Genomic DNA, 72089 nt, shown 5'->3' on the forward strand with positions numbered 1-72089 from the left:
CTCATGTCTCCTCAACATAGTCACCTGCATCGATCAAGTCTAGTGAGTCTAAAGACTCAACACGTATAAACTGGAATAGCAAGTAATACATAATAAAACCACATGCAATTTTAAAATAGGACATACATACTTGAAACTTGAACTTGCAAGATGAACTTGAACATACGTACGTACATAATTAGACGTGCCATCAAAATAAACTTTCTTAAACATGCTTGCATACTTGAACATACATAACTTCATTTTTGCGTAGAGGATGTTTCAAAGCAAGTGACTCATACATAATAACCGCCTGATCAGACAAACCACAGTACAAGGCTGACAGGGACGTATCCACTGCCACATACATGCGATCCCCGTTCATAATTTAACGGGCTGGTTGGTCCCCGTTCATAATTTAACGCTTTCCAACCACGATCTAACCCGTTCATAATTTAACGGGGTTGAGAGGTCCTCGGCCACGTTCACCGACTTCCAAACCCATTCAATTTGGTCACAAGACATTTAGCATACCTCAAAACTTAAAATATTTTTCTTGCACGTCATACATACTTACTTGGCGTTGAGGGATTCGTTGGACTCGATCGGAGCCGTTGCTGCACATACTAATATGAATTGCATACTTAACTTGCATAACTTAGACGTAGCAATTAAACTTACTCTCAAGCCCAATCATTCCTTAGGACATTCTACAATTTCCCATGGCACGACATGGATAACCCTTGCACTAAACCATGACGTCGAACCTCAAAGCATATTAAATTATTTTTCCCAAAAACGAAGGACACGGACCCCGTGTCTGGGTCCGTCTAGACTCTGTAAAAAGACATCGAAAAGGAGGAGGGGCACGAACCCCGTGCCTAGGTCCGTGTGGGGGTCCGTGTAGCCTCGGGAATTTGGCACCGCGAAAGAAACAAAGGCACGGACCCCGTGCCTTGGTCCGTGAGGGGGTCCGTGTACCTACTGGAAATGCAAACTCACGAAATTTCAATACACGCGATACTTATCACTCTAGACTCGATTGTCCGGACCATAAACCGACACCCCGAGACCCACTTTAGCATGCCATAACATCAACCAAATTCGTACAAACACCCAAAGCAATGACGTTCACCCTACAACACATACAATTCAAAGCATATCAATTGACACCATTTCGTTTCCTACGACTTCTAACGCATTCGAGTGCCTATCGACACTATACGACGTATCAAATAACATCCCAACATCATACTAATCATAATTAGACGCGGCAACGATCACCCGTCGATCCACAACGAAGCCTGCAACAATAATCTTCAAGAACACAAATTTTCGTAAAAGTCGCAGTTTGAGCGGTGCCACGAAAAACGTCATAACTCACTCAATTTTCATCCAAAAATCTCGAATTTTATATCAAATCGAAGAAATCGAAAAGTTCTACAATTTTCTAGTTGAAAGTTTTCTCAAAATCCCGACAAAAAAATCGCAGTTTTCAACAGAACAGTAAGTTACGAGATTTCAGATCTAAAAAGTATTTCAAACGCATTCAAACCATTTTCCGCTCAAACGACGAACATCACACATGGATTTTCACGCATAAAAATAACCCAACGCATACTATGACAAGATCGATGCAGAAAGAACATAATATACGTGCCTTTGATGATAAACGTTACCGAAATGACGATACCGAAGCGGGATGGATGCGAGGGTTGAACCGGGATGAACGTGGCACGATTTCTTGAAATAAAACTCATTAAATTTGCTGGAAATATTTAGAGGAGGGGCGGTTGCTGCTCTTGCTTTAGAACCCTAGGTCTTTTCAAAAGAAAAGAGAATGCAAAGTGTGTGTGTGAGTGTGTGTGTGTGTGGGGTGTAGAAACGTGTAGGGGGGGTTTTGTGTATTGATTAGGAAGATAATTAGGGGAGTTAATTATGAGTTAATTAGGTTAATGAAAATACTAATAACTAATTAACATGCTAAATAAAATACTAATCCCCCACTAATTAAGTAGCACCCCTAATTTAAAATAAAATGCACAAGTGTCAAATTTTTAATATTTAAAATCCCCAACTAATCAAATTAGTATTTTTGAAAATCTTAAAATCTTAAACTTCGCCTAATAAATTAAATTAGGCTTTAAAAATGATAAAACTTAATAAATCGTTTAAATGTCATTTTCTTGACTTGAAATAAAATGCCCCATTTTAAAATCACCTAAATCGTCGCCGGTCACATTTCCTCGATCTCGCCTCGAATAATCGCCTGAAACATAAAACTCAAGGAAAACGTTTTAACGTGGATCAATTAAACATATTATAATTTAAAAATAATGAAAATTCATAAATCATGAATTAAAACCCAAATTAATGAAATAACCATGCATTAAAACCATTTAATACAATACATAAGGAATTTAGTAACTTGCATGCACGTCGTTCATGTGGAACTCAAATTTTCGGGACGTCACATTTTATATCATAATTAAAGTTGCCGATATGATCTTGGTGGAAGACGTGGAGCAGAAAAATTCAGAAGATGTTTTTGCATAAGGCGTGATCACGTCTTGTAACGATTCCTTGGTTGCCTAGTGAGATGAGGAATTTTTATATCAAAGAAAAAAAATACAAGATAGAGTTTTTTCCATAAAAAACTCTCTATATTATTGGAGGATATTTTCTAGTATATGTTAATTTTTATGTATTAGGTTTTTAGTTTTAGTTTAATGGGCTTTTCTTCTTTTGGACCCATTAATTCCTTTCTTGCCTACCATACCTCACGTACAAGACATTCTCATTTTCTTTTTTTTCTTGACCACCATTCACGAGCAGTACAAGGGAGGCGGCAGAGAAGAATTCCACCAACCATTCTCAAGGATTTTCTCTCCAACTTTTCTCCACACCTTTAGGCTAAGTTTTATTTTTTGATTCAAGGGATATTTTTACTATTTCGATTTATCATTGTGAGACTTTTTGCACTTTAATTTAATATTCGTGTTTTGTCCAAGTATTTGTTGATTTATGATTTAATAATATGAATATTGTATATCGTTTAATCTGACAATTTAATTTGATATATAATTTTCTACTGCTATCCATGAATTCAGTTATCCGTAATTGTCATGAACGATTGGTACATGAGTAGCGATAGATTAGGTGTGTTGTGCTATCATAGCATATTTAATCTAAATAAATCAACGAAACTCGATCTATCAATTGCAGCTATCTCGGTTGTTAGATTTAGGATTAACTGTTTTCACAAAACGAAAATGCTATTTTTAATTAATATGGAACGCTATCGTGTCCAGTTAATTATTAATAAGTTTTGACTGGATGCTGGGTTCGGTCAATTATTTTAGGAAAACACAAGAATTTTAGCGGCTATCCCAATGATTCTAAAGTTAATTGCTTGTAATTGCATGAATAAATATATGTTAGCCGATGAACAATGATACAATTGAATAGTAGAAATCCCTTGAATCGAGCTTGGTAATATTAATTTCCATTTAATTAGTTTTTCATCTTGATTTGTTATTTCTTCTTGCATGTTAAATTAGTTCTAGTATTTTATTTAATTCATATCCAAAATCCCCCCCTTTATTTGCATTTTACTCGAAAGGAATTATCCCCCGTTCCCTGTGGATTCGACCCTGCTCACCATTACACTAGTTTTATTTAAAGAGTAGGAATTTAAGTTTGGTGGCACAACGACAGCACACCAATATACACCACGTATTTATATGCATATGCATGTGTATATTTTGTGAAGATGGATGTATTCTTAATTATTTTCCTTTTTTGTGTCAAATGAGCTTGAAATGAAATTTTATAAAAGCTGTATATTTCATTTATAATAACTTGTTTTCCAAATATATTTTTAATAAAAGTTGTTTTACTAAGTTTTAATTTTGAAAATTTTAAAAGTTAAGTTAGTAATAGGGAGAGATCTTGCGGTATGTCAGTATCTTCATTGTATTTTGAGTATTGAATCTTGGCTTAAATGAAGGTAGGGCGGCCCCGCGGAGGAACAAATTTTTCATGCGTGAAATGACGTTGAAGTAGCAAATAGATAGCAATATTAAAAAAAATTATTATATTTATTCTAAATAATTTCAATGAAAATGTTATTGTTAGGATGGTGTTTAGAGTTTAAAAATTGGTGAATAAACTCTTTTAAAAAATTTCTAAACTCATAACGGTTTTCTAGTCAGACTCGATAGTTATTAGCTATAAAAGTCATTTTCTCGATTGGACATATGCATCTTGACCACTTTAAAATTAAATGGTTTTTCATAGTGTAGAATGGTCCGGCTAGATCAAGTAAATAATATAATCGAGTGCATTAAGTTTTAACAAGTCAGATCGGAAAATAAACAATGCAAAAAAGTAAGTAACATGGGTATTTTTATGAAAGCTCAAAGGCTTAACCTTTTAGGTCTCCTCTTCTTCCTAGAGTGGGTCTCATGTGAGACCGTCTCACGGATCTTAATATGTGAGACGGGTTAACCCTTCCCATATTCACAATAAAAAATAATATTCTTAGCATAAAAAATAATAATTTTTCGTGGGTGACTCAAATAAGAGATCTGTCTCACAAATAATACCCGTGAGACCGTCTCACACAAGTTTTTGCCCTTCTTCCTATTAGATAGGTAGTTGCTAGGAGATTTGGTTTGACAACAGCTTGTACAAACCTACTTCAATTTAGAACTTATCACTTGTCTAAATTAAAATTCCTTGTACAACTCAAAAAAATATTACAAATTCTAAATGTAAGAATCATGTGATTTGAGTTGTCTTGCAATTGTGTGAATGAAGTCCACTTCAAATGCATGATACTAGAAATAACACGACACACGCACACTCTCCTGTTCAATTCAAAAGTGTGCGACGACTTGTGTTGTGCTTTGATATTTGGGAAATATGTCAGAAAATTTGTTCAAGACTAAATATAAGTCATGAAATCGCCACTGGAATAGTTTTTATTTTGTCTTTAGTTATGCTTTGTAACCTATTTTGCTCGAGGTCGAGCAAAAGATTAGTATATGGAGGTTGTTAAGTGTCGATTTTACGTGTTATTTGGCGTTTTTTTGAGTCAATTGTTGCATGTTTTTATCGTGTTGTGTTGTATTTTGTTTATTTATTTCAAAGTTCGTGTATTTGAGTCACTCCTCATTTGAATTGGTTGTTTTATAAGCAAAACTTTCAAAAGACTAACTCAAGATGGAGTAACAAAAACCGGACAATAGAGGTCGTGCTAGAGCTGTAAAAAATGATGGCCCCAACACAACCTAAAGAAAATTTATGTTTGGGAAGAATATGTTGCACTAGGGTGGTAAAAAATGATCACGAGAGATCATCATAAAATAAAAACATACCTTAGATAGCATACCACGCGTTACGGCGGTAATTTAAGAAAGGAAAAAAATAAATCCGCGCGGACATTTATCGGGCCACAAAGGACTGGAGTTTTGTGGACTTTAACATGTGTATAAAAAGAAGAAAAAACCTTAGAGAAAGGGACATCAAATAGGGACACAACCGCAGGCAAGGAAGAGAAGAAAAGACGCAGATGCATGGGAGAAGCAACCAAGAGCAGGAACGCATGCGGAGAACAAGAACTTCAACATTGTTTTCTCTTTTCTTTTAGTTAGAATTTATGAGATCCTACTCCCAAACAATTATGATCTGATTTCTTTCTAAATATTGGGTTTTGTTTTTAATAATACTTGATTATGTTATTATGTTTATTGCAATTTTTGGAACATGAATCAACTTCAAAGTGATTTTATATGTTATAATTGAGACTGATAGGTTATAACATGATATAATAACATAATATATGGATATACAACTTGCATAGACATATGAGTTTATGTACAAGTTCATAGTCATAGACCGAAAATCGAAAGCTATATGATTCTGTAATTCGTTAATGCAATCAAAATTGTTAAATAACACAAGTAGACTTGGTTATTGCATTTTTTTTATTAAATTAATATAGCTCAAAATATTATATTGGTAAATTAAGAAATTTCATCAAAAACATAACTTATGAATTAAAATTCAATCATTAGAAAATATAAAGGGATTGATGAGCTAGATCATAATAATTTTTTGTTTATTATATCAATTTATATTATTTTTATTGTGTTTGTTTCATCTTTTATTTAAATATTAATTTAGTTTAATAATTAATTCACTTTTTCCTGTAATTTGTTAAGGCACCAAAGTCATCAAATAAATGTCCAAATCAAACTTCGCCACAAGCCATAGACATTTTGATCCATATAGAAACTAATTTTAGTTCAAAAAACAAACTTTCTATCACTGACAATATCATAGACATCATTTGCAACATAATTAAACGACGTGAAAACACATCAAAATCATGATCTCAATACATTCAAAACACACAGATACTATGATTCTGTTGCCATATCTGCTTCAAAGAATTCCGTTCTTGAAATTGGACTTATCGAAACTCCCAAGTATCCTCCTCGTCCGAATGATTTAGTCAATTGACTTTGTCTATCTTAATCTTCTTGTTCCTAATTGACTCTCTCTATTGTCGATCCGCATTGGTTTGACCTCGTATAAGATAGATTTGATGTAAACTGTAATGGTTTCAGTACCTGTGAAGAATTTGACATGTATTTCCTATGCATTGGCATGCGAAAAACTTTTATATGCCTCAGCATCAAATGACCCAATATAGCTTGGACTCAGATTACCCTTCTTCCCAAACCTCGCAACTCTTTTCACGGTAGCTACCTTGACGACTCATATTAATCATAATAATTAAAACCAAGCTTTGAACAGGGCCGTACCTCCTGTGAGGCGAGAGATGCCATCACCTCAGGGGTCGTAACTCGAAGGGGCCCAAAAAAAAATCGTTTGTCTCATGTTGTTGAGGCATGCATCTAAATAGTATGTGCGTTTGACATTTTTTTAAAAAAAATTGGACATTGACTCATTGAAAATATGATTAAATATGATGATTGTGTTCATTGGGGATTTAATCAAATTATGTAGAGCCCAAACAATAAAGCTACATGGCTCATTAATTAAATTTTAAAAATTTTGTATGCGTAAAATGATAATGTTTGTCCAATATATTTATTATTTTATCTTGTGTCAACTCATGTGTTAAAATTTATACTTTACTTATCGATTATTTGGCCTCTTTTCTTGAATTTATGTAATTGGACTCATTTAAAAAAAAACACAAAAAATTGTAATACTTATCTATTTTACATATATTTATTTTCTGTTTTCTTGAATAAAATCTTATATTTATTATTTAAAACAAATTATATATTATTACAATATTGGTTCATTATATTTATCATTTTGTTATTTGGATAATTTACGTTGATAAATTTCAATTTTAGTAACATACAGTACAATGTTTGCCAATTTCAATATTTTTCTAATATAATTGTTCATATGACACTGCATTACGTTAGAGCCATGTTGATGTTGTGGCGCACGAAGAAAAAATCGCAAAGAGATAAATATATAATTCGTAAATTATATTTTCCTTATTTCTATTGTTTGATTATTTTTAAGTTTCGAACTAAATTTTACGGTTATTTATCATAACAAGATTTTTTTTCAACATATCGCCTCAAGTCCTGTGAACCACAGGTACGGCACTGGCTTTGAATCATTGTATAATCATATATTTATTTTGGCACAAACAATTATCTAATATATGTTTGACACACGGAATAGACTGAGTAGTTATTTCCTTGCTATATTCCATTTATGTTCAACTTTTTTTTTCTCTCTGAATCTTCAAATAAGTCACGTGGAACGTTCGATAGGTATCCAAACTGTACAATGTTATCTGTTTTGATTTGAAAAGAATTACATTCCTTCATCCACTGAGCTTCTTGTTTTGTCTTTTTTGTTGTGGTCTCTTAGAGTTGTCTTTCATGATTTTTATCATTAAAAAGCACGATAAAATGTGGTTGGATTTGTGATTGTCTTTGTAGTAGTGTTCTAAAAAGCCCGCTTAAGCGGAAAAATCCGTTTCATAGAAAAGTGGAAAAAATGGTTAAACTGTAGCAGTTTAACCGAATTAAGCGTAATTAAAAACGTTTATTAATTGTGTTTAAGTACAATTAATCGCATCTATTTTTTTTAAATTTTTTATTTTGAATGCTTTCTTTTTATTTTAAAATAATAAATTAAGTTTATAATTTAGATGTTTATTTTTTAATTTTAATTATGATTAAACATGTCTAATATTGATTTAAAAAATATTTAGTATTTTTTAATATATTTTAGTTGCAAAATAAAATAAATATTATAATTTTTTAATTTTTATGTTTTTATAAATATGAGAATTAATATATCATATTTAAATTTGTCATATTTATATATTATTTTATCTATTTTTTTATTTGAGATAATTACGGTTAGATTAAAAATAAAAACAATTTTTACTTATGTACCACTCTCGTTCAAGCTTGAAAAATCTAGAGCTCCACGTCCGCCATTCGGAAGTTGTAGGATCTGACTTGCAGTTTTGCCAAAACCTCTTTTTCACTTTTGCACTCGTGCCGATTGATTGCCTAGCAGTTTGTGGTCAAATTTACATCTCATTGACCTAAATCTGTAATTGGAAGAACAAATGCCCAAATTCTCAGCCAATCGGTGGAGTTGGTTACCTCCAAATTGAAAAATCGATCTGAAAATTCGAAACTCAGGGAAATCTGCGGGGAATGTTGATAAAGTAATTTTTGTTCTTCTTTGAGTTTGCAAAATATAGATAGATTGATATGTGCATGTGTTTTCATAACCCCAAAACCCCATAGTAGGAATCAATAATTTTCTTTTGCTATCTGTGACTTTACCCATTTATTGACTTGTGCCGTTTCTTCCTTTGCTGTTGTTTTGCTTCCTTCACATGTCACATTAAACTAGGAAGTAAAGGAATCGAGGTAGTTTCGACTTTTTTTTCCCAACCGAACTCCAGGCACATTATTTTGTTCTGTAGATTGCGGACCAGGTTTCAAGAAATCTTATTGTGTATGTTTCTCTTTACCAATTAAGCTTGGAGTTTTCACAAAATGCTGGTTCTTGGTTTTGTTGCTTCAAGGATTTGGGTTTTGAGTTGTTTTCCGAGATTGGTGTGGAAGTCTCTGTTTATTAACTTTTGTTTATTCTCGCTAGTTTTGTTTGTACTATGAATTTCTTCAATACCGTGGACAATGTTCATCTATTCGGACATTGATGGGTCAAGGGGTATTATTGTAGTTATCATTGCAAATAACATGTTTGAACAAATGACCGAATGAAAATTTGTTTTTGAAGTGATTATGTGAATATTCGGTCTTTTTCCCCCATCTGTTGGTGTAATATTTATCCTAGTATCTATTAAGATGAAATTTTTTATTTATTCTTAGAGAAATAATGGTTGTGAATAGGGATATCAATGGGACGGGGCGGGTTTGCCGTCTCCATCCCTGTCCCCTAACTATATCCCCGCTCCCATCCCCGGATCTACCTAATCGGGGAATCCCCGTCCCTGAACCCGTGGGATAAAAATCTCCGTCCCCGAACCCGTTTGAAATACCCGAATTTTTAATGAAACTTGAAGTACTCAAATGGAATCATAAAAAAAATTATAAAATATCTGATAAAGAGTTTATATCAAATGTCAAACAGAAAAATATTGTAGCAAAAAAGATGCAACTTAAATCCTTAAGATAAAAAGTGTGAGCGTCATACAACAGTCATACAAGATTGGAGAAAAAACTAATGTTATTTCATCATTATAAAAAGAAATGATCAAACTCATCATTATCATCACCATTTTCTTCTCCATTATGTCGAATCACATCACTCCACTCATTAATCAGTTTTACAATTAGTGCGTGTCTCTGGCTCATCCGGATCCTGCAAATTAATAAGAGTTACAATAAAAAAATTATATAAATTCAAAACACTTTAATACAATGACAAGAACAACTTATTGCTTACCTCTATGTCATAATCATTGTCAAACTTTTGATCCTTTGAAACTATATAATCTAATAATTAAGACAAATAAATAACAAAAAATTACAAATAAAAAAAGAAATTATTAGAAATAATTTAATTTGAAAATTATTTAATACCTTGAATTTCACTCCATAACCAATTTCGAGCACACATCAAAGCCTCCACAGTTTTAGGATGAAGCCTATTACGGTGTGTACTTAAAACTCTCCCACTAGTACTGAATGTTGATCCGGAAGCAACGGCCGTCATGTGAATAGCCAACACATCCTTAGCAATATCATGCAAAATGAGATATTTGATCCCATTTGTCTTCTACCAATATAAGATATCAAAGTCACTTGTATTTCTTGGCAAGAGTGACTCTTCTAAATAATAATCCAACTCGGATTTCTGATGTTCAGTAATAGGATTACAATCCATGAACATCACGAATTTATCAGCATAACTACTACGCTTAGGAAGTGGAGGCCTTAAAGATGAAGATTGTGAATCTTTCACTTCCTGAGATAGTTAAGATTTTTTCTTGTACTCTTCTACCATATCAAACAACTTTTTTTCACCGTTGCAATCTCAAATGAAGACATATCACCATAAACAAGAGGATAATAGATTTGAATTGTTTTCAGCTTGTACCTCGGATCTAAAATGCTCCCAATTGCTAATAAACAATTCATCACATCCAATATTTTTCAAACTTTACTTTCATATTTGTTGCCATTGTTTTCGCTAAATTATCACCTGAGAGAAGCCAATCACTAATTGCCAACTTAATATCACAAATGATTGAGAAGAAAAGATTTATAGTCGGATACTTGGTCCCCGAAAACAACTCTGTGCCATCATAAAACATCTCCAATTTAGAAGAAATCTCTCACTTTTGACCAATCTTCTTCTTTGGGAACTCTTTTGTATAAAGTCTCACGTTGTTTCAAACGAGCAAATACATTTTTGTATTCCAATGCACTGATAAGCATTAAATAAGTGGAGTTCCATCGTGTTTTGCAATCAAGTTCCAATTTTTTGGTGCTTGGAACCTTCAACTATCGAGCTGTTTCAATAATTTTTCATCTCTTTTCGGAGTTGCTGACCAAAATCCGACACTATAACGAATTGTTTCAATACTATCAAAAATCAATTCTAGTCAATCCCTCACAACCAAATTCAAAATATGGGCACAACACCGAAAGTGAAATAATTTTCCTTCTAAAATAAGTGAAATTGCAGGAAGCTTGTCCAGAATATGCTCAATCATAGCATCATTAATTGTGCAATTATCAACAATTAAAGTAGATAACTTACGATCCAAATTCCAATCCAAGAGGTATTCAACGAGGGCACTTGCGAGGACCTCGGCAGTATGTGGGCACGGCACATACATAAACATGTTAAAAAATATAATAAATAATAATAATAATAATAGTAATATAATTACTGGAAAAACACAAGTATAATGTTAAAAAGTTAAAAAAAATTACCTTACAAGCCGACTTTGTAATTTCCATTAAGCATCGATGAAATGTGAAGTGATGGCCATGAATCCTCTTTTCTGATTACTTGACGCCTACATATCAGTTGTCAATGCAATTCGACTAGCATTTGAGTCTAATAATTTCATTGTCTTATCTCTTTCATACTCAAACACCTTCATGATGTCGTTCTTAATTGTGTTCCGAGATACATCTTCAAATAATGGTTGTAAGGCATAAGAGTACCTTCTAAAGCCCACATGATCAACCATAGATAACGGATACTCATGCCATATAATCATATTTGCAAGCTCTGCCCTCCCATGATCTTGGTTGAAATTGTATGTCTCCAGCACCATCGTCTCATCATTGGATTTCGTTGGCTGCAATAGTGATTGCTTTATTGTCTTCTGTCTTTTGTACAAACATGTTTTTATATGGTCAAGCAAATGCCTGTTACCATTCTTAGCTTCAGCACCCAAAGATTTCTTACAATCATTGCACACCGCTCTCCATTTTCCTCCAATTTTCTTTCTCTCGAAATGATCTCATGCGGGAGATCTTAATTTTCTTTTATTTCCATCATTTTCTCCTGTAATTTCAGCATCTAAATTCTCATTTTGAGATGTTTCGTTTGCCCCTATTGAAACACTTTCATTTTGCGAATGTGATGCTTGACTTCCCACAGTTGGAGCAGTTTGCATGGCACCCACAACCTCTTTATCTTTAGTTTCCATCTTAAATGATACAAATAATAGAGTAAGTTTGGTTGATATATATAACAAAGCATCCTTTCATAGAAAACTTTTAATCACCCCAAAGAAGTTCATGAGATGAAAACACATTTGAAATAATTAAGTGAACTCAAACTAATTTTATTTACTGAGTCAACCAACATAATCATTAATTATATGATGACAACAATTTAATCAGAGAACCAAACATATGAGAAGCTATCAAAACATGATACCACAGGTGATTAGCATCCAAAAACTGGCATAACTAGTTTAAGAATAAGAATACCTTTTTAAAACTAAATTCAAGGTATTACTAGTTTATGAGTAGCTCCATGACACCCGTGTGCCTTTCACCATAAATGAATAGATTTCAAGATATTAAATTCCAAATCTTGAGGCAAGTAGTACTTGACCTTTTTAAATATGCAGAAAACTTGAAGAATAACAGAACTAACATTTCATGACTTGTAAAATCAAAATCCCAAAATAACTAGAAATTTAATTAGCTGGAATTAAAGGGCACAAATCCGTAAGACAAAATGAAACTTCTACAATTACTTTAACCTCAAAACCTGAGCTTGGAGAAAAACCAATGATTCTTGCCAGTCTTAAACCTTTCCTCGAACCGAGCCTTGATCCCCTTACAAGCCATATCTTACCAGATTTAGATTTGGGGGCTAGGGTTTTTAGTTCTACATGTTTCTAATTTTGTCGTGTGATTGAGCAGTACTGTAGGTGTTGAAGTTCTAAAACTTAAAGTATTATCTTATATATATTAATATTATCGGGGCGGGTTTGGGAGGGTTTGGTATGGGGATAGGATTCCCAAACCTGTCCCAACATATTTCGGGGATTTTTAAAAATCCCCGAACCCGAAACCAAACCCATTAAATTTCTCCTAAACTCGCCTCGTTTCGGGTTTTCCCAAAATCTAAAAAAAAAAAACTCATATTACAAACATATAAACTCGAATTAAAATATTCCATATCTTACAAGTTTCACAACTAGGGATGGCAATTTTTCCCGCGGGGAAATTATTCGAATAATTTGAGATAAGTAGTAAATAAAGTTCAATAATTAATTTCTTAATTCACTAAAATTATGTAGAATCAAACCAACCAAAAGTTAAGTTCTCAATTCAAAAAAATGTAGGCATATTTCTGCCTTTTAATAATGACATCTCATTCATACAACAACAATAATTTTAATTGTTGATGTTCTCAGAAATCCACATCTCTATTTAAATTTACACAAATGTCACTGGAAAGAAGTACGCAGCTATGGATGGCAATGAGACGGGGCGGGGGCAGGGGCGGGGACGGGTTTGCCGTCCCCATCCCCGTCCCCTAATTATATCCCCGCTCTCATCCCCGCACCCATCCCTAGATCAGTAGATCTACCTAATCGGGGAATCCCCGAACCCGAGGGATAAAAATCCCGCAATAAAATCATTTTAATTTAAAATACTAGGAATTTTGTATGGCTTATACGTAGTCTAATTTACGGGTTCTACAAATTGTTTCAGATCTGATACTAATATATGTTTTTTGAGTACTGAAATATATATAACAAATACTTGAATTAATAACACATTTTTTTTTCGGAAATATGGTACCGTTATATGATATATAGTACTAGTTGTAGCAAATGTTGATATTAATAAAGTTGTTTGAATTTTATACTCAAAATCTAATATATTTTTTTTTATCAAATTTAAAGCACTTAATGTGTCGTTAATACCAATATTTTTTATACATGTTTGGGTACTCAAAAATTAAATATTATTATCAAATCTGAAGCAACTAGTACTCAAATATCATATATTAATACCATATATTTAATGTTTTATACTGATTTTCATCTAGGAAAAGACATGTGGACCTATTAAGTTCAAACAAACATACTTTTTTTGAGACGGGCACCTAAAAGAAAATTTTTATTTGCGTTTGGAGATTTTTGAACAATGCACCGATAGAAAATAATAATGACAGTAATATATATGTTGAATAATATAACTATGTATTAAACTAATGGGATTTTTTACTTCATAACTTGCTCTTTTTTTTGGTCTATTAATTTTTTGATTTTTGATCATGGTACAATAACTTCGAATTTGATTATTTTGTTCTAGCTATCATCATAATATTCAATTTTGTCAAAAAAATCACTGATTAGACAATAGCCAAAACTAATGCTTCCCGAAATTTGAGAATTTTTTTTATTTTGTTGGTAAATCAATTTAATTAGAAACAGTTTAAAATTTATGTCAAACAAACTTTACAAGTTCTATGTATTTCACCAGAAATAGTCAACGATCGTGGCATCAAAATGTATTTTACCCAACATTTATTGACGAAAATTGAACATTCTGATGATATATAAACCAAAATAGCTAAAACTCAAGCATTATTATACCGTTATCATCGACTATAATTTTTAGTAAAACAAAAAATATTCGATCACGTAACCGATAATTTTGATAAAGTCTCCGGTTTGGTTCCAAAAATTATTTGCTTGAGTGAATTTAAATGAAACAAATAAATTCAAGAATCAAGATTATCATAGCCACTTGATAAACCAAACTTATAAATTAAATAGGGTTCGATAAGTTGATTTCGATTTGTTTCAGATTTCAACATCAGTTATTTCGATTTGTTTCTGAAGTTCATGAAAAGAACAACGATTTTGGCAATACTTTAATTCATAAAATCGATTTGTGGGCTATTATATGTGTGATCACCACATATTTTACAAATTAAATTAATTGAAAAAAGAGAGACTCTTCAAGCCAGTCTCGTACTAAAATTTTTGTTCTCCACAAGTTCTATCCTCAATTTATCAGCACTTCTGTAAGCAAAGGAAACCGGATTTTCATGCAGGTAGGTAATTTTTTTTTACCAAAAAATGTAAAATCTTCTCAATTTAATTCTTGCACATAGGGTTTATGTTCGTCTTTGAGCTTGAATACACGCTGCAATTTGTTATGTCAACTTTATGCAGTTTAGTTTTGCGTAGATTCCTTGGAATGTGTACATATTAGTTCTTTCTATACCTTAGCGCCGGATTTTGTTGATGCCTCTTAAGGTGGATTGATAATTTCGTGGAACGGGGATGTACTTTTGATTTAGCGATTAAATTCATTTTAGAACGATTTCTGCGTCAAATTCAATTGTGTTCAAAAGGGTTTCTCGTAGAAAAAGTTTTTAAGCATTAGAGACTTTGAGAGGGGCACTTCCCTCAATGGATTCCACGTGTTCATCACTGAGTTCTTACCTGTTTTTAGCAATCACTATGGTGATTTGGGAATGCTCGGTTAGTTAAATGAGCAGATAAAGTTGTGTAGGATGATGAGACAAACATTCGGAGTTGGGGCCGCAGAGAGGATCTAACTTTGTTTTGACTTGTTTTAGCATCATCCTACATATTGCTTGCTGTTAGCGTTCTCTGTTAACATTGCTAAAGGTTTTGTATTGCACCTTTTTCCATAGCTTTTGCCATTTTTGACCCACTGGTGTGTTGATTTGGTGAAAATTGCATGTGTTTAACTGTAGATTGACTTGCATTTTCGACTTTTTTTTCCCAACCGAACTCCAGGCACATTATTTTGTTCTGTAGATTGCGGACCAGGTTTCAAGAAATCTTATTGTGTATGTTTCTCTTTACCAATTAAGCTCGGAGTTTTCACAAAATGCTGGTTCTTGGTTTCGTTGCTTCAAGGATTTGGGTTTTGAGTTGTTTTTTCCGAGATTGGTGTGGAAGTCTCTGTTTATTAACTTTTGTTTATTCTCGCTAGTTTTGTTTGTACTATGAATTTTTTCAATACCGTGGACAAGATTCATCTATTCGGACATTGATGGGTCAAGCGGTTTAAATTATTGTAGTTATCATTGCAAATAACATGTTTGAACAAATGACCGAATGAAAATTTGTTTTTGAAGTGATTATGTGGATATTCAGCCAAGATTTGATTTTTATTCCATAATTTCAAATCTCTCTAAATGACTGGAAATCAAATCTCTCTTGATGCTTATAATTAGCATAAATCAGCCAAGATTTGATTTTTATTCTTTTTTTTTGGGCAAAAAAAGAACCCGAATCAGATTCTGCATTTGTTTGCTGTGATGTGATTAAAATTTAACTATGAATGCAATCTTTGACCTGATGTCCGCAGCGGAATCTGGTGAATATAATCAAGAGATTTACTTGTTGCAGGGAAGGTGGAAGCATGTAATGATTCCTTTTCCAATTTGTGAATAGGTCCCTGCTTGAGAACGCCTGAATATGTTCAGTTTACGCAAATTCCATCATGTCTTTGATGCAGTCGAGTTCTTGATAAAGGTTCAAACTCTAGCTCCAACTCTTGCAGTATGCGAATGTTGTCATTTTTGTTCATTGTCAAGCCAGAATCCCAGTTCTTCAATTTCGCCATTTAGATCAGAGCAAAGGGTTACACCGAACAATGTTGGCATATTTTGGGATCTCGATAACAAGCCACCAAAGTCATTTCCCCCATATGAAGCAGCCATTAGGTTAAAGAAGGCTGCCCAAGAGTTTGGGTTCGTTAAGTACATGTTTGCTTACGCCAATGGCCATGCATTTAATTATGTCCCCCCTATAGTTAGGGCACAGAGAAGAGAGAGGAAAACATCGAATGAGCTAGAAACTGTTGGTGTTGTTAAGCCACATGAACCATACACATGTCGAGTTTGTGGGAGGAGATTTTACACCAACGAGAGACTCACAAATCATTTTAAGCAAATTCATGAGCGTGAACAGATGAAACGATTGAATCAAATTGAGTCTGCACGAGGGAAAAGGAGGGTAAACTTGGTAGCGAGGTATTCTATTAAGATGGATAAGTATAGAAATGCTGCTAGAGATGTTCTGACTCCAAAAGTTGGTTATGGTTTGGCAGAGGAGTTAAAAAGAGCTGGGTTTTGGGTTAGGACAGTTTCAGACAAGCCACAGGCAGCTGATGTTGAGTTGAGATCTCATATGATGGATATGATGGATAAAAGAAAAGTTGAATGTGTGATTCTTGTGTCAGATGATTCAGATTTTGTGGAGATTTTGAGGGAAGCAAGATTGAGGTGTTTGAAGACAGTTGTGGTTGGTGACATCACTGATTGTGCTCTAAAAAGGACCGCAAATGCTGCATTTTCGTGGCAGGAGATTATGAGGGGGAAGGCGAAGAAAGAGGCTGGATCAGTTGTTGGAAAGTGGAAGGATCAAAATGTTTTGAAAAGGTTGGAATGGACTTTTGACCCCAAGACAGAGAAGAACCAATATTATTCTGAAGTTGAAAGTGAATGCTCGGATATTGAATGTCTTAGTTCTGACAAATGTGGCACTCTTTTGCCCAACAGAGGTGATGGTGCATGGTGGAAATTGGAGTCAAGAGCTACAGACATAAAACGTCCCAAGCATCTTTAAAGTGAGAGTTTTATTAATGTCTTTGATTCTTCCAATGGTCTCTGATTTATTTTGCATTTCTCGGAGTGCTTGACATCTGAAGATCTGGTGTTGTACCTCACTAAATTTCTCATATCCAAGCATTTGGACCAGAAGTTATACTACATTGTTTCACTTCTCTTCATTTTTGTACAAAACGCAATACTTTCTTTTGTTGTGTGAATATTCAGTATGATAGCTGGATTCCAAATGTTGATCAAGTGCAAACACTGGTAATTTTCTACACTTGGATTAAGTTTATCGTCCTAACAGCTTTCTTTGTAGCTTTCAATATCGATATGTATCCTCAGCTTCGATAGCTGATTTTGTAGTAGTGGCTTTCAGGAGTGAAAAAAATTATCTTGCAGAGTATGCCGGTAACAAAAGGTGCTTGCAGACTATTTCTGACTGGACCAAAGCGTTTGAATGGCAATTCATGTTGGAAAAGGTTGGGTTCATATTTTCTTGATAAATTACCTCAACCTTTTCTTAATCTATACGATCTTAAATATAGATTCATGTTAAGACATGTGATTATTTTCAATTTGATTATTCTTGTGCTTGACCTAATGTGGCTTAAATTTGCGTTCGACCTTTCCGGACACATGCACCCAACTGAATGCTTTACTCATGTATTTGGCAGCCATATTGCCTCATCGGTGAGTTGAACTAATGAGTAAGAAATAGGCATTAGAAAGTTTTGTGAACTTAATGGCTGGCTCAGAATGGCATGAGCTCTTGAACTGTATCCTCTGGTTTCCTCACATCTTTTTACTGGTAAATTCGAATAGCACGATGAATCATCCAGTCGAAAGCGTTAACCTTCAACTGAAAGGCTGAAACTGAACTTATCTCCTCCAGGAGATCATTGATGAGTTGAATCCCACGAGTTGATCCTCTCTTCTACATCGGTTTTCTGGGTAAGAAAGCACAATACTTCAGCAGCCACACCGCTTGTATGTGCTTCAAATGCTGAGTATGTGCAATGTGTTTGGTAGATCACTGGGCGGGCCCCTAATGCAATAGTATCGGTTTGCTTGGTTTTCTGCTTGAGGACGTAACGTGGAGATTGATGCTGGGAAAGGCAGCAATCTAGAGAAAAATCCCATGTCTTCAAACATTAACCTGAGTATTTGATTCAGCTTGAATATCAAGAGCAAAGCCTTTTCAAAAAAATATCTGACTTGGTAAAATACCAGTCCGGAGAATCTTGCTTTTATTGCACAAATTTAAAGCCAAATATCAGAATCAGCTTCAAGATAAAAACTTGAATAAATATGAGAATCCAGGCAAGTACTTGACAAGAAGATGAGAATAATGACAACATGCAAAAGGAGTATAAAGATATGTTTCCAATCTCAGGACAATGCAAGCTCGATTATATCCCATTAGGCAGCAATCTGACCGAATAGGCTCTTCCGAATCTGTAATTTACATACAAGTAACGATATAAAGTAAAGAACATGCTTGAGAATACGGCATAGTGATTAATAAACCATAGTCAACAAGGTGTTACTACATGCAACATATAACAAACAACAGCAAACAAAGAAACTAAGAGTGGCACCTTATCTTACAAGAGTTCTATACCAAGACAAAATCTAAAATAGTTTATAGCAGAGGAAAACGTGTTTTAGCATTTACATTGCAAATATAAAAGTTGCAGACGTGCTTTATAGTATTTTGCTGTCCTCTGTGTTCCAACTCAAATCTTTAATTAGTATCCTCCAAACCAAGATAGAAGCCCATCAATCCACATAGAACTATTTAGAAATACGAGAATTTTAGAATCCATCAATATTTTGTGACAGCCTAATCCCTGCTTCCTAATGAGAGTAAAGAGCCAACATATTCATAATGTTGTAAATTCTAGTGACAGGGAAAAAGCAAAAGTAAAATCCCAGGGAAACATAACAAGTTCACAAAGAGATTTATCAGACACCACAGCATCTCCTTCTCTCTTACTTAGCACCTATCCTTCAGATTTCTTACTCGTCTCCTACTAACTAGAAACTGTCTCAAAAGAGATGCAAGAAAAATAATATCATAAGGCAGGAATCCGCACAAAGAGATCATTTGATTCATAAGTGAAGGAAAGAGTTTGCCGGAACAGAGGTAGGTTAGTTTTGCAACTTTCAATAAGAAGTATATTACACCAAAGATATATTAAAAGACGTCAAATGCAGATAAAAGTGTAGATAGAGAGTTGAGAAATAACCTCTGGCAGCTTTTTACGAAAAACAACTTCCAGTCTTGCATCAAGAGTATTCTCAAACACAATTTTCCCATCTCTAGAAGCCAATACTACACCTCCAGAGCTGAAAGAAAGCAGGAGAAATTACTATAATCTAGACAACACATCAGTTATTTCTTGGGTAAAATATTCAATTATCAAAGCAGAGACAGTAATCAGTGTTTAATTGGTTCTGCAGTTAACTTTAGTACATCACTGACAAATCATTGTTTTGCAAGTTCCTATTTGTGAAAGTAACACCAACATCTATCAGTAAGTACCAGAAAGGACCATGTGCATTATGATGGGAAGGAGCAGGAGGAAGGTTGACATTATCGACTACTATCTCAGGAGGATGGACTTTTGCCTTCTGTGCATACTCCTCCTTTGCTGAGTTCAAGACAGAGTTCACCAATTGCACGTCGTCTTTACGGCAGCGCAACAACACAGATGGCTCTTTCAGCCTTAGCAAACTCTGAAATGCAAAAATACATCACATCAGATGTGGCAATGATTCAGGCCTGAAGCTGGTATTTTCAAAATGAATGACAAAAATAATCTCAACGATAAATATAAGGTGTATTCTGACATAATTCAAACTCCAACACAAATAATAACTGGAATCTGCCGCAAACTTGATCCATGGGCTTCAACATTGTAACAATAAATAGTTCAAGGGTGTAGGGTGTTCTTTTTTTTTGTAGTCTCATGCAACTAGAAAAGTGGAATGCCAGCAAATTGTTTACAATAATGATAAAAATTAAGCAATATTTTAATTCAAAATTGTAAGAAAAAAGATGGATGACATGGCTGAAAAGACGACATTCTGTTTTTTGTAAGAAGTCACATCATCCAACCCAAAAATTAAAATTTGGGTTAAGTTTATACCTAGCGAAAATTGAATACAAAACCACGTCAACAAATGAAATGGAAAGTATATTGAACAATAGGCATGGATTATCTTCTCTCTTCCAGCGAAATTAATATTAGACATTGTTGTCAGCGCTCAGCAGGTTCTTCACAGATTCACAGTCCTACCCACATCCAAAAATAATGGAGATGGACAAACTCAAAGACCTAGTAAGCTATCGCTGGAGGATAAAAAAATGTATTCTAAAAACAATTTAATTTTATTTTTGTAATATCTACATTATATGGATCTAGAGTTTAGATGAATGATCTTTCGCTACAGGATAAAAAATGTGTTCTAAAAACAATTAATATTTTTTTTGTAAATATTAACACTATATGGATCTAGAGTTTAGATGAAGATGTTAATCTTTCCAATAAAAACAGAGCATAAAGTACGTATCAAGACTCAATTTTAACAAACCTGAACAATAAGATCCTTCAGGAGATGATTGTAGCTATTGTGGTCATGGCTCACATGCAACAACTCCTTTGACGCAGCCTCCTTCATTGAATTGACTAGATCATCCTGAGCTTGAAGAACCTTGATTCGAGAGGCATTAAGTTGCATAGAGTACTCACTGTAAAACATAATAGTAGATAAAAATTTGTCCGACAGAAATTCAATATATCCATAAAAAACTTGCACTCTAGTGAACACTTGTCCGTATTCTATGTTCATAAACATATGATTGTTAAGGCCAGAAGCATACCACCTGTGAGCAAGCGAGGTAACCAACTCTCATATAAAACACTTAATATGTTTTCTCCAACAAAACAACAAGTTTTCACCCAAACTCCATCCTTCTTGGACCCAAATTTTGGGAATCACGATCAATTAATCATGCAGGAGACAAACTAATCACCAGCACCAGTATTATGTACAGCCCAAAATTGAATCATTCGACTTCTAGTGATGCATACACGGCACGAAATTGAAAAAGATCAAAAGAAGCGAAACATAAAAAAAAAATAGCTTACATTTTCTTCCGAACTTGAACTTGTTTCTCCTTGCGCTCATACTCTTGTTTGATCTTCTTCTTCTCAGCCTCCACTAGTTGCAATTTCTCAATATTGAATTCCTGTAAAACAAACAAATCAATGAAATAACTTCCACTCCAAACCAAAACCTTACGCAAAACGCAAGAATCCAACAACTAAATCGACTTTAAAAAAATTGCATACTTCTTCAGCGGAGACGGAGATCTCGTTAGCCTTCTCCTCCGCTTCCTGGCGGATGAATCTCACCATCTGCTGGATCTGCTTCGAGACATCTGCATCGTTCATCTTCTGATTTGGATCGGATTACGGTGGATTGAGTGCGGTTTATCCTCTTCTCGGCTGGAAAACAGTGGGAATCTTCGATTGCTCGAGCAGGAATCGACGCTGGGAGATTGGAATTTATACCAGTTCTTCGTCCATCGAATAAAAAAGGAATATTTTGTTCACTTTTACCCAACAATATGTCTAATTTACAAATAGGCCCAAAGTAGTATCTTGTTTATACATTTTGTCCTGTATTTTTCCCAGTTTTTATTATTTTTCACCTTTTTCTTAAAAGTGGCCGGCAATGTGAAGTAGTTCGATTTTATAAAAAGACGAACCAAATCAAGTTCATCAGTTTTTACCAAATAGTGAGGGTAAATATGCTTAAATTTAAATTTGCAGTCATCGTATTAAAAAAATTATATATTTATACTTCATTATCCACGACAAAATGTGTTTGCATTTTTTGAGTTTACATATCTTTTAAATTAGTATAAAATATTATACTAATATATAAAATTTGAGTACCAACTATTTCAAATATGATACTAATATATGTTTTTTGAGTACTGAAATATGTATAGCAAATACTTGAATTAATAACACATTTGTTTTTCGGAAATATGATACCGTTATATGATATGGGTACTAATCATAGCAACTGTTGATATTAATAAAGTTGTTTGAATTTTATACTCAAAATCTTATATTTTTTTTATCAAATTTAAAACACTTAATGTGTCATTAATACCAATATTTTCGATACATGTTTGGGTACTCAAAAATCAAATATTATTATCAAATCTAAAGCAACTAGTACTCAAATATCATATATTAGTACCATATATTTAATTTTTTGTACTGATTTTCATCCAAGAAAAAACATATGGACCTATTAAGTTCAAATATACCATTTTTGACACGGGCACTTAAAAGAAATTTTTTTTTTGCGTTTGGAGATTTTTGAACAAGGCACCGATAGAAAATAATAATAACAGTAATATATATGTTGAATAATATAACTATGTATTAAACTAATTGAGATTTTTTACTTCATAACTTGCTCTTTTTTTGGTCTATTAACTTTTTGATTTTTGATCACGTATTAAACTAATTGAGATTTTTTACTTCATAACTTGCTCTTTTTTTGGTCTATTAACTTTTTGATTTTTGATCACGGTACAATAACTTCGAATTTGGACTATTTTGTTCTAGCTATCATCATAATATTCAATTTTGTCAAAAAAATCACTGATTAGACAATAGCCAAAACTAATGCTTCCCGAAATTTGAGAATTTTTTTTATTTCGTTGGTAAATCAATATAATTAGAAACAGTTTAAAATTTATGTCAAGCAAACTTTACAAGTTCTATGTATTTCACCAGAAAAAGTCAACGATCGTGACATCAAAATGTATTTTACCCAACATTTAATCAACATTTATTGATGAAAATTGAACATTCTGATGATATATAAACCAAAATAGCTAAAACTCAAGCATTATTATACCGTTATCATCGACCATAATTTTTAGTAAAACAAAAAATGTTCGATCACATAACCGATAATTTTGATAAAGTCTCCGGTTTGGTTCCAAAAATTATTTGCTTGAGTGAATTTAAATGAAACAAATAAATTCAAGAATCAAGATTATCATAGCCACTTGATAAACCAAACTTATAAATTAAATAGGGTTCGATAAGTTGATTTCGATTTGTTTCAGATTTCAACATCAGTTATTTCGATTTGTTTCTGAAGTTCATGAAAAGAACATCGATTTTGGCAATACTTTAATTCATAAAATCGATTTGTGGGCTATTATATGTGTGATCACCACATATTTACAAATTAAATTAATTGAAAAAGAGAGACTCTTCAAGCCAGTCTCGTACTAAAATTTTTGTTCTCCACATGTTCTATCCTCAATTTATCAGCACTTCTGAAAGCAAAGGAAACCGGATTTTCCCGCAGGTGGGTAATTTTTTTTTTACCAAAAAATGTAAAATCTTCTCAATTTAATTCTTGCACATAGGGTTTATGTTCGTCTTTGAGCTTGAATACACGCTGCAATTTGTTATGTCAACTTTATGTAGTTTAGTTTTGCGTAGATTCCTTGGAATGTGTACATATTAGTTCTTTCTATACCTTAGCGCCGGATTTTGTTGATGCCTCTTAAGGTGGATTGATAATTTCGTGGAACGGGGATGTACTTTTGATTTAGCGATTAAATTCATTTTAGAACGATTTCTGCGTCAAATTCAATTGTGTTCAAAAGGGTTTCTCGTAGAAAAAGTTTTTAAGCATTAGAGACTTTGAGAGGGGCACTTCCCTCAATGGATTCCACGTGTTCATCACTGAGTTCTTACCTGTTTTTAGCAATCACTATTGTGATTTGGGAATGCTCGGTTAGTTAAATGAGCAGATAAAGTTGTGTAGGATGATATGACAAACATTCGGAGTTGGGGCCGCAGAGAGGATCTAACTTTGTTTTGACTTGTTTTAGCATCATCCTACATATTGCTTGCTGTTAGTGTTCTCTGTTAACATTACTAAAGGTTTTGTATTGCACCTTTTTCCATAGCTTTTGCCATTTTTGACCCACTGGTGTGTTGATTTGGTGAAAATTGCATGTGTTTAACTGTAGATTGACTTGCATTTTTTGGTGTAACAGGAACTGAGTATATCTCATAGTCAAGTTGAAATTAGTAGCACTTGTCAAGTTGTGTTGTCCTCTTTTGCTCAGTTTCCATCTGCTGGAGTAATCTAATTTGTGTTTATGGTTTCTAAAACATAGCGCTATTTGTATTATCTGGATCATATAGAGATGTAACCTCAGTATCGAATTTGGTTTCTTCATGTCTGAATCATATCACCAAGGTTGGTTTTAATCAATTGTTGTCTCTCTTGATCAGATTTGAACCTTGAAGTTTCACTGCATCCAATCACATTAATAATCTCTACAATTTTAATCCTCTTAGATCATATTTATACGAATTTATATGGCAATAGAAAACCAAAAGAGAGACTACATTATCTAAAGTACAGGCATTCAAAGCTTGCAAGATTATACTTCAAGGTTCTTAGTGAAACTCAGGACATGCTGAGGGTATGAGGTGGAGATAACAAACAGTGCATTTATAAAATCAAGAAAAAAAGGTGGCAAAGAAATTATCTGAGTTTGACAGTTGGTTTCCTAGACTAAGGTTCAAGATTCGAGTCATCTGTTCTTTTCCTGAATAAAAATAGTTATATTGGAGGACTTCAAAAGTGTCACAAGAGTTTTGTACCTACGGACCTTATTTTTACAAATTTATTCACACCAGAGGAATTAAAATAAATGCCAAATATTTCGTCTTCTGCGTTCTTTGTTGTTTGCCATAAATTCTTCCCATTTGAGCTTATCCACCCGAGCAGCCATATATTGTTTCAAATGTTTTGACTTGTTTGAGCTGCTACTGAAATTTTCACTGGCTATATCAGTCTCAAATCTTTTCAGTACGCCAGTGCAAATCTAAATTCTATGATAACCGGAAAAAAACTGATATATCTCTGATTTTTTGTACTTTGAGGTTTATCAATGGGAAACAGACCTGCAAAGCAAGAGAAGAAAGAGCTGCTTTTGAAGATTGTGCCACCCATTGATCATGCATATGCACGTTGGCTTAGACGGGATCTTGAGAGAATCCATGGCTTCGCTCCACGAAATTCTCGTGCCATAAAGCCCCCAGACCACTACATTGACTACATGCGTTTGAATGGATGGCTAGACCTGGACCTAGACGACCCCGACCTCGCACATCTTTTCAAGTAAACAGTATTCCCAATTTGTTGTTATTATGATGATGTGCCAAACATCTGGTTTCGAATGTGTTATATACAGTGAAAACTATGAAATATACTTCAAACTTTAGCTGAGGCATTTCAAGAACTGATTTTGATTTCGTTCCTTAAAAAGGAAAAAAAAAACTGCACTTTGAAGGTGGGATGTTAGACGTAACTGGAACTGCAATTTCACAGTTTGATTATATCATAAAGTTATTTCTTATTAGAGTGTTACTCTTCAGAAATTACTCCTCTATTATCCTTCTCCAAAAAAAATACGTGTAAAAGCCGAAAGGTTATATCTAAATTTTCGGCTTGTATATAAATTCGAATCTTGCATATAGTACTCATTGGACCATCCGAATTAGTTGGTGTGAATTAAGTCTTCCTATAATTCTAAACCGGTGACTTGTGGCTCGTCTAAAACTAAGATCCCGAGACGATGTTTCGAGTTCGAGACTCATTGTATCAAATCTTTCTCCTCACTCAAAAAATGATTCTAAAATGAATATAGTGTTGATTGTTCCAGTCCATTGGAAGTTGGAACCGGAATGGATTGACCTAAAATACATCTGTGGTTTCATCATATCTGAACTGAAATATATTTCTTTGAGTTTTAAAGGTTGAAAACAATTACAGTAAAACTATTAGGGTGCGGGTGCGCTTGGAAAGATGGATTTGAAATATATATATTTCGATTATAGTTTTATTGTTCACAATGAAACAAAAAATCAAATCTTAAATTAACATTTTTTTATGACGTGAGAACTCGCAACCGCTACCCTTTGATGTGCATTGAGTAAACTCTTAGATTAACGTAATACTCTGCAAATCATTTTAGCCAGGTAAACTATACTATGAAAGCCTTGTGTGACAGGTTCGTCCGAGAAGGTGTTGGCAGGTAATCAAACTCCTGACCAATTGAAATCAACACCTTATTTGTTTACACGTTAGTAATATAAAGTAGAATAAATTTCAAATGACGTCATTATTTAGTGAACTTGAAATTCATTCCAATTAAGGTGAAATACTGTACAAACATGTAAATAGTGAATCTGAAATTTATGATTTTAATTCTCTGAACAATAAAAATATATTTGAAATTCATCAATCTAAACACAAACTTTAAAGTTGATTACTTATTTATCATCAAATATTATGTATATTTAATTTTTTAAAAGAGATAAATATTATGGTTCATTTCGATTTTATATAAAATAAGTGGTTTTGATTTTATAAATAAGTATTCAGTGTATATATTTTAATACCTTAAAATTTAAAATTGATATACCATTTTCTCCAGTTCCATGCAATCCTAGTTTCTTATTTTTAGAAATTGGAAGCGATACATCTTCGAAGTCTCATCATAATTTGTCTGATCTCGATGACCTAGTTGAAGAAGATCCTTTTCCACAACAACAGTTGGATAAACTCAAAAGATGTATCAAAGTCAGTAAACCACCTTATGATAAAGCACTTCGCTCATACAGTTGATTTTGATCATTTTAAGAACAGGTGCTCTAAGATATAAGCATCATTGGCAATTAAGCACTTCTTGAATTTAAGCACCGAACAAAAAACGATGAAGATTCAAACTACCTATATGAAATCCGGGATTTCAGTTCAAATCAAAGTAAAAGTATCGTTTTCTTACACAAAAATGATCCATTAAAAGTAAAATCAATCTCACAATCATCACTTGGTTACATCGGTTTCTTGCTCGAGTCTTTCACTAATATAAGCATCGGAGTGGCCACGTCGAACACCCCTCCGGCGTCCATTCATGTGGTTACCTTTGTATTTCCAGATCTTCCCAGCTGTTCGAGAAAAGAAGCTTTTGATTCATCATCTTGCTCTTATTCTCTACATATTGATAGCAGATCCGGTAGAGTATCTGACCCGACTCATCCATTTCACACAGATCGCATCACGGTCGAAAATAGAGAATTGGTTTAGAGTTGTAGAGGAGAAAGTTAAATCGTTGACATAACTCCAAATATGTTACGGTGGTCATGAGTTCGACTTTAATGTTCGGAATGACATGAGTTTCGTTTTATTAATATTAATACTTATAAATACTGTATTGTCGCTAAAATAATTCGGTTTCTCTGTGTGATTGGTCTTAAAATAGTCGAGGATTAAATATATGTTTGATTTTAAAAATATTTTTGGAAAAAAAAAATGACAAGAAAAATCACATTAAGATCCTTTACTCTAAAATACAGTATAAATAATAGTTGGACACACAAGCATTAATTGCACGTCACGAGATGCCCAAGCTGGCATACAGCATATTTCTTCCGTACATGTGACCGATCATTCCAGTTGGTGTAATCAATTGTGGTAGATTCAAACAATCAATGACAGCAGTGAATTGAATTTTATCCCTCGCACAATTCCCAATTTTTTTTTTCTAAAAAAAATTTATTTTATTTCAATATTTTGAAAACCAACAAAATAAGAGTTTTTATAAAACCCTCATCCAATTTATTAAAAATCAACTTTAACATTTTGAAAACCTTATTAGATATAGATCGAAGAAACTAGACAAATGAGAAGAAAACTAAATCAAAGTCGACTCTACGTACACATAGACTATAATTGGATCCGGATTTATAGTACCCGTAGTTCCACCATACAATCTTAGAAACCTATGTTCCTATCGGAAACTTATTCGACTGGACATGTTACAAATTTTACGAGATGGTTCCGAACCAGTTTCGGTTCGAACACCCCGTTTACCATCTCTAGATTTATTGGGAAACAAATTATTTGAAAATAAAATCAGAGATAAAGTTATACTCCCTCTTAACCCAAAGGAAAAAAGGAATAAGCTAGCTCTCAACATCAAGGAAAGTAGAACATTCAATCATAAATAGGCCCCGAATACAAAGGCCAAAATATCATAATTATTAAATTTAATCATCTTTGACACTCGTTATATGTTTGTATAATTTTTTTATAATTAATTTGATTTATATTCAAATAGAGATAATACAATAATTGTAAAGAGTTAATAAAGTGTCATACTACAATTTGAATTAGATATATTTAAATGAAGTCATACAATAATTGTGAATTTTAGTTCAAATGATTTTATTTTTTTTAAAATAAAATCAATACTATGACACCAAACTTGTTGTCCCTGTTATGCCAACATTTGGTATCCGAATAGTACAAGATATACCAAACAAGGGGTTTTTTTTATTATTAATTTAAAAATTAAAAAAATTCAAAAAATATTATTTTGCAAAAGTACTTCAATCCGCGTCTTGTAGGCGCGGACGCACCACGTGGACGAGCTTCCGTGCTTATAAAGCGCGGACGCTCGTCAACGTGTTATTATTATTATTTATTATTATTATTATTATTATTATTATTATTATTATTATTATTAATTAATTTAATTCGAAAAAAATATAATATTTAAGTTTTATTATTATTATTTATAATTTTGTATAATTAATTTAATTCGAATGAAAAATATAAAATTAGAGATATTAGAGGATTGGAAAATATTTTGTATTATTGGGTGATTAAAGATATGAGAGGATTCGAGAGAAAACGTACATAAAATCAACATTTTAAAAATATGAGATGATTGAAATAATATTTATTGTTCTATTTTAAATTATTGTTCTATTTTAAAAATATCAGAGGATTGAAAAAATATTTATTGTTCTATTTTAAAAATATGAGAAGATTAAAAATATGAGAGATATGACATGATTGATAAATATTTTTTATTTTTAGATTATTTTCCTATTTTAAATTATTGTTCTAAGAAAACGTAAATAAAATTAATTAGTCAAAAAAATATTTTAGGAAGACTCATTTCGAATTCTCTCAAAATTATATACACACATATTTCATAAAAAAAATTAATTGTAAAACATATAATTATATATAATGGGTTTATAATTATTAATAGATTTATTAAATAAATCAATCTATAAAAATGAGAAGGTCAACAGTGAAGGAAGCAATCAAGTATTAATAATTATTTGTAAAATATATTAATATTATATTTTTATGTTATGATTAATATTTTAATTTAATGTTGTGATTGAAATTCAATTATTAATAATAGCTTAAATAGAAAATAAACAATGTTCATTTAAAAATAGAATGAAAATATTGTAATTCAGTGTAAGTTTTATCGATAATATTTGTTAAAGTTAAACATCTTATTAATGTATTGATGAAACACTACTATTTTTATTCATTTTAATTTTCTTCCTTCAATCGTCTCATATATCTAATTTTTCAACCAATCAACTAAATAATACAAAATATTTAATAATTACAATATATTATAAATATTTATAATAATAATAAAACTTAAATATTATATTTTTTATTCGAATTAAATTAATTATTCAAAATTATAAATAATAATAATAATAAACTTAAATATTATATTTTTTATTCGAATTAAATTAATTAATAATAATAATAATAATAATAATAATATAATAAAATATTACGTGGACGAATAAGCGCGGACGCTCCTCCACATTAACAACAAAGAGCATACGCTCATACCACATGGAGCGTCCGAACCTACAAAGCGCGGATTGAAGTACTTTTGTAAAATAATTTTTTTTGAATTTTTAAATTAATAATAAAAAAAACCCACCAAACAAGGCTGCCACAACGGACTTGGCTTAAACTTGGAGGAAAGGGTAGTGGTAAAACGAGCTGGGGGAGTTGTCGGCCCGGCCGCCCCCAAACCCAAAAAACTCACCTAAGCACATCGAAACACCTCACTTCGATCTCACTCCTTTGAATCTGCCCATGGGAAAGAGCAAAAATATGGACAACCAAGCGTACGTGTGCGAATATAGCTACCCTTGATGATAAAATCATGACTATAATTTCAAATTGCATGCTGATATAAGCATCACATTTTGATTGTTATAGCAGCATAAAGAAGTGTTCCTCCCTAACATTATCTAAATTGTAAACAACTGATTCTGATTGATCAACTCTAAAACAAATGCATAGTAAACACTGCTTTCAGAAAGAAAAAACAACCCGAGGAAAAAAGAACTAACAAGATCACCGAACAACTGATAACCGAACACCCAGCTAAATAGTGGTGGAAATAAAGACTTGACAAGAAGATCGAAAAGGGACATATTAGATACACACGAGAGTGAATTTAAAATACTCACATGTTTAATTCATTACACACAAATCTAGATCAACGTGAAGGGCCACAGGCAAAATTACAATGAATCTATAGAGGTGTGTTATTTGGCACCCCATAAAGATATTTCGAAAATATTGCTTAGCAATATATCTTGAACTCAGACTAGTGGAGATCTCAAAAGAAACCAAATCAGAAAAACACAAGCCACTAGACCAGAGCTCAATCGTTACTAAACAACGATCAATCACCACACTTAACGCCAATGGAAAGCAAAAATGTACCATACTAGAATGCTGAAGGACGACGACAACTTGTCTGTTTCCATACTCTACTACAATTCTCTCTCGAGTTCCCTCACCATATAACCTACCTTCCTTTAAACATATTGTTACACCTAATACACAGCAGTCACCCCCAACAAACAATTGCTTGTGAACAAGAGAACGATAGGAAATCCGTTGCACCAATTCAATATACATTTCAAACACATCATTTTTTTTATATAAAACTGCAATGCATGGGTTTGTGGACATATGGGGGTGATGGATAAACAATCGAGTCAATGCAAATTCTCAAAATATAGACTCGGTAATGTCAGCAACGGATTTACTAATTCATCAGTGTCATAGCATTAAAAATTTAAAGGATCGTATTAACAAAAAATAAAGCAAATGCAAATCCTCAAGAAACAGGGCATTAGAAATTTAAAGGAGTTTCATATGAAACAAATAATACCTGCTAAAAATGGAAAATTTACAAATTCAGCATGCAAAAGTATATGCATATAATACAGATGTCTACACACACATAAATATATATGCATATGATTTTATCGCTTTTTGGAGCAAATTCAAGAATCCAGGACCATATAATCTGATACACTACTGTAGCAACAAACAAAGATGATCCAGAATTCATATGTTTTCACACAAAGGCATCCTACACGTTGACTAGCAAAAATAGAAATATTTCCCCCGTGGCTCAATCCTAATAGATACATACCCATAAAGAACAGATCTTGATTCTTTAATCAAGAAATTAGAACAAGTAATTCATTAAAAAAGCTAAAAAAAACCATATACTATAACTGTACATCAACAAATATAATTCAAGAATCCAAATCAAATTCATCCATTCGAAAGGAAAGAATAGCATACAACAGAAACACCCAGCTCAAGATTCATAGAATTCCAATTCACCTCAAATCCCTACGCGACACGTTTTCGGTCCACCAGTTAAAGTTCCAGAGCTCCCGTTGCTCGGAAACCCGACCGACAAATCCCCGCAAAACACCTTCAAAAACCTTCTCCTAGTCCTCCACGCCTTTGCCTCGAACTCAACTCTAGAAACCATTCTCAAATTGAACCCTACATTTCCCTTATTCCTCTCAGAGTTGATCCCATTCACAGCCGAACTACCCACAAAGCTACCGGCAGCCGCGAAATTCGCCGTCAGAGGAGTGTCCGTTTTCGTTCCCTGAGAAAACGGAGAGACATTGGTCTCTGCAAGTAAATCCGATTGGTAGTAGAAGTAGGCATCGATTTCATTATACGAAAGGGTCATCTTCTTGTTAGGGTTTCTCGCGGTCAGGCGAAACTCGGAGGTGAATGAAACGAGCGAGTTGTTGGAGAAAGTGAGATTGGAGACAGAGGAGGATTCGACCCGGAACTCGGGAAGCTCGGGGCGGAGGACGAGCCAGACGATGAAGGTGATGGTGCCGAAAATGACGACAAGGGCGATGACGAAGGCGAAGACGCGGCGGAGGAAAGTAGCGCGGCGGGTGGAGTAATAGTCAGGCTGGTAACTCTGCTGGTAGTAGGGGTTGTTGGAGTAATAATATGGGTCGGAAGGCGGAGCTGGGGCGGCGTAAGGGTAGGCGGTGCCGGAGGGAGGCGGATTGGCCGCGTAACCGTTGGCGTTGGGGTTTGGGGCCGGATAGCCTGTGACGGGTCTACTGGGGTCAGCCATGTGGAATCTACAGAAGATTCTGGCGGTGCCGGCGGAGGAACCAAACTGTGCGTGTCAGTTGCAGGGAGCCGATGGTAGAATGGGACGGAGGAGTGGCCGTTTAGTATATATAAACCGAGGTAATTTGCTAACTCACAAGATGATATTTTTTTTTAATTATTCAATTTTCTTAAATGGATAAATTCTTTTCCTGATATTAAATTATGCTATTTTTCTGAAATAATATGTAAAAGCTAGAGACTGTATTTCAAAATCCAACATGTAAATATTTTTAAGTTTTTACAAACTTCCTTTTCTATTTATAAAAATTTCATGATATCAACTTCTTGCAAAATGAAAACATTGATTAAATACAAATTTTGTATTCTATATTTAAGTTTTTAGGAAATTTTAAATAAAAAAGTTATACCTATTTATTTCAAACTGATACCTGTATGATAATACAATTTTCTTAAAATGGATTTGATTATTTGAAGAGATGCTTCGAGGATGAGGAAGAATGTCTATTTCCCATAATAAAACAACAAAACTCAATAATAATTTATATGTTTTCTAGGATACAAGGATGATACATAATAACTTAGCACAAAATCAATATACAGCCAAAACTGAACAATACCTCAATGTTATCATCATAACCAGATTGGGAAGTCCAAGGTTCTTGTTAGAATTGGTTTTGGCAATGTTCAAAAATTGAATCATGATTCAGTTATCAACTGATGAAGTTATTCTTGATCTAAATTGAGTAAATTGTATAAAAGTGCATAAATAACTCGACCTTATGCAGCGAATATTGTGGTCAAACTGATAATTAAGGCATGTAAACCTATAAAGGTACGTGTCAGAACTTATTGTGTAAAATCATATATATGAATGCGCAAGTTTGTTTCTGAATGTTCGAGAAAAAATTCATTATATCTCTCATTCTTTCTTTCTCAGAAAGATTCTACTGTAAAACTTTGATTTATACAATTATATTGTACAAATCCGGTCTAAATAATGTCACACTCTCAGTTAAAATTCCTAGGATAATAAGTCAATCGAGATTACAGCCCCAACTGACTTACACTTGATCATCTAGAATAGGGGCGTAAACGAACCAAATCAAATATAAAAAAAATTGAAGGCTCGAATTCGTTTTATTCGAGCTCGATTTGAAATTCAAAAGTTTTAAGACTTTTGACTCGAATTAAAGCTCGAGTTATTGGCTCGAATACTCGAAAATGTTTGCAAACTATTTGAATTATTGTTCAAAAATAAATACTCAAAAGGCTCGAAATTTATTTATTTAATTTATAATTATATTATATTAATAAAATATTAAAGCACACGAACGACTCGCGAACTATTGATCAAAATAATTTAGGCTCGAAAAAAATTCGAACATGTTTGAGTTTGACTCGAATTCAAAAATCTAGAGTAATTCGAAAAGTTTGTGAATTGACTCAGTTCATTTACACTCCTTTCTAGATGACTAGCTGAGATGCATTCTAATTTTTACAACCATTCTACTTCATCTACGAGTTTATAAACTGTTGTGATTGTTGATACGGGGTGTAATAATTGGTTGATGTACAATGAGCATATGATATCCTTGATGATCTGATGTAGATATGAAGTCGCTCTAATGCTCAAAATGCTCTTAGAATTCAATTGACTGAGCAGTGATGTGTTAGCACTGACATGAATCGTTCTCTGGTTGAGAGGTTGGTCATCAATTGTGATTCGAGAACTTTAGTTTTATAATGTCTTGTAACAATCAACTTCAGTTAGGACTTATCACTACTTAAACTTAAACTCTTAGTAATTAACTTTACAAATCTGAATGCTTAAAACCCTTGGTTCACCGAATAATGATATAAAAACTCAAAATTCGATTTGACGGTTTGAGTTGTTCATATAGCATGAGATGATCTTTGATGATATGATATAAACTGATAAGAGTGTGCTTAAGTAAGCAGCTGATGATCGAAAGATTAGGTGTGTTCGAAGATACTAAAATATGCAGTTTTGATATAAGTTGATGGATTTCATAGTCTTCTTTACAAATTTATGCATATTTATAGTTGAAAAACTCAAACTGTCAGATTCGCTTTTCAACGATCATTTGTACTATCACCAGACAGAATAGACATATCTCTTTCATTTGTCGTATGTATCATTAAATGCTTATTTAATGTTCCTTTTGCTTTTGCGACTTCACGCTCTTGGTTTTCATAAAGCTGACACATCGTGGTCGAAATCAGTTAATTTCTATCATTCGGAAGTTAGTAAGATATTGTGAAATCATTCTTTATAGGGTAGATGTTTGAACGGATTGACTTCAATATCCTATATGAAATAACTCTTTTTTGACTGGTGCTAATGCTGTTAAATCTTCAAAGATTTGAACACATGTACTATCAGTTGTTTGACAGATGATATCTTGAAGCTTGAGTAGAAACGTTATTGTCAAAAATCTTGATCTTCTAATTCTCTTGTCTGAACGGCTTGAACTGATCCAGTTGTCTATAAACCTGAAAATATAATATAAGAGCAGCTAGACCTGAAACAGCTTGATGTTATTATTTTGTCAATAATAAAAAGTTATGGTAATAGAAATATTCTATAAATATGTATACACACACACACACACACACACACACACATATATATATATATATATATATATATGTATATATTTATAACAAGTGAAATGGTAAAACATCAGTATATTTATTTTAATATGAGATGATATGTATGAGTAGTAACATATCGTCAAGAAATATCTTTTCAAGTGAAATGCAATGTTTGGTGAGGACTTTGAAATGAATATTGTGAGCTAAAGAGGTAGCTCCCACCAACATTCGTTGTAACACTTTTCTCTACATACTCAAGTAGGATCTGAACAATCGATCATTTACGAGTCAATGTGAACTCACATATCCGAACTGAAGTCTAAGATGAACCATATACCCGAGTTAATAACCTTTTGTTCATTGGATTCACTTTCTTGACAGAAGCCACGTTATCTAGTAGATTAGCAATCTAGTACGTTGATCATTGTTCAGGACTCCAATCATTCCGTCATTATTCAATCAGTAGTTGATCGAAACCAGTAAAAGACCAATAAAATTCGTGAAAATCAAATACGACATGACATGCACAATATGATGCAATAGATAAGAATAAATCGGTAATTTATTTAAGTTTATTGTAAATTACAAGCCCAATGCCAAAAAGGTACTAATTGAAGAAAAAACACTAGTAAACAGGTCGCACGCGGCTGAAACCTTCTTCGTAGATTCTTCTCCTCTATCTACAATTTTTGTATGCAAATTTTTTCAAAATTACTCATTCTGCTTAGATTTGATTTTATGAATGAAAAACTTTGATAGTTTCTTGTCAGAAAAACTATATGTACGGCGATCTTTCGGGAAATCGGTCAGCACAGATGTAAAATATGAAACATTTTAAACAACTTTTCTTCAGTTTCCAGAACTTGAATCGATTTCGAAACATGACTGCTCTTGGGTATGAAACCCAGCTATGTTCCTCAAGTTTCTTGATTTCCTACGTTGCCGATCTTTCGATACCTCCAGTTCCCTAAGTTTTCTGGGTGAGAGAGGGATGTTTAAAAATTTTTTCAGGTTTTTTGGAGAGTTTATTTTGGAATTTCCTCCAATTTATATCTATTTTGCACCATTTCCTCTATGTTCAGCAGCTCACTTTCACAGTACTTTTGGCTTAACTCCGACGCTGCTAGGCTGTATTTATAGCCACAGTTGCATGAGAGAGATCGCACCATTCATGGCCACGTGTTCATCTTAATTTTGACAAATATTAGCCATTAAAACTAAGTCTAGATTGTCGACAAATATTAAATATATAATATATATTATATTATTTAATTTCCAACCTAGACATGGTTTTTTATATTTAATTATAGAGTAGGACTCTTGTGACGATCTCATTCATTTTTATCTGTGAGACGGGTCAATCTTACCGATATTCACAATAAAAAGTAATATTTTTTCATGGATAACTCAAATAAGAAATTTGACTCATGAAATTTATCAGTGACACCGTCTTATAAGAGTTTTTGTGTTAATTATATTATTTTCCAACCTGGACGTGGTTTTTAATATTTATATTTATTTATTTATTCCTGTATGTTGGTGTATGTATCATAATAATACTTATTATTGTTATTATTATTATTATTATTATTATTATTATACCAAATGAAATGTTCACATTTTACGAATGTAATTATATTTTTATGGTAGCTTTTCCAATATAAAGATTAATATATTAATTCACTTAATAGATCTTATTTACTAATAATCCTTTCCTAAATTCTTACTATATAAATGCATGGCAAAAACTTATGTGAAATAGTCTCACGGATCGTATTTTATGAGACAAATTTCTTATTTAGGTCATTTAACAAAAAATATTACTTTTTATGCTAAAAGTAGCAAAAAATTGTGTGAGACGGTCTCACGAGTCGTATTTTGTGAGACAGATCTCTTATTTGGATCATCTAAGAAAAAATGTTACTTTTTATGCTAAGAGTATTACTTTTTATTGTGAATATCGATATAATTGACCCGTCTCACATATAAAAATTCGTGAGACCGTCTCATAAGAGACCTGCTCTAAATGTATTATGTTCTCATTAATTATCTATTTCGCTTCATTGGTATCATTACTTAGTTGTACTAGCTAGAATACCGATATACAAATTTTAAAGATTAAATAAATATTTTTTCCTAACTAAACATCCAGAATTTTCGGGTCGTTACGCCCTGGAACCGACATCGCTAATATAATGAAATAAAGTGGTTAAATTTATTTTTTTAATTCCATTAAATTCATGTTCATTTCTATTCTAAAATAAAACCGACAACATTTGTGTATAATGTTTAGATTTACTGTTTTTTACTCGCGATCATGGAACACTCAAGCCCCAGAGAGAGCTCGTTTACGAGAGAAGGCCCCAGAAGGAGCCCAACGATCGTATTTCGATATTTGGCCACAGCCCAGCGACAAGAGTTGCTGACGCCCCGCCCCCATGTTCTTGGTGAGCTAAAACTGATCGGTTGACCACATGATGATACGATTACAGCTAATCATATTCAAGGATCAAACTTCACCTAAAATTATGTATGATGATGGAAAGCTTTACGAATTAATGATTTATGATTTATTTACGCTTAAAAATTTATGTTATCTTATTTTAAATAAAAGTATGATTTTAATGCATGTGCATGTAAATGTATTATTTGCTATGTATGGTTAAAACATGCTGAGTCATTAGATTAACTAGGTTTGGATGGTTGCAGGTGAAGACGATTTTGAGGAAGGTGTTGACGCTTGAGTGGATCGAGTCTGACAATACACTCCAAAGAGACTTTATTTTCTGCATTTACTTTATAACGTACCGTACTTTTACTACTCAAAATTTACGGAAAAATTTAAAAATTTTCTTAATTAAACGTGAACATTCAAAATTCGATAAAAGAAATAAAATGTACGTATCACAAGTTGTTGCAACAAAAGATTTGAAATTTAAAGTTTGACAAAAGTCTTGAATGTTTTCATAAAACTTAAAACATGGCGGTCCTCGGGTTTAGCCTCCCGCTCAGTCCAAGCCTACCCCTTGGTCCCCACCTTCAGTCTCCTCATAAACATCCTCACCTGCATCGATCAAGTCTAGTGAGTCTAAAGACTCAACACGTATAAACTGGAAGTAACAAGTACTACATAAAAAAAATCACATGCAACTTTAAAATAGAACATACATACTTAAAACCTGAACTTACGTACATACTTAGACATGCCATCAACATAAACTTTTCTTAAACATGCTTGCATTCTTAAACATACTTGAACATACATAACTTCATCATTTTGCGTAGAAGCATGTTTCAAAGCAAGTGACCCATAACATAATCACCTGATCAGACTAAACCAAAGTACTGGGCTGACATGGAAAAATCCACTGCCACATACATGAGATCCCCGTTCATAATTTAACGGGCGGATTGGTCCCCGTTCATAATTTAACGCTTTCCAATCCTGATCTAAACTCGTTCATAATTTAACGGGCAGATTGGTCCCCGTTCATAATTTAACGCTTTCCAATCCTAAACATAACTTTGGCCACAAGACATTTAGCATACTCAAAAACTTGAAAATATTTTCTTTTGCACGTCAACATACTTACTTGGCGTTGATGGATTCGTTGGATCTCGCTTGGGGCCGCTGCTGCACATGCTAATCATGAAGTCGACACTTAACTTGCAAAACTTAGACGTAAGTATTCGTGCTTACATTCAAGCTCAATCTTTTCCTTAGGACATTCTAAATTCCCATGACTCGACCTTGTTAAACATTGCACTAAACCATAGCCTGAAATCCGAACTGGCCCCTAAGAAAATTCCCAAAGACTGGAGTACACGGACCCCGTGCAACCCTCCGGGTCTGGGTCCATGTAGGTACGGTATCTGTATACTCGAAGAAAAGGGAGGACACGGACCCCATGTCAGGGTCCGTATAAGGGTCCGTGTAAACTCTGGAATTTGGCACCGCAAAGGAATAAAGGCACGGACCCCATGCATGGGTCTGTGTGGGGGTCCGGCTAGCCTCAGATAAAATAAAACATGCGGGAAATTCTTATATTGCTTATTTCTCCCAAACTCGATTATACGGACTATGAGCGGACACCATGAGACCCATCCTAGGATACATAACACTGACCCGATCTTATTCAATCGTCCCAAAACAACGACACATCACAAGTAGACAATAAACCCTTATACACAATTTTTGACAACAAAAGTGGTTTTCACGACTACTCATTTTCCCAAATGCCTAACGACATGAAACGAAAAATCAATAACCATCCCAACCTTATTAACAATATATCTATACGCAGCAATGATCACCCGTCAATCCCCAACGAAGGCTGCAACAATAAAACTTCTAGAACGCATTAATAAACATATTTTCTAAAAACGCAGTTTGACCAGTCCCACGAAAAACATCCTAACTTACTCAATTTTTATCCAAATATTTCGAATTTACTGTCAAATGGAAGATATCGAAAAGTTCTACAATTTTTATGTTGAAAGTTTTCTCAGAATCACGACCTAAAAATCGTAGTATTTAAAAAGTCAATAAAAACGTGATTTTAGATCTAAAAATGGTTTCAAAAGTGATCTAAACATGATTGCTCAAACTTTTATGCGTCACACATGTATTTTTATGCATAAATAACAACACAACGCATAATATGACGAGACCGATGCAGAAATAACAAAATATACGTGTCTTTTGATATTTAAAAATACCGAAACGACGATACCGATGCGGGAACGGAGCGAGGCTTGATCCGGGACAAACGTGGCTCAATTTTTCTTGAATAAAAATGGCAAAATTTACTGAAATCTATGAACGAAGGGGGCAGCTGCTGAGTGACTCCAAGAACCCTAATATTTGCTATTAAAAATGTGTAATTGAGAATGAATGTGTAAGTGTGTGTTGTAGCGTGAGTTTTAGTGTGTGAAAAAATATGTTTTGGTGAAAAAACGTGTGTGTGTTTTAATTAGGGGTATATAATTTGCTTAATGATAATTAAAAGTGTTACTTAAAATTTAATCCCCTAATTACCAAAATAAAATACACCATGCTAATTTTAAAAGCTTTAAAAATTCAAAAATCACTAAATACAATAATAAGGCTTTTAAAATGCTAGACTAAATAAATTATTTAAAATGTCTCATCCTCGACTTAAAATAAAATACTGCATTTTAAATTTCCAAGACCGTCACCGGTATCTTTTCCTCGATCCCGCTTCGAATAATCGCCTGAAACATGAAACTCGAAAAAACATTTTAACGTGCATCACATAAACGTAAATAATTTAAAATAAAGCATTTAAATAAATCGTGCACCACTAAGACTCATTTTAAAATTAAATAAAAGCTTTAATAATTAAATAAATGCATGGGTTATACGTGTACTGAATTTGGGCACTACATACTTAGTATTTAAAGTTTTTACGTAAATATTTTGAGGATTATTTATTTAGAGATTTTATGCTTTATTTTGAAGTCTAGTTTTTTATTATTTTAAAAGTTGAAGTATAATTTTGGTGGCTGACGATTTATGGATTTTTATTCATTTAATATTTTCAAAGGTTGAGTTATTTTAAATGAGTGTTTCGAATTTTATGATTACAAAAAAAATTAGTAGGATGTTAAAGTAAAAATTAAGGGACGTTTCACGTTTTTCAAGCTAAACAGGTTCGACCGGTCCGGTTATGGAAACAACATAAAATCATTTACAAGCTGTTGATAGGTTGATCACATCAAACTCCAGTCATTAAATTAAACTCCTTGAATTTCGACTATGTCAATGGGAACAAGGGAAACTGATGCTTGTGTGACCTTCAATGATATAGAGATATATCCAGATGTGGGTTCACAACTCTTGTGATTCAGAACAACATTTATCCATTATATATGATTACTTTAATAAGAATTATTCTATACATTGACCCATTGGTCATAAGAACGTCATGGATTATTTTTTATTGCACCATTGAATCATGATAAGAGCACGTCTATGATTCCCTTAGTATCAATGATAGTGTCTGCAAGAACTAATGAGTTATAGTTAGCGTACATGCAACCCATTTATCTCATATATCCGGATCTAATATGCAAGCATTGACTCATTGAGGGTTGCACATGAATTCGATAATGATTTAACATATTTTTAACATACATAGTGGCATCACATGTGAAACTACGCAACTCCTTTACCCTAAAGCATATCTCATACTCTGGTCAGAGATTTCAATCAATATTATGTCATAATATCATATAGGATACAACTCCCGTAAGCAAGCGATGAATCTCCGAATACAATGCTCATTATCCTATATGCATCGCGATTACACACAATCTCACCACCTGATGACCTTTACGAATTCAAAAATAAAAATAAGTGCAGACCTAGAATGTAGAGCCTCAATGTTGTCCCAAATCATAAGGATTAATAGTGTAGAAATATGACCACAAACTTATTCATTCGATTAATGGTAACGACTTGGAAAGTTCGCCAGATGGTTGTTTAATGAACTCATCATGTTAGCACACATCTATACATTTGAACATCTATATGTCCCTACCAATAAAAAGTTATACACGACATCAAAAATTTCAATCTCGAGCTTGAGCGATCTTTATCCTTTATCTGGGTGCTCCAATTGAATAGAAACACAATTTAGAATATACATTAATTAAAATATGTGTTTCATGATCGCCATCATATATGAGATCTCATATTCATGCACTATAGTATATTCAAGGTATTTATCTATGCAGCTGGCATGATTATAGTTGTATACCATTAGTCCTTATGATCGGGGACAACATTGAAGCTCTACATATTAGGGCTTCACTTTGAATCGTTTACCAATCCATGTGGGTATTCGATGGCTAGATTGGGTGTATTTACAACATATATAGGTGCCAATATATTGTAGGTGGGAATTCATCACTCGCCTACGAGCTCAGATATCCTATGTGATCTGATGAGACAATAGTGTATGTAATTTCTAGCCAGAGTATTATATGTGCATTATTTAAAGGGGTTCTCTAGTTGCACATGTGATGCCACTTTGCATGCTCAATGATATATCACATCGTTATTGAATTCGTTTGCAACCTCAATGAGCCAATGATTGCAGATTCGGTTGTGATATATGTGATGAACAGACTCTATTGTATGCTAAGAAAAATTGATTGGGTCTTGTAGAAAATATATGTGATACCTATAGAATCATGAGGCAATGATTTTAGATGCTTTTATCATGATTCAATGGGTGAGAAATTCTGACCTTCGTATTATTAATGTGTTGATGCATAGAACGAGGCTAGTTAGGGTAAGACCATATAGGGTAAATATGTTTACACGAATCACAATGATTTGTGAACTCACGATTAGTTTTATCCCTAAAATATTGAAAGAGACACAAGTATCGGTTTCACTATTCCTATTGAGATAGTCAAATTCAATGAGTTAAATTCGGCGACTGAGTTTGATGTGATCAAAAGTTTGATTTAAATATGTCTTGATCTTGCTGAAAATGTTCTTGTTAAAGCTCTTGTATTGGATATCATTGGCCACATTGTCCAAGTTAACTTTCTCTTTAATTTTGCCATCCATTTTTACTAGTGTTTCTCAACCATTCACCCTCAGAAATTATCGAACCGTCAGTGATGACATACCACATGTCATCATCTTGTGAAACCTAATGTGCTTGCATACGAATCTTCAAATCATCATATTCCTATTTTGAAAATATAGGAATCTTGTTAGTATATAGTTATCAAATTTCAAGAAGAATTCATCTCATACCGGTTGTTGTAATCAAATTCGAGTTTCGAGAGATTTGAATAAAATCTTTAAAATATTTTCTTTGAACTTGAGCTGTTCCAACAGTTTTTAGACTGTTAATATAAAGATTCTTTAACGAAAAAATTCATTGGACCACTGAAAATAACTAATGATAAGATATATATTAAAGCAAACAATAATTAACAAGTAACGGTTGGATAAAGATAATCAATAATGTAAAATGCGTAAAGTAAGTGGGATATATATTTATGTATGTTTGGATAAACACTCATATGTCACCATATCTTCCAGTTAGGAAGGAATCCATTAAACGACTTTGTTTTACAACTTCTGGTAACAACTCAATTCAATTAGGACGTATCACTGCCTAAGTTGAAATTCTTAGTTATCACTTTACAAGATCTGGATATTTAAGAATGCTCGGTTCACCAGACAACAACACAAAAACCAACAGTTGTTTTGAATGGTTTGAGTTGGTAGGATAGAACAAAGTGATCCTTGAAAGATCTGGTAAGTTCTGATATGTATGTGCCAAGTGAACAGTTTGAAGTATGATCTCTTGAGTGTGATAAGAAATCTTGAATGAATGTAGACTTGAAAGATATAAGCTTGTAATCGTGATGCAACTGAATTTGTTCTTTAATCTAGAGTGTGCATATTTATAATTGAAAATTTCCAACGATCGAAAATGCTTTTCAACAATAATCTATACCGGTATCCAACAGAATAGTCTTGCTGCTTTCGGTCACCATATATAATATTAAATGTTCATTGAATGTTTCTTTGCTTTTACAAAGAGTATTGCTTGTTATTGTTAATATCGATAGGGTTGACCCGTCTCACAAGAGGCTTACTCAATCACTAAAACAAGCCAACAAAAATATCCAATCCACTCTAACCACTAAAGAACATTTAGATGACTCTAGGGTTTTTTGTGCAAAAATTTTATATCATGAAATATTTAAAAGTTAACTTTTGGGGAAAAAAACTTTAAATTTATCTAAAAAAATAATACTTAATCGCACTTTTTCACGCTTTTTTTGAAGCATAATATGGTCAACCTTAGGTTAACTATTTTTTTTAAACACTTTTACCCGAATAATGTTCTTTTATTCACGTTTCATGGTTAATCACGTTTAATCAACACGTTTTAGAACACCGATGAAAAGCATGAAAGACGACATAAAAGATACAATTTAAATCATATTTTTACTTAATATGATTTTTAATTATCTTATCTAAATAATATATAAATAAGACATAAGCATTAAATACACTGGCGAAAGACTTACACACGATATGTGTGTAAAATAATAACTTTTACGTATATGAATCATGATCATTAATATATCGAGTTGGTTCATAAATTTTTGTTATTTTTTAATTATTATTTGGATAACGATAATGAAATTATATTAAATATATAATTTATAGAGATAATATGTGATTTTTTTTTAAAAATTTTAAATTAGATTAGTTATTATATTTATGGGTAAATTACATGAAAATATTAGTTATCTAAATGTATAAAATATTTTTGTAAAAACTAATTGGTGTCACAAAATCAGACCACTAAAAACCTCCCATCTTTATATATAAAATAGATAACAATGAAAAGTATCGATATGTATGAAAGCATGTTAATCAAAGTATGTCGAAACAATGACTTGAAAGTTATTAATCGTGAGACCGTCTCACACAAATTTTTGTTTAAATTTATTACCCAACTTATAGTCATATGTTTTTTGTTGTTTTCATGTAACGGAGGATTTTTTTTATGTTTAAAATTTCAGGTACTCGAAACAACCCGAATTTTTTCGGGTACTCAAAAGTGTAGGGAATTTTTTCAGATCAGGTTTGGGTAGTAAAAATTCTACCCAAAAAAACCTGAACCTGAGAAACCCGGGCTGATGCCCACCCCTTAATTGTAAGTTGGATTGAACAAGATGATACTAAATAACTCCACGCACTATGTCACGACCAAGAAAATAATGAAGAAAAAATGAAGCAGACTAAATGGTACAAAAGTACAATTAAACTTGAGACTCGGAAGCATCTCAACATGACATTGATCTCACCAAGTTCTAAATGGTATTCTTACATTGTGGCATAGAAGGAATGGATTTTTATGCTATATACAGGTACTGCATTGAGAAGTACAAAAATATTGAATCAAGAATATCATACATAAATAATACAAGTCACCAACTTTGATGTCGAACGAGAAAAGAGAGAGGACGAATTACCAGAATTCAAGAATTTCGTCCTGTCTCGTCGAGCATCATCCCTTTAAGACTTTTAGCCAGCCAGATAGCAGTATCTCGCGGAGAGACCTTTTCCCTTCCAAAAGGCTTCAAAACAACAGTGAGTTCTTCAAGTCGATTCTCCTGAAGCAAGTCGGCAGACAATTCTAGAAGTCCTTCAAGTGCTTCTGCTCTTTGCCTGAAAGAATTGACATCTAACGTTTCCTTGGCTCGTGGTTCCTCCAGTGTCGGAAAAGAGTTGAGTTTTGATGGTTCGAAAGAATCTTGATTCATGTTAGTCATGTCTATTTCCTTGGTGATTGGATCTTCAGAGAGACTTGGATTAGGAATCTGATGATATTCAGGATACGCCACTTTCTCCGAAAAAATAGATGGTTTTGAAGGTGATGAAGAAGATGGATCTTTCGTATCATACTCATCTTTTACCACATTTATCAGCTTACCTATATCCATGTTGCTCTGGACATTTTCATGTAATGTATGATCAGTTCCAACTCGGAAACTACTGTGACGAATCACATGTATCACTTCATCAAAAGCTGGGGGGAGATGAGTACCGGCTTGTTTTTCATTTACTGCATTTTGCACAAGAATTCCGTTTCCTGGCAGCAAATTCTTCTGGTTTGATGAATTTAGTTCCTTCACCATGAACTTATCATCACCACTCGGTGTTGAAATGACATTTGACAAGGCCAAACGATCAGCCATACAGCTAGGACTGATAGTTGAATTATCTTCTCTTCCTGCAAGTAAATTTTTGGAGCTAGACAACGAGATTTCCATAGATACATTGGAATTCGTATTCTCACGATCAGAGTGTTTTTCAAATGTTCCTGTGGAGCATACTATAGATTTGTAGTTATTACCATTGCCGTTCTTGGAAGAATTTTCTAGTCTCTCTGAGTGTGATGAGGAAGAAGTCGACCAGCTCGGCCTAGACTCATTGCTATCAATCTCAGTTTCTTGCTGATGAGTGGTTTGGAAATTTTCAATCCTTTCTACTGGCAACAAAGAATCGACAACTTCAATTTCCATAGCTTGCCCATGACTCGCAGTTGCCAGTTTTGACAAGCTTGGATAAGGAGTCTTCAAAACATCACAAATCTCAAGTCTTTGAATTGACACAGAAGATGAAGCAAAATTGCAGCTCTCTTTCTGAAGCTGCTGCATAATTTCTCTTGGAGTATGCAAAATTTTCGAAGCTTCAGGTCCTGGAGCATCATTAAGGCCGATCTTTTCATTATAATTAACAACAATAGGAGGGTCACATCCCAGTTGCCTTATCCGTGCAGGAAATGATGGTTGTCTATGCGGACCAGGAGGGGTTTTAAGTCTATTCTTTACAGAGACTACATCTTCTGCTGCAGATTTTACTGGAGCAGAAGGTGGGAGTCCTTCACGTCGAGCTTTGGTCTTCGGAGGACATTCTGAAACAGGTAACTGCAAAAGGCAATGACTAAAATTGAGCAAAATAGATGGTTTGAAAATATTATAGAGACCACATCTGAGGTTTAATGGAAAACCGCAAAAGCCTCAGACATTTGGAGTAAAATGACATGATTACCACCTGATGCTTCAAAGAATTAGTTCCCTGTGCTCGTTTAGCAGAATCAGAATTCACCCTTGTTGCTGCCCCAGGAGGTGCATTAGCCTTGAGACCAGAGTTGCCAGGGGCTAGTCTAGTGATTCTAGGAGACGCATCAATATGAGTTCTTTGGTTAACTTTCACAGAGTTGCTTCTCATTGGAGAACAATTTTCTCGGTTTTTTCCTTCTTTTAGAGCCATCATAATGTTTTTAATCATTCGTGGTGGTTTAAATGAAAACTCCACCTCTTGTATACAATCACTCAAGCCACGATCATCATCAATAGAAGCCGAATCCGTATCAGTAGCTTTATGGTCGCAATTGACCATTATGCCCTGCATACTCCTTTCACACGAGATCAAGCTGTCTCTATCACTACAAGAACTGTTGCTACTTTGACTTTCAGCCACGTTCTTTCTACTGTCACAAGGTGTGGTAAAAGGTTTCTCGGGATTACAGGATGGACGGTACAGAGCAACATAGGGCTGTAGATATGGATGCTTCAGAAGTTCAGATGCCTGACACGTGATGAAATTTAAGTTAGGCGGATTAAGGATAATGCTAATGTGTGTGAAACTCGAACTGGTTTCTAAAAGTTCTTACACTCAACCGATGCTCGGGATTTTTTCTCAGCATGCTCTTGATAAGTGTTTTCCTGTTGTATCAATAATATCTTTAATTATTTCCATATACATCAAAATATGCATGATTATGAACCAAACTTAGATTTTGTCATAGGCAATAGTTTCTTACGACAAATTATTCGGTAATAAATAGGTCTCATAGAGTCATAGTACAAATGATATTAAATTATTTAGACATTCAAGGGTAAATCAATCAGACCAGTTCAAAAAAACAGAAAAGAAAGCCCAAACAAAAGGCATGCCACAATGAAAGAAAATACCCGAGTAATTAGGTAAACAAAAGCACACACACTATAGCAAGATTCAGTACACTTACAAAGTTGGTGAGTAACAGGAAGGCAAAGGGCCGATTGAAGATCGGTTAATCTTGCTTATTAAGCCTGCCATGTCCTGAATGAATGAGAAAGAGGTGAAATATGTAACTTGTTTTCAACAGCAATGATTTTCTCATAAGTGTTTCTTCAGTTAGATCTTTGTGGCTTCTGCAGCTCTAGAGGCAAAGAATCATAAATAAACAAATATGGGAAAACTTACGAAGGCCTTGAATGCAGGACGATGAGCAGCCATTTCATAAATACAGCAGCCTGAATGACAGAACGAGCATCAGAATAAATGAGTAAGTTGAACAATATGTGATTCAGCCATTAACGCTTACATATACTACAAAATCGCAAAAAGCTGAAATTCTTGTGAATTATTAGTCCAGAATACAACATCACAGCACTGTACACGTAAAAATATGTTGAGATATATTATTAGTGGGATAAAGACTTCTGTGTTGTTGTTCTAATAGTAACTATGACCTTTGTGCACATCTTACATACCGAAATATATTGGGCCTAGACCAAAATATGTCGAAGGACCCAAGTCTCCTATATCTCAAATTATTGGAATAATCTAGGAAGGGGGAGGGAATAAATAGAGAAGGATTTGTTAGGAAGCCTAACATTCTCGATCATTTTGTTGTTAGGCTTAGCTTGTGCTAGGGGCAAGAGGATTGTCGGTCTTTCACTCTTTCTCCTGTAAAGGACTTGTTCCATGGCTGAGTTTTATTACTATCTTTGTTTTTTGTGATTCCTTGTTTGATCAGTGTTCTCGTAACAGCACATGTAGGAACTTTCCTACTTCGAAGTGTTTGGCAGTGGCCATGTCTCAGGTTAATCAAGACAAAGCAAGTACGATCACCATCCTTAGTCAAAGTACATAAAGATGAAAAGTGTGAGTACCAAGGGACCATATATCAGATTTAAAACCATAGGGAATATCTGCAAGAAGTTCAGGGCACATGTAATTGGGAGTTCCAACAACCTGCGTAGAAAAAACAAGACAGCGATAAGAATATCAAAAAATTTAAACCCTATTGTAACACAACTATTTACGAGGGGAAACAATATTATCATTTGGTATCATAGTAGAAAACCACTTCATGTTTTTCAAGAAATTGAAGTAGATGCACTAAAAGCTACAAGTTTTGTTTACCAGATCAGTTATTTCAAGTGTTTTTATAATTTACAAAGCCCTTTTCTAAAACACCTTCTTTCTGTAACCAAACAAAATCCAAGCACTTACCGAAGAAGCCAAATCATCTGCCTTCAAAGTTTTAGCAAGTCCAAAATCACCTGCTCAAATGAAAGGATTGTAAGAAAACAATTAATTCATACAGAGGCAAACACTGAATGAAGATATACAAATATAAAAAAAAAAAAAATGAAAGTGAGACACACCGAGTCGAACATCTTGATCTTTCATAAGAAAGATGTTAGAGCACTGCCAAGAAAGTGGAATAGGATCAGTCAGCAGAATTAGTTCAGAGACTACATGAACTTAAACAAACAATAACCCCAGTATTCAGATCCGCACTTTAAGGTCCCGGTGTAGAACAAAATTGGAATGCAGATATTCCACTGCCAATAGTAGTTGAGTGAACCACTTCAATAGTTTCTGTACATTGTACAAAATTTAACATTATTGAACTACTTAATGAGAAGACAGAAACCGAGCAGAAAAAAAGAATGTTCTACACAATAAAAACAAAATAAATGTATCCCATAAAATATTGCAATAAAAACCAAAGAACTTCAAGAACTCAAACCTCCTCAGGGAAGTATTGTCCATTGGCTCTTTTCATCAACTCGGCGCTATTGTAGGTAAACATTTAGAAATGGACAATGAAACTTTGTTTAGTACTTTTCAGATAATTGATTCTGAGTAAAACTTACATGTCACCGCCCTCACAGTACCCAGTAATTATGCAAACATAGCAACCCTGCATTAGCATTTGGAAATTTAGAGTAAAGTAGAAATAATGACATATTAAATTAATATTTACCGGATCAATATGTGGGGAGATTAAACAAGAAATTAGAAGCCTCGATGTCCTTACCTTCTCCACCCAAGCTTCCTTGAACTCAACAATGTATGGATGTTGTAACCGAGCAATTAAGGCCATCTGCATATTCACAAACCAAAAGATCACTCTTGCATTTCAACATAACTGAAGCATCATATTCATACACACGAGCATATGAAAGAGGATGAATCAGTCCCATTTTCAAGACCAACTAAGTGAGAAATCCGGTGATTACATTGATATTTCCAAACAATTACCGAACCAAATTACCCCAAGTAAGCATCAAGATTTCAAAGATCAATACTAAGGATGCCAAACAGGTAAAACGTACCAAACAACAGAATCAAAAGAAGCAATCAGCAAACATTCTAACCAAGTTGATATAAAATATAAATGACATCAACTATCAACGTACCTCTTGATGAGCTGATCTCCTGCAACGTTCCGTTTGTCGAGCCAATCGAATCTTCTTAAGCACATACCTGTGTTATGTCGTTTCCCAGTACACAGAAATTAAGCAACTAAAAACATCTCAAAATTTTTTCAACTAACAGGAAAAAATTACAGTAAAATCTTGTAAAAAAACGAATCAAAATAACTTCTTTACAACCCGCAAACTCATACCTTCTCTTTTCCAATTTGTGATTGACCAAAATTGCTGCACCAAAAGCTCCACGGCCAATCTGTTCCATTAGCTCATACTGGTCCATTCTTGACTCCATCACCCACAAATCTTAAAGCCCAAACGACAATTTCACTATATTTCAACTCATAACGTATACACACACACACACACACACAGAGAGAGAGCCAAGAAAATGGCAATCTCGATTCGTCCAAGTTCACATACACATACACATATTGAACACAATGAAACCGCTGTATCAGATCTTCTCCTTCTCCATCGACCCCATTCGCATCTTAATTCCCCAGAAAAGACCCACTAACAGAAGCATCACAAAGAACATCAACGTGAACAAACGCAAGCACTAAATCCTTGAAAATGAAGAAAACAGTGAAATGCAATAAAGATTAATTATTTTTTTAATGGGTTACACAATCAATGAAAGCAAGGGAGCGAGACTACTCTTTATGTTATTTTTCGTATTTTATTCTTTTATGGTATTTAATTCCTTTTTTGTCATCGAATGGGGGAGACCCCGCCAGTCTTTTTATCACCTTAATTTCACCAAGTCGAGGATTTAAAATTGGTTTAGCAATTGATAATAATGAGATTTATGAATGGTAGGTTCAAAAATTACACCTTTCCAACTACATTTCTTGAATCCCTTAGTCATGGACAACGGTGACAGGAGTTGTTGTTCACTGCAAGAACCCATATCATTTCTGCCGTATCTTCTATGAGCTGTCATTGCACTGAAATTGAAACTTAACCTGAACAAAGGGAATGTTTGGAAAAAGTTTCTACAATTTTTTTTTTACCAGCTTTAAAGATTGATAATGGACCTCTCGAGGCCGGACACAGAAAAACAAAGTTAGATGACAAAAAAAAATATTAAAAATTTTCGGAAACAAGAGAAAATTTTAGATTGAGAAATGAAAACAATATAATTATGTGTAGTCTATTATCCTTTAAAAAAAATTAGTAGATCTCTTGTGAGACGGTCTCGTGAATTTTTGTCTGTGAGACGGTCAACCCTACCGATATTCACAACAAAAAGTAATACTCTTAGAATAAAAAGTAATAATTTTTCATCGATTACCCAGATAAGATATATGTCTCATAAAATACGACCCGTGAGACCTTTTCACACAAGTTTTTGTAAAAAAAAATTGAGAGGGTGGCTACACCCACCGACTCTTTCTCTGGACTTGTTTCATAAAGTTTTGAAAATTCAAATTTTTTTTCCAGAAACAATCACATGATTTGCGTGTGTTTCAAGGATAGATATGATCATATCTACTAATTATATGGTACGCTAACATTTTAAAGTGTTTGAAAAATGAAAACCATTGAATAACGTCGGTGTGCTTACTATTTTTTTTTCTCCCATAAATGAGTTAAACATCATGAGATAATGTCGAAATTATACTTATGTATATTATTATTATCTGTCTATGACAATAATTATCTTTACTGAGACTATTATCAAAATGTGATATTATTATAAGATTTAAACTTTTTTACATTTTCTTGTCATAGACAATTATAGTTTGAGTAGGTCTTTTGTGATACGGTCTCATAAATCTTTATCTATGAGACAGATCAACCCTACCGATATTCACAATAAAAAAATAATACTCTTAGCATAAAAAATAATAAATTTTATAGATGAACCAAATAAGAGATCCATCTCACAAAACACCCGTGAGACCGTCTCACACAAATTTTTGTCATTCTCTTATTAACTAAGTTTTGGAAACATATACTTATTTTTAAAATTAATTAATTAAACAAAATCTGGAGGGGACTGCCAACTTGCCGACAAATCCCACGGCCAGCGGTCAACGAAAGCCGCTAAAATATAGGATCACCATCATAGCCGTTGGTTAGGAATCAACAAATTTAATCTTGGCCGTCAGCTGATAATCGTATATCACTGTACAGATTAAAATTTAGTTTTGTATATTAGTCAAATTTCAATTTACTATATTATATTTATTTTTTGATAATTTTGGTTTTTTTTTGATGAGATACTAAAATTAATGTTGACGTGTATAATTTCACATTTACAATCTCGAGAAAAACTAAAATTATAAAATATCAGAAAATATATGTCTAAATATTAATGGGTAATTTGTAGAAAAATACATCTGTCCAAGATTTATTTAAGATTCAGTACCCAACAGTTTTTTTTTGTATTTTAGTACTTGACAAAAGACCAACTTAGTTTTTAGTACATATTTCATGCATTTTTACATTTTTACCCTTTTAATTAATAAAAAAGTATATAAATATTTAATTTTGTTGGACATCTTCTCTTTCCACTCATCAATCCCGATGCATTAAGATGACATGTATATTTAATTTAAATATTTTTTATTAAAAAAAACAAATTCACAACTAATTGAATTTGAAATACTTAGTTTTACTTGTGAAATACTTAATTTCAATTTTAAAATACTTGATTCAGTAGATGAAATACTCAGAATGTTTATTAATAACTGGATATTCGAACATGCATTTAAAAAAAAAAACAAATTCGCAACTAATTGAATTTTTTGAAATACTTAGTTTTACTTGTAAAATACTTAATTTCAATTTTAAAATACTTGATTTAGTAAATGAAATACTCAGAATGTGTATTAAAAACCTGGATATTCGAGTATGCATTTAAAAAATAAACTTTTCGCAACTAATTGAATTTTTGAAATACTTAGTTTTACTTATGAAATACTTAATTTAAATTTTAAAATACTTGATTTAGAAAATGAAATACTCAGAATGTGTATTAAAAAGCAGGATATTCGAATATGCATTTTAAAAAAAAAACAGATTCGTAACTAACTGAATTTTTTGAAATACTTAGTTTTACTTGTGAAATACTTACTTTTAATTTTAAAACTACTTGATTTAGAAAATGAAATACTCAGAATGTGTATTAAAAACTGGATATTCGAATATGCATTTAAAAAAAAAAACAAATTCGCAACTAATTGAATTTTTGAAATACTTAGTTTTACTTGTTAAATACTTTATTTTAATTTTAAAATACTTTTTTTAGTAAATGAAATACTCAGAATGTGTATTAAAAAGCTAGATATTCGAATATGCATTTAAAAAAAAACAAATTCACAACTAATTGAATTTTTTGAAATACTTAGTTTTACTTATGAAATATTTAATTTAAATTTTAAAGTACTTGATTTAGTAAATGAAATACTCAGAATGTGTATTAAAAATCTGGATATTCGAATATGAATTTAAAAAAAATCGCAACTAATTGAATTTTTTGAAATACTTCGTTTTACTTATGAAATACTTAATTTTAATTTAAAAATACTTGATTTAATAAATAAAATACTCAGAATGTGTATTAAAAACCTGGATATTCGAGTATGCATTAAAAAAAAACAAATTCGCAACTAATTGAATTTTTTGAAATACTTAGTTTTACTTATAAAATATTTAATTTAAATTTTAAAATATTTGATTTAGTAAATGAAATACTCAGAATGTGTATTAAAAAGCTGGATATTCAAATATGCATTTAAAAAAAATCGCAACTAATTGAATTTTTTGAAATACTTAGTTTTACTTATGAAATACTTAATTTGAATTTTAAAATACTTGATTTAGTAAATGAAATACTCAGAATATGTATTAAAAACTGGATATTCGAATATGCATTTAAAAAAAACAAATTCACAACTAATTGAAATTTTTGAAATACTTAGTTTTACTTGTGAAATAATTAATTTCAATTTTAAAATATTTGATTTTGTAAATGAAATACTCAGAATGTGTATTAAAAAATTGGATATTCGAATATGCATTAAAAAAAATCGCAACTAATTGAATTTTTTGAAATACTTAGTTTTACTTATGAAATACTTAATTTTAATTTTAAAATACTTGATTTAGTAAATGAAATACTCAGAATTTGTATAAAAAAACTGGATATTCGAATATACAACGCAAGTTCACCAAATGCTCGCATTTCCATCCAAGATCCATTTGGATGACATGTTCATTTCATTTAATTATTTTTTTTATTGTTAAAAAAACAAATTAGCAACTAAGCATTGAACTTTTTCAAGTACTTAGTTTTACTTGCGTAATACCTAATTTCAATTTTAAAATATTTGATTTGGTAAATGAGATACTCAGAATGAGTATTAAAATACTGGAAATTCGAATATGCAACGTAAGTTCATCAAATGCTCGTATTCTATCCAAGATGCATTTGGATGACATGTTCATTTTATTTAGATATTTTCTTTATTTTTTTTAAAAAAATTCGCAACTAAGCATTGAACATTTTGAAGTTATGCTCGATCACTATGAATTTTACAATGAAAGTTTTGCTCGATCACTAAACATGGAATATTTTGAAGTACTTACTTTTACTTGCCAAATACCTAATTTTAATTTAAAAATACTTGATTTGGTAAATGAGATACTCATAATATGTGATAGAATACTGGATATTCGAATATGCAACGTAAATTCAGTCATGATTGGTTTTTCCAACTAAGATTCATTAGAATACTTATTCATGTCATTTAAAGAAATGAAACAGTTCATTACTGATCGTGGAGTAAGAGTAAGTTGTTTGTAGATCAAAATAAGCACTTACTTTTAACAAAAATATAGTAGCATACTTGTCCCGGAGTAAAAGTAAGTTCTTAATTTGTATACCGAAATAAATTGTTATTTTTATTTCATGAGAAATGATGAGCAATGTATTTGTTAAAATTTCATTTGCATTGAAATTGCATCATAATGCATATTCGAATATCAAGTATTTTATAATCTATTTTAAGTATCTCATTTATGAAATCAAGTAATTTGAAACTAAAATTAGTACTTATCCAGTATTTTAATACACATTCTGAATATCTCATTTACCAAATCAAGTATATTAAAATGAAATGAACATGTAATTTAAATGCATCTTGGAAGGAAATGCGAGCATTTGGTGAACTTACGTTACATATTCGAATATCCAGTATTTTAATACAACATTCTAAGTATTTCATTTACTAAATCAAATATTTTAAAATTAAAATTAAGTATTTCATAAGTAAAACTAAGTTTTTCAAAAAATTCAATTAGTTGCGATTTTTTTTTTAAATGCATATTCGAATATCCAGTTTTTTAATACACAATCTGAGTATTTCATTTACAAAATCAAGTATTTTAAAATTGAAATTAATTATTTCACAAGTAAAACTAAGTATTTCAAAAAATTCAATTAGTTGCGAATTTGTTTTTTTAAAATGCATATTGGAATATCCTGTTTTTAATACACATTCTGAGTATTTCATTTACTAAATCAAATATTTAAAAATTAAAATTAAGTATTTCACAAGTAAAACTAAGTATTTCAAAAAATTGAATTAGTTGCGAATTTTTTTTTAAAATGCATATTCAAATATCCAGTTTTTTAATACATATTCTGAGTATTTCTTTTACTAAATCAAGTATTTTAAAATTACAATTAAGTATTTCACAAGTAAAACTAAGTATTTCAAAAAATTCAATTAGTTGCGAATTTGTTTTTTTTTAAATGCATATTCGAATATCCAGCTTTTTAATACACATTCTGAGTATTTCATTTACTAAATCAAGTATTTTAAAATTAAAATTAAGTATTTCACAAGTAAAACTAAGTATTTCAAAAATTCAATTAGTTGCGAAGTTGTTTTTTTTTAAATGCATATTCGAATATCCAGCTTTTAATACACATTCTGAGTATTTCATTTTCTAAATCAAGTAGTTTTAAAATTAAAATTAAATATTTTACAAGTAAAACTATGTATTTCAAAAAATTCAGTTAGTTACGAATTTGTTTTTTTTTAATGCATATTCGAATTTCCAGCTTTTTAATACACATTCTGAGTATATTTCATTTACTAAATCAAGTATTTTAAAATTTAAATTAAGTATTTCATAAGTAAAACTAAGTATTTCAAAAAATTGAATTAGTTGTGAAAAGTTTTTTTTTTTAAATGCATACTCGAATATCCAGGTTTTTAATACACATTCTGAGTATTTCATTTACTAAATCAAGTATTTGAAAATTGAAATTAAGTATTTTACAAGTAAAACTAAGTATTTCAAAAAATTCAATTAGTTGCGAATTTGTTTTTTTTTTTAAATGCATGTTCGAATATCCAGTTTTTAATAAACATTCTGAGTATTTCATTTACTGAATCAAGTATTTTAAAATTGAAATTAAGTATTTCACAAGTAAAACTAAGTATTTCAAAAAATTCAATTAGTTGTGAATTTGTTTTTTTAAATAAAAAATATTTAAATTAAATATACATGTCATCCAAATGCATCGAGATTGATGAGTGGAAAGAGAAGATGTCCAACAAAATTAAGTATTTATATACTTTTTTATTAATTAAAGGGTAAAAATGTAAAAATGCATGAAATATGTACTAAAAACTAAGTTGGTCTTTTGTCAGGTACTAAAATACAAAAAAAAACTGTTGGGTACTGAATCTTAAATAAATCTTGGACAAATGTATTTTTCTACAAATTACCCAATATTAATTATATAAAATTTCAAAATTACAAATTAATAACAAAAAAAAATCATTTTTCATATGATTAGTTTGCATTTATATAGTAGGTTGTCAGTTCCCATCACGTGCTTTGGATAGTTGTTGCTCCTCTGGCTGATGTCCGATGTGCACGTGCCACGTGCCATGTCGGAGTTGGTTATCCTATATTATTTCGATTTTGATTTTACCAAAACCAACAAATAACTAGTTTGTCCTTTTCTTGGTGTTATTGTTGTTGTTATTATCAAGGTTTTAAAAGCATGAAGCGTTGCAAAGCGTGAATGTCGAGCTTTAAGTTTTTCAAGTTTAAGCGAAATTAGTTCATACTTAAGCATGAAAATATTTTTTTTATCTTTAGTATAATTGTAATTATTTCAAATCAATAAATAAATAAAATAATATATAAATATGATAATTTAAGTCTGATACATTAATTATCATATTTATAAAAGTATAAAAATCTCAAAATTACAATATTTATTTGTTTTTGCAACTAGACCACATTAAAAAATGTTAAATATTTGTCAAATCATTACCACACATGCTTAATCATAATTAAAATTAAAAAATAAATATCTAAATTATAAACTTAATTTATTATTTTAAAATAAAAAAACATACCTGCAAAATAAAAATTTAAAAATAAGTAGATGCGATTAATTGTGATTAAGCACACTTAATTAAACGTCTTAATTACGCTTAGTTCGGTCAAAATACAATTTAACCGCTTTTCTCCGAAGCGGTGCGTTTTTGTCGAGTTTCAAATTTAAGCGGGTTTTTTAGAACACCGGTTATTATTAATTCTAGATGGACAATCCTCATTTTTAAGTACTCATATTCTATCTAAACTAAATATTTTATGTAATACAGTAATAGATTTTGAATTTTTATTCGTGAGATATGTAAACTCGACATATATCTAAACTAAAAAATAATATTTATTTTTGACATAAAAAATAATATTTTTTAATTTTAGAATATTTGTATTACAAAATTGACCCGTGAGACCGTCTTACATGAGTTTTTATGTTCTATTTAATGAAACATAAAATAATATATAAATAACACTGCGTGACAAATTCTATACCGATCAAAGCTTATTCATATGTCTCAAAGTGAAAACAGACAATCACACAACTTAAAACAATATCAAATCTTACTTCCCACCACAAATCGGCGAAAATTGGGTAGATGTCGGGGATTTTGGTCGAGGTTGATCGAAATCTAATATAGCGGGTCTCGGTGGCCAGAGTTTGACTGCTCGGCCCAACAAATCTTGCATTGGCTTCGATGTCGTATTTGAATCTAAAGATATAGATTTTATAAAATATATTAACGAATATTATAAATAATTTTAGTTGAGATTTGAAATTGATAAATAAGTAAAATAATGTAAAAAAGAGGAGTGCCCAAACGAAGTGGGTTTAAATAATATTGAATTTGAAATCCCCAAACCCAAAATGCATTGTTGTAATGTAATTTTGAGTTGGGTGAGCACTTACTTGAACTTTAAGTCCAATTCAAGTATGAACTAGAGTTTGAGTTTGGACAGAGAACACTTAAAAAGCACAATATTAGGTTAAGCGTGCATGAATGAGAGTAGTATTGGGATGAATGACGTCCTGAGAAGTTCTCATGCGTTAAGCTGTTGATGTTGCGCAACTTGATCTGGTTGGCTAAGTGGGCCGTAAATTAGTTACACCAGTTCTTAATGGGTAGTACTGTCTCTGCTGGGGACAGGGCCGGCGGTGGGGAAAGGGTAAGGATATGAGACAGCACCAGCAGATAGACACGCACCTCTCTGAACTCATGGGCCCCACAGCCCGACCCATAAGCACTCAAGTAAGTGCACTCTACGCTGTCACAAATATATGGAATTAAAGTTGTACATTGCTTAACAGCTGCAACATTTGGCCTAGTGTAAGCGCTTGATCCTAACAATTGGTATCAGAGCGAGGTCATGGGTTCAAGTCTCCCAAGAAGCACATTTCTATACTTCTTGGGCTAAGCGTGCATGAATGATAGTAGTACAAGGATGGGTGACCTTATGGAAAGTTCTCATACGTCAAGCTTTTGACGTTGAGTCGCTCGATCTGGTTGGCTAAGTGGGCTGTAAAAGAGTGACAACGGATCTTAATGGGTAATAATGTCTCTTTTAGAGATATGGCCGACGGTAGGAAAATGATAAGACTGATATCTAAGGGATATACGACAGCACCAGCGGATAGACACGCACCTCTCTGTACTCATGGGCCTAACAGCCCGATCCATTAGCATCCAAGTAGGTGCACTCTGCGCTTTCATAAGTATATGGAAATAAAGTTGTACATTGACTAACCGTTGAAGCTTTTGGCCCAGTGGTAAGCGCTTGATCCTAACACACAACCCATTCAATAATTAAATCATGTTTTTCTAAAAAAATGCAAGTACATTTTTGAATAAAAATTCGTCTTATTTTTAATGATTTTGAGCTTTTAACTATACAGATAAAGTCTTGTTTTTTTCAATCACTTGAAAACCCATATCCGTTACAATTTGGTGTACATTGAGTGAATTTTCGGGCTAATGCAATAATATTCAAATCACGCTATTCAAGTAAATCACACTGAACAATATTTGTGTGACAAGTTCGTCCGAGAATATACTGTTGGTAAGAGCTAGAGGCTAGGGTGGCTCCTGTCCCACCCAAATTAATATTTATAATAGTTTTGGTTTTTTTTATATATAAAGTTACCATAATTACAAATATTTTAGCATATTTATTATTTATTTTCAGATACAAATAATTGTCTTGTTTATTTTTTATATTTGACATATTGTTTGTATATTACATAACTACTTATTTTTTGTAGTTTTCAAATATTATGTATATTATTAATTAGTTAATTAACTCTATAAATATGATTTGATGGGTAAATATTTTTTAGTCGATTATGAATATCCGAATCGACGTCAATTCTTGGCTCCTTTTTGAGATGTACATTATAATCTTCAAGAACTCACGGGTCAAGGTCGTCACCCTGAATATATTAAAGAGTTGTTCAATCTTCGTCATGCTTCTTTGAGGAATGCTATTGAGTGAACATTTGGTATATTTAAATCACAGTTAAAAATATTCAAGATGACTCATCCATTTTCATATACGACCCAAACAGAGATTGTATTGGCTTGTGTTAGATTACACAATTTTCTTCGAAAGAAGTGTCGATTTGACGACTTTCAAATTGACACAGATAATGAAGCTCATTGTTTTCATTTGCACAAGTTTATGAAGGTGACAACTTTGATCAATTATTTGATACTCATGAACAACAACGAGCAAATATTAATGTATTGAGGGATATCAAAACCAATGGAATGTGTAACGATGTTGATCAATTTTCATTAATGATTAGATTTTTTTTTTTATAAAAGACTACTCATTATTTTGATTGTTCATTTAATAAAATTTTATTATGAACTTATAAAAATATTGTTCATTAATATGTTGAATTGACATAAAGAATTGAAATTTTGATTTCCATAAATGTGATAGTTCATTTGTCATGTTTTACAAATTAAAGTGATTTAGCTTTTAAGTAAAATTCAATTACATTCATAAATAAAAAAATAATTTATAATTGATGAGGTTATCTATGTCCAATAATTATGTAAAAGAAAAAAAAATAAATCACAATTATAAATTAAAAAATTCACATAATTCTATGAAAAAGTTTACAAAAGTCTACAAAAACACTACAACAAAAACGCCAAACGACAACGGATAAAATCCGTTGTCGTAGGCCATTTAAAACTGTTGTAACTGAGGGTGTTGTTGAAAGTGTCTTCAACGACAACGGTTTTAAACCGTTGTCTTTTCTATTAACGACAACGGTTTTGCAACGGTGTTAAACCATTGTAATTTCTAGCAACGACAACGGTTTTGCAAGGGTTTTAAACCGTTGTCGTAGCTATTTTAAAACTGTTGTTAAGGCCAGTGTTGTTAAATGGTCCGCTCAAAGACAACGGTTTTTGACTGTTGTCGTAGCTACAATTTGCGACGGTTTGTAAAATCGTCGCAAAATAAAAAGTGAGGTCGAAACTACAATTTGCGACGGTTTTGACAACCGTCGCAAATTGTAGCTACGACAGCAGTCAAAAACCGTTGTCTTATAAAAACCATCGCTAATGAGCGACGGTTAAAAATCCCGTCGCTAAATTCAACCGTCGCAAATTGTAGCTACGACAGCAGTCAAAAACCGTTGTCTTATAAAAACCATCGCTAATGAGCGACGGTTAAAAATCCCGTCGCTAAATTTAGCCACGGTTTACTTTTTACTGTCGCTACATTTAGCGACGGTATTCATGTGCAAAACCGTCTCTAGTTAGCGACGGTTTATAGATTCCGTCGCTAATATTTTCGGTAAAATAAAAAAAATTTACGAATTTAATAAATCTGTGTTTTCAATTGATACAATCGTGTAAAAGATAAAAAATTTAAAAGTCGTGAAGTGATAAAATCGTGTAAGAGATAAAATTTTTAATCGTTTTGAAGTGGTAAAAAAATCGTGTAAGAGATAAAAATTTTAAGTGTTGTAAAATAGTAAAATCGTGTAAGAGATAAATATTTTAAGTGTTGTGAAGTTGTAAAATCGTGAAGAGACAAAAATTTAAGAGTTGTGAAGTTGTAAAATCGTGTAAGTGAGAAAAATTTTAATTGTTGTGAAGTGAAGTGGAAGAAATTGAAGCAAATTTGCATGTATTTATAGAGAGTGGTGAAAGAAAATGGTGGGAAGATTAGGCGGGAAGGAATTTTTTTGAAAATGACAACTGTTTTAGTTAAACCGTCGCAAAATTATAAATCGACGAAGGTTAAATCTAAACTGTCGCTAAATGTTGCGACGGTTTTTATTTAACGGTCGCCAACTTTAGCAACGGGTTTGGTAAATCTGTCGCTAGTTTTAAACATGCGACATGTTTGTTTAACTGTCACTAAATTTAGCGACGGTGTAGAGTAAACCATCGCAACATTATAAATCGGCGACGGTTTAGGTAAAACCGTCGCTACTTTTAGCGACGGTAAAAGAAAAAAACCATCGCTAAATAGTTTTCGAATGTCTCAAAAATACGCTTATACAAATGTCCTTTACCATTTTCACCGTCGCAAAATTATAAATCGGCGACGGTTTGAGTAAAACCATCGCTACCTTTAGCGACAGTTTAAGAAAAACCGTCGCTAAATAGTTGTCGAATATCTCAGAATTACACTTACACAAATGTCCTTTACCATTTTTCTTGTAGTGAGAATCCAAAACTGTTGTCTTTAATAATTTTTTTCATTAGGTAAAATTTTTGTATTAAATTTCTTTTAATTTATAATATATTTAATAATAATTAAACCAAAAATAACAATCGAAAACAAAATATTTACCACGTTAAATCCGTGACTATGTTATGTTCAAAATCCATCTTCCAAAATATGCCAACGATAAACAAAAATTTTATAAATTTGAATTTAGTATTGCAATTGACCTTGATACATGTTCGTCATCAACGTGACAATGTGGCAGTAGAGTCCCACAATATCAACATTTTCCAAACAAAAAATACGTATATACTGCAATCTTTTGTCATCATCGGCCTCGATCTCCTCAAACTCGTCAACATTTATGCATCAAAACTTTCCCCTGCCATTTCATCCTTGGCATATATAATCCCACACATAGAAAGCCCATTAAAAACCCATTTTCGTACTTACAGAGTTGGATTCCAAAATGGCGATTCCTTATCCAGCAACATTCATGGTTACTCGTACCTTGTGTTTACTATTTTCCGGTTCATCTTTTTACCTTATGTTTTAACCAAGAACCCTTATATTACATTAAATTCCCAAATTCAAATAAATTTATTATCATCTCAATTGTACTTTAAGCTACAAATAAATATAGATCGTGTCATAGTAAGGTTATGATTTAACACGAGTAGTTTACCCCGTCATTCAGGCTATTCTCTTGAAATATAAAAATAAAACAGTAAATAAAAACAAAATAAATAAAAAAAACTTACAAAGTTGTATTCAAAACTTGAAGCTTTTGTTTAATTCGTAAGAAGGGTTGTTTACATAGAGGAAATAGAGGGGAGCAAACTTGACCGTATTCTTCTAAAAACATAATACAGCCTATAAATAGATGCAAAAGCCGGACATCAAACCCAAGATTCCAAATAAAAATATAAACAATACAATGCTTTATAAAAGAAAATAGTAACATGGTTACAAAAGTCAAAAAGTCTATAATGATATTCCATCAACTTTATTAAAGATGAATATCCTAATCATCTTTAATATTTTCTTTTAATGAATTTATATAATTTTCAAAAATATCACTAATATGGGAAGGAATATCTTCCTTTGGGTCTTGAGCATTTTGCATCTGATTTAGAGTCAGAACATGCAATGTTCTTATAAAGATCTTTCTTCAGTTTTTCAATGTAGACTTCAATCATCTTTTCTTTAGAATAAATAGCAGAATATTTCGGAGTAAGAAGCTTGAAAGGACTCATTGAATCCTGCTCTTTTTCTTGTTGTTTATTAAAGTCTTTCTGATATAAAGAAATTTTTTCTTCCATATGTTGAAGAATTTCGGAGCCATGGAGCTTTCCTATATCAGAGTCTTCTCTTAATAATTTATCCCAAAATTTTGTGAACTAACCCTCCATAAGCAAGGAAATTCTGGTTGTAACCTCCATATCCATGGAATTCCGAATTCCATAAAGAACAGACATAAAATCTTACCATCGATTCAATGTTCTGAAAATGATTTTTTAATACTTGAGGAAATTTTTAACCAAGTATTCATTGGTTTTATGAAAAATCCACTACAAGAAAAATGCTAAATGACATCCGTTGTCGTAGACACTATTAGCGACGAATTATAAAACCGTCGCTACGTTTAAATCGGCGACGGTTTACAAAACCGTCGGTAGTGAGTCGGCGACGGTTTTCAAAAACCTGTCGCTATTTAAAATCGGCGACGGAATTTTCTACAACCGTCGCCGATTTAAAATTAGCGACGGTTTATAATGCGTCGCTATATTAAACTTTGTGACGGTTTTAGTAAACCCGTCGCTAATAGCGACGGGTTTTTGTTTAAACTGTCGCTATTTTTAACAACGGCTCTTTAAAACCGTTGTAATTTCTTCGAAAAAACACGCTAATCCACAACAGTTCACGAAAACCGTTGTCTTTTCCTTAAAAAAAACGCTAATCCACAACGGTTTACGAAAACCGTTGTCGTTTCTCCAAAAAAACACGCTAATAGACAACGGTTCACGAAAACCGTTGTCGTTTCCAAAAAAACGCTAATCCACGACGGTTCACGAAAACCGTGGTCGTTTCCAAAAAAAATGCTAATCCACAACGGTTCACGAAAACCGTTGTCGTTTCCCAAAAAAGTTCACGATAACCGTTGTCGTTTCCCAAAAAAAACACTAATCCACAACGGTTCACGAAAACCGTTGTCGTTTCTCCGAAAAAACACGCTAATCCACAACAGTTCACGAAAACCGTTGTCTTTTGTCCTCAAAAACACGCTTATAGACAACAGTTTTATAAACCGTTGTCTTTTACCCCAAAAACACGCTAAAAAAAACGTTGTCTTTTAGCGTGTTTTTTAAGGTCAACGACAACGATTTTTTAAAAAAACCGTTGTATTTTGAGTGTGGTTGAATGCATATTTTGTTGTAGTGAAATCTTTAAAAAAAGTCTACAAGTGTATAAAATTTGTTTTATAATTCTGTGAGATTTTATAAAAGTTAATAAAAATCTATCAACTCCACATAAGTCCATCATTTAAAAAAATCATTAAAGTTTTCAAAAGTATATAATGAATACACCCCTTAATTTCTTGCTTTTGTTTTTATATTTAAATTTATTTGATCTTTATTTCTTATATTAATACTAAAAGTTTATACAATTTTAAATTTTTATTATGAATTAATGTATATTTACGAGGGTTTGATTTTGGAAAAAAATAAAGTAAATAACCTTTCAAATTTCTAAAAAATTTAATCTAACGAATTTCGCCAACTAAATTTGACGGTGTTAAAAGTCAAAATTTACGGTAAAAAGTAAAAATATAAAACTCACAAAATATATTAAAATACATATTATATAAAATTTTCTCCACTCAATTGTGTTTTTCTTCACAAATTGAGAGACCTATTTATAGAATTTCTTTGGAAATAATCTAAAAATAAATACATCATTGCATACATCATATTACACTAAGTTTTAATATTTACAACTCTTATTTTCAACATTAAATAATTTCAAATCTTACTTTAAACACCCCTTGTGATGATGATCATGATATAATGATTGTCTTCATTACATGTTTTTATAATATCTTGTTAAAAAGCTTACTAGGAAAAATCCATTGGGATAAAAACCATAGTAAGGAAAAAAGAGTGCAGTTACGTAAATTTCCCATCATGTTAACACAAACGATTTTTCACAAATTTCGTAGATTGCGCATCCCAATATTATATATTATTGATTTTTGAATATTATCGTTGGAAATGTCTTTGTGAAGAGATCTGATGAGTTTTCACTTGATTGAATGTAACAAATATCAATATCTTTATTTTTTCAAGCTCTTGGGTGAATGTGAAGAATTTAGGAGGAATATGTTTAGTTCTATCTCTTTTTATGTATCCTTCTGTCATTTGAGCAACACATGCAATAATATCTTCATATAATGTCACATGCTTCTTGTCACAGGATTCTTGTCGAATGATAATCCACATGATATTTAGATATGTCGGGTCATTGATTTTAGACACACACATTCACGACTTGCTTCATGTAGTGTAATAATCTCGGTGTGATTTGATGAATTTGTTACGAGTGTTTGTTTCTGTGAACGCCAAGAAATTGCAGTGCCTCCACGAGTAAATACATATCATGTTTGGGAATGTGCCTTGTGTGGATCAGATAAATACCCAACATCAGAATAACCAATTATGCTTTGATTGGTATCTTTTGAATACAAAAGTCTCAAGTCTGTCGTTCCTCGTAGATAACGGAATATATGTTTAATTCTGTTCCAGTGTCTCTTTGTTGGATATGAACTAAATCTTGCCAATAAATTTACAGTAAAAGATATATCAGGTTTTATACAATTTGCAAGATACATAAGGGCACCAATAGCACTTAGATATAGTACTTCTGGACCAAGAATAACTTTATCATCTTCACACGAACGAAATGAATATTTTTCTATGTTTAATTATCTAACAACCATTGGAGTAATTAAAAGATTTGATTTATCTATATAAAACGTTTAAGGACCTTTTTTTGTATAATTTGACCGGTGAACAAATATTCCACATTTTTTTATGCAATTTGCAAACCCAGACAATACTTTATTTTTCTAAGGTCCTTCATTTCAAATTCTTCCTTCAAGTACGACACAACTTCTTGAATTTCTATATTCGATCCAATGATGTTTAAATCATCAACATATACAACAATAATTATGCATCCAGATGTTTTTTTATTAAGGAAAACACAAGGGCATATTGAATTTCTTACATATCCCTTTTTCATTAAGTGTTCACTTAATTGATTATACTACATTCGAGCGGATTGCTTTAACCCACTTAATGATCTTTGCAATTTCACTGAAAAATATTCTCTGGGTTTTGAACTTTGTGCTTCATGCATCTTAAATCCTTCAGAGATATATATCTTATTATTTCATTTTTCTCATTCCGATTTCGAATAAAAACCCATTTGTACCCAACATGTTTTATATCTTCAGATGTGAGGACTATAGGTCCAAAAACATTACGTTTATTTAGCGAATCCAATTCAACCTGAATGACGTTTTTCTATTTTATCAAGTCTTATCGAGTTTCACATGCACCAAAAGTTTTTGCTTCATGTTCTTCATTGTAATTTATGATGTCAAATGCCATATTGTAAGAAAATATCTTATCAATTTTTTTTATATCTTTTCGGTTCCATATTTTTCCAGTATTAATATAATTGATAGAGATTTCACGATTCTCATCATTTTGTGCTTCTAACAGAAAATTTTAATCATCATGTTCTGTCGGAATATCATTCTCTATTTTGTGATCATCTTGTTTCTCTATACTTTTTTTTTCGAGGATTTTTATCCTTGTAACCGATTGGCCTTCCACCTTCAATCGTTTTATGATAACATGAGTGTCTTCAATTTGTTTCTTTGGAATTTCAATTCGAGCACAAGGGGAATTTACAACATTTATATATGATTTAGTTATCTATTTTGTGTCTTCAAATACATCTGGTATTTGATTTGCTATTCCTTGTAAATGCACAATTTTTTGTACATCTTTTTCACATTGTTTAGTTCTTGGATCCAGATGTAACAATGATGATGTATACCATGTAATTTTTTTTCGATATGTTTCTTTTCTCCCCATAACATTGGGAAGATTTCTTCAATAAAATGACAATCAACAAAATGTTATGTAAACATGTCGCCTGTCTGATGCTCAAGATATCGAATGATTGATGGGCTATCATAACTGATATAAATTCCGATCTTTCTTTGAGATACCATTTTTGTTCGTTGAGGCGGTGCAATAAGCACATATATCATACACACAAAAATTCTCAGATGAGAAATGTCTGGTTCTTTACCAAAGGCAGGCTGCAATGAGGAGTATTTATGATATGCACTTGGTCTGATGCAAATAAATGCAGCAGCACGTAAAATTGCATGTCCCCATATAGAAACATGGAGTTTTGTTTTCATAATCATTGTTCTAACAATCAATTGTAGACGTTTAATCAATGATTCAGCTGATCTATTTTATATATGTACATGAGCAACATGAAGCTCAACAGTGATTCCCATTGATATACAATAATCATTGAAGGTTTGGGAAGTAAATTCACCAGCATTATCAAGTCTAATTTTCTTGATTGTATGATCAGGAAATTGATTTTGAAATTTTATTATTTGAGCAAGTAATCTTGCAAATTCCACATTACAAGTTGATAATAAACGTACATGTGATCATCTGCTGGAGGCATCGATCAATACTATAAAATATCTAAATGGTTCACACTGTGGATGAATTGGCCCACAAATATCACCCTAAATACGTTCAAAAAACATGGTTGATTCAGTTTGGATTTTAGTTGGTGATGATCTTATAATAAGATTCCCGAACATGCTTTATATTGAAACTTATTATTTTGAAAGATCTTCTGGTCTTTCACCGGATGATCATGTGTATTTTCTATAATTCTTTGCATCATTGTTGAACCAGGATGTCCTAATCAATCATGCCAATTGATTAATATTGAAGAATTATCAACTACCATGTTAATTCAATTGGACTTATATGTGTATAATGCAATCCTATAGGGAGCATTGTTAGTTTTTCAACTACATATTTCTTTGCTGATTTATATGTGGTAAGACACATATATTTCTCATTTCCTTCATTTATTGTCTGAGTATCATATCCATGAGAATATATGTCATTAAAACTCAACGAATTCCTTTTCGATTGTGGTGAATATAAATCATCATTTATAAGAAATTTTGTACCATTAGGTAACAAAAATGTGCTTTATCACAACCTTTAATCAAGTCTACAAGACTTGATATTGTATTCACAATTGTTTTTGTTGGTTTTAGTTCTAATAAATATCTTTTATCTCGAAGAATAGTGTGCGTTGTACCAGTATCAGGTATGCAAACTTCCATGGGATTAGTTCTTTGTTTAGCTTTGTTCACAGTATTTCCATATATGAACTTCAATAAAAATATGCAATGAAAAAAAAATTACTGACAATACATATGTAATTTATTGAAAATATAACGCATATCATAATTATACAACAAAACATTAGCATATGAGCACATGAAAAATAAAATATTTTACATTTTTATTCCACCAATATATTGATCATTTCAAAGAAATCATTCAGAAAATCTGCAGCATCAAAATGAGTTGAATCACTCAAACGGTAACTGTATTCAGTGAAATTGATCTCTTTTTCTTTTCCCTTTATTGATTCTTTATAGAGCTTACAAAGATGTTCGGGGGCTTGACAAATACGAGACCAATGTTTTGGAGTGCCGCATCTAAAACAGAAGCTTCCAAATCGTTTTGAGTGATTTTCACTAACACTCATGTTCTCATGATGCTTTTTTAGGGGTGGTTCGTGATGTCCTTTTGAGATGAGTTATAGAAGTAACTATCTCAATTGTTTTCAAAATCATGGCCTCGACCACGACCACTTCCTCGACCTCGACCTCGACCAAAACCTTGTCTTTGAATTCGATTTTGGTTTCCAGTTTTAAATTCATTTTTATTTTGGTTTCTAGTTTTAAATTCATTTTTACTTACAACATTTAGTTCTGGAAATGGTTTTGATTCATTGGGTCGGAACTGATGACTTCTCATTAGCAGCTCGTTATTTTCCGCCACAAGAAAATATACGATATGTTCAAAATATCTTGCAAATCCACTCACTCTATATTGTTGTTGTAGAGTTATATTTGATGCGTGAAAAGTGAAAAATGTTTTTTCAAGCATTTCCGATTTTGTAATCTCATGTCCAAAAAATTTTAATTGCGAGATTATTCGATACATTGCTGAGTTGTAATCACTAACTTTCTTAAAATCTTGGAATCTTAATGTATTCCATTCATCACGAACGGTCGGAAGTATAATTTCCCTTATATGTTCAAATATTTCCTTTAATTATTTCCATAAAGCCATTAGATCTTTTTCAATGAGATATTCATATTTTATTCCTTCATTAAGATGTCGACGCAAATATATCATAGCTTTTACTTTTTCTTGTGATGATGAGATATCTATTTTTTTATGGTCTCATTTAGACCCAATAACTCAAGATGTATTTCTACATCGAGAGTCCATGTCATATAATTTTTTTCCGTAATATCAAGTACAACAAATTCGAGCTTTGCCAAATTTGACATGGTGATACTATAAAAATAACAATTCATTTTATTAGTTAAGTTATAAATTTATTAATATGACATAATAAGTAGCATATAAATTATAAGTACAAGAATTCTTATAAATAAAGAAATAACGCAAGGCAGATATTCTCCGATAAATACAAGACTGATAAGTATAATAACAAAAATAATATACAAAATAACCTTTAAAAAATCATCTTCTTCTTTTTCGAAAATTTTGATGAAGAAAACTTTTAGGTAGGAAGAGTAAGTTTGGAGTGATTGAATGTGTTTGTAAAATCATATTTATATGGTAAAAACTAGCCGCTTATGAATGTTACAAAATCTAAAAAAAAAAAATGTATGTACATGTAAATTTTATGGTAATAATATAATGTATATAATGTTAATCATGTTTTAAAATATGTATATCACATCACATTATTATAATGAGGACATTATTACAATGAGGTGTCAGAGTCTCATTTTATATAATACTGTGACATTATACAAATATATATAATTAATATATAGCACAATAAAAATATATAAACAATGAAATAATCAAATCACATTATTATAACGAGGTGTCATAGTCTCTTTTTATAAAATAACATGATATTATTCAAATATATATACAATAAATAAACAATAACACAATAAAAATATATAAGCAATGTAATAATATAATCACATCACATTATTATAATGAAGTGTCATAGAGTACTCCTTTTATATAATAACATGATATTATATATTAGATATATACACAATAAAAATAAATAAACAGTAAAATAAATATTCTTACTTTTGAATATTGTTATCTTTTTCTTGTGTTTTGGAGCTTGGAAAAATATGGAGAACCAAACCTTCGAGTATCGTATTGATAACGTGTTAAATAATTTTTTTAATATTTAATATTTACAACACTTATTTTCAACATTCAATAATTTCAACTTTTATTTTAAACAGACGGAATCATTTTTGTTTCTTTCAATAATTTTTAAAATATAAAAAAAAGAAGAAAAGAAGAAAAAATAATTACTAAAAATTAAAATAAAAATACTCATAAATTATATAAACTAATAAGATAATAATTATAATTTTCATCATTGTTGATAATAATAAAACAACAGCATTATATTTATCATTATCTGTATAATATCACATTATTATCATTATCACGATCACGAATTATTTATTAAAAAAATAATTCTCAATGAAATATTTTTATTTTAATTATTTTGGAAAGTGATTCTTATTTATCTAAGTTGTAATATTTTATTGAGATTGGGAGAAAAAGATAAAAATGGTATTTTAAACTATAAAAAGCTATATTATATAAGCTTAATAAAAATGCTATTTTTTAAAAATACATCATATGGGTTAGTTATTCAATTGTGTTTAAAAATTTTATTGTTAAATATCGAAATTATAGATGATTTAAAATACCATTAGAGTTAAAATAACATATATGAGTAGAATATATACATGATCAGGTCATGCCTCCACCACCTTCTATATAAAAAAGTTCCAAACACATGCTAAAAATAGAACAAATCAATCCCTAACTCGATCCACACAACCCCATCCCCATCACCCCGGTCGATTGCTGTCGGAAAAAGACGATTGATCCTAATTGAAAACTATGGTT

The 72089-nt window shown here is 32.1% G+C and overlaps 5 protein-coding genes across 16 annotated transcripts; 2 read left to right on the plus strand and 3 right to left on the minus strand.

The window, feature by feature from the left end:
- Positions 1 to 8481: 8481 nt before the first annotated feature.
- On the plus strand, positions 8482 to 18965 carry LOC140834086 (uncharacterized). Of its 9 annotated transcripts, none has more exons than XR_012118652.1 (3): positions 8482 to 9021; positions 16412 to 17883; positions 17996 to 18097. XR_012118652.1 is itself a non-coding variant. In XM_073198720.1 (3 exons), the coding sequence occupies exon 2, from the start codon at positions 16481 to 16483 to the stop codon at positions 17630 to 17632; it is 1152 nt and encodes a 383-aa protein (XP_073054821.1). In that variant the 5' UTR covers positions 8482 to 9021; positions 16412 to 16480; the 3' UTR covers positions 17633 to 17669; positions 18442 to 18965. The 9 variants fall into 9 exon arrangements, 7 of the variants coding, with proteins under 7 accessions (XP_073054821.1, XP_073054820.1, XP_073054818.1 ...); XR_012118653.1 differs by having other exon boundaries at positions 18019 to 18097; XM_073198720.1 differs by lacking the exon at positions 17996 to 18097 and adding an exon at positions 18442 to 18965 and having other exon boundaries at positions 16412 to 17669.
- On the plus strand, positions 14966 to 26107 carry LOC140834088 (uncharacterized). Of its 3 annotated transcripts, XM_073198723.1 has the most exons (3): positions 14966 to 15059; positions 24013 to 24030; positions 25629 to 26107. In XM_073198723.1, exon 3 carries the CDS (start codon positions 25637 to 25639, stop codon positions 25868 to 25870), a length of 234 nt encoding a protein of 77 aa, XP_073054824.1. In that variant the 5' UTR covers positions 14966 to 15059; positions 24013 to 24030; positions 25629 to 25636; the 3' UTR covers positions 25871 to 26107. The 3 variants fall into 3 exon arrangements, with proteins under 3 accessions (XP_073054824.1, XP_073054825.1, XP_073054823.1); XM_073198724.1 differs by lacking the exon at positions 24013 to 24030 and having other exon boundaries at positions 15056 to 15078; XM_073198722.1 differs by lacking the exons at positions 14966 to 15059; positions 24013 to 24030 and adding an exon at positions 24093 to 24936.
- Positions 18844 to 22225, minus strand: LOC140834087 (V-type proton ATPase subunit E-like). The gene is made up of 6 exons (XM_073198721.1): positions 21978 to 22225; positions 21774 to 21874; positions 21217 to 21373; positions 20165 to 20358; positions 19869 to 19968; positions 18844 to 19074 (listed from the first exon to the last, which is right to left on the minus strand). The coding sequence occupies exons 1-6, from the start codon at positions 22077 to 22079 to the stop codon at positions 19039 to 19041; spliced, it is 690 nt and encodes a 229-aa protein (XP_073054822.1). The 5' UTR covers positions 22080 to 22225; the 3' UTR covers positions 18844 to 19038.
- Positions 26108 to 32054: 5947 nt separating the features above from the next.
- Positions 32055 to 33115, minus strand: LOC140834090 (NDR1/HIN1-like protein 10). The gene has a single exon (XM_073198725.1). The coding sequence runs from the start codon at positions 33002 to 33004 to the stop codon at positions 32237 to 32239; it is 768 nt and encodes a 255-aa protein (XP_073054826.1). The 5' UTR covers positions 33005 to 33115; the 3' UTR covers positions 32055 to 32236.
- A 12330-nt stretch (positions 33116 to 45445) lies between these two features.
- Positions 45446 to 51649, minus strand: LOC140834091 (serine/threonine-protein kinase Nek5-like). 2 transcript variants are annotated; one of them, XM_073198726.1, is made up of 15 exons: positions 51526 to 51649; positions 50886 to 50994; positions 50677 to 50743; positions 50295 to 50360; positions 50131 to 50177; positions 50004 to 50049; positions 49772 to 49852; positions 49636 to 49678; positions 49481 to 49530; positions 49138 to 49219; positions 48446 to 48495; positions 48228 to 48301; positions 47871 to 47922; positions 47249 to 47785; positions 45446 to 47121 (listed from the first exon to the last, which is right to left on the minus strand). In XM_073198726.1, exons 1-15 carry the CDS (start codon positions 51632 to 51634, stop codon positions 45670 to 45672), a joined length of 2865 nt encoding a protein of 954 aa, XP_073054827.1. In that variant the 5' UTR covers positions 51635 to 51649; the 3' UTR covers positions 45446 to 45669. The 2 variants fall into 2 exon arrangements, with proteins under 2 accessions (XP_073054827.1, XP_073054828.1); XM_073198727.1 differs by lacking the exon at positions 51526 to 51649 and adding an exon at positions 51118 to 51369.
- Between the last annotated feature and the right edge of the window lie 20440 nt (positions 51650 to 72089).

Source organism: Primulina eburnea, chromosome 6, assembly GCF_022965805.1.
Source record: "Primulina eburnea isolate SZY01 chromosome 6, ASM2296580v1, whole genome shotgun sequence".
Taxonomy (NCBI): Eukaryota; Viridiplantae; Streptophyta; class Magnoliopsida; order Lamiales; family Gesneriaceae; genus Primulina; species Primulina eburnea.

What these genes read in the sequence shown, in the direction of transcription:
- LOC140834086 (XM_073198720.1), top strand. Translation starts at nt 16,481, where the DNA reads ATGTTCAGTTTACGCAAATTCCATCATGTCTTTGATGCAGTCGAGTTC.
- LOC140834087 (XM_073198721.1), bottom strand. Translation starts at nt 22,079, where the DNA reads ATGAACGATGCAGATGTCTCGAAGCAGATCCAGCAGATGGTGAGATTC. An exon ending in TGAAGGATCTTATTGTTCAG is followed by an intron (nt 20,359 to 21,216) that starts GTTTGTTAAAAT and finishes TTTGCATTTCAG; the next exon opens with AGTTTGCTAAGGCTGAAAGA. An exon ending in AATGCACATGGTCCTTTCTG is followed by an intron (nt 19,969 to 20,164) that starts GTACTTACTGAT and finishes GCTTTCTTTCAG; the next exon opens with CTCTGGAGGTGTAGTATTGG.
- LOC140834088 (XM_073198722.1), top strand. Translation starts at nt 24,915, where the DNA reads ATGTCTGAATCATATCACCAAG. An exon ending in GTCTGAATCATATCACCAAG is followed by an intron (nt 24,937 to 25,628) that starts GTTGGTTTTAAT and finishes TTGTACTTTGAG; the next exon opens with GTTTATCAATGGGAAACAGA.
- LOC140834090 (XM_073198725.1), bottom strand. Translation starts at nt 33,004, where the DNA reads ATGGCTGACCCCAGTAGACCCGTCACAGGCTATCCGGCCCCAAACCCC.
- LOC140834091 (XM_073198726.1), bottom strand. Translation starts at nt 51,634, where the DNA reads ATGACAGCTCATAGAAGATACGGCAGAAATGATATGGGTTCTTGCAGT. An exon ending in GACAATACTTCCCTGAGGAG is followed by an intron (nt 49,853 to 50,003) that starts GTTTGAGTTCTT and finishes TACAATGTACAG; the next exon opens with AAACTATTGAAGTGGTTCAC. An exon ending in AGATCAAGATGTTCGACTCG is followed by an intron (nt 49,531 to 49,635) that starts GTGTGTCTCACT and finishes TCATTTGAGCAG; the next exon opens with GTGATTTTGGACTTGCTAAA.